We start from the raw sequence: 62876 nt of genomic DNA on the forward strand, positions 1-62876 counted from the left end.
TGTAAAGCTTCAAACTTTATGACTCCTTAGCTATGATATAGATTTGGGATAATATTTGATATGTTTTGGTCCTTTGGTTTGGTTCGTGTGAGTAGGAGTTACTCTAGAACTTGTCTTGGTCATTTCTTAGTAGTTTTGGAGTTGTAGAACCATAAAAATGTCATCTTGATGGGTTAAGCTCAACAATACATGAGTTGATAGTCTTAATACGAAGTTAGAATGTTAGACATGCATGTTGGGTCTCTTTAAGCCATGTAAAGGCATCAACTTGATGACTTTATTGTTTAAGACATTCCTTTAGAGCTAGATCTGCAAATTTGACGTTTGGACTTAAAGCATTAAGTGCTTAATGAGGTTTTGGCAATTTGGAGCATACATAGGGCGTACATAAGTGTACGTTGAGTGTACACATTTGAGCCCCCGTTTTCCCTTGGTGGTGTAAGTTGTATGTCGGGTGTACGTAGGTGGTACGCTTAACATACTCACTTAGAACCTTTTTAGACTTTAGGTCTTTTGGGCCATTGTTAGGCCTTATGTTTTTGGGTGTCCTTGTTGGGCCTTAGGTTTTTTGGTCCTTGTTGGGCCTTAGATCTCTTTGGCTTTGTTAGGCCTTAGGTCTTTTGGGCTTGGACCATGTGTTGAGGGATCCATTAAAGGAGGGGGTAAAATTCTCTTTTACCCTTTGGCATGTTAGATGGTAATTTGGACCTTTTATGGGTTATTACCATGATTATTTTTTAGGGTTAATTTGGAATATTCAGTGTAAGGAGCCGTAGTAGCAGCAGTCTGGGAGTGTGGTTTGTTTATTTACAGACTGAGATGAGTTCCTTCATTATACTCGTGGGTCGAAGGCACCAATGTCGGCCCACTGAATTATGTGTGTAGGATGATAGTTAGGGGTGAGCATTTGGATCGGATCGGACCCAAACGAACCGGACATGACCGCCTCTTGGACCGAACCGATTTTGGAGAATATTGTGGACCGTGGACTGGACCAGATTAGACTTACCGGGTCCAGGTCCATCTCCGGGTTTTCCGGTTCTTGGACCCGTTTGGACCGGTATAACTTTATATGCATACGATACAACTTGTTAAAACGTGTTTTTGAGTTTTATACAACTCATTAAAATGAATTTGTTATTGGGTGTGATACGTTACAACTCATTAAAATGAATACTTTTTTGGGGTTTGATACAACACAACTCGTAAAAATAAACATGTTTTCGTTTATTGTGCCATTTGGACATGTCAAACTTTGATTATTTATATTTTATACATTTATTTGAAGGATTGTAACTCATTAAATGTAACGTCCCAAAATACAAGACTAAAAATTTCTTTTCTAAAACATTACTTAAAACACAATTGTCAATCCATAACATAATCAGAGTATTAATTTCCAAAACATATGTTCATTATCAGAGTAAAACATCCCAGGCTGTCTAATCTATGGTGTGTGCCATGCGATCACCCCAAGCTCTTCCCTCCGCTACCGGAAGTACCTGAAACCAAAACTGAAAACAGTAAGCACGAAGCTTAGTGAGTTCCCCAACCTACCACATACCATGCATAACCACATACTACACATACTGGGCCACGCCTGCTATTCTGGGCCTCGCCCCCTACCTCGGGCCTCGCCCGCTACAACGGCCCCGCCGCTCTAGGCCCCGTCTGGCTTCGAGCCCCGCTTGGATACAGATCTGCTTTACTTAGGCCCCGCCTGTCACTGGGCCTCGCCCACCAACATATACTAACACATAAACATATCGCAACACATACGCTAAACATATACTACCGAATCCTGTTCTAAAGGCCTCGCCTATGTCCTGCAACTGATGAGTCATGGAACCCCGTCCACACTCCTACTGATAGTGAGATACAGGCCCGGTCCACACTCACTCTTTCCCTAACCTGGGCATCGCCCCCTACTATGCTGCTAGTGAGACATGGAACACCGTCCATGCTCTGCTTATGGTAAGATACGGGACCTAGCCCACACTCACCTTCCTACCAGGCACATACATGTATCACACAGACAACAAGTATAACTATCATGCAAACCATTCCTTGGGCACCCGCCCGCTACACTGGACCTCGTCCTGAATATCATACTAGCATATTGTGCCTAGGGCTAACCCCCGGGTCTTCCTACTCATAACTACATAGGCCGGCATTGTGGCCGTAGACCCAATCACACAAGGGGAAACTCACCTGCACTTGCTGAACTTGCTGAAACCCCTCTGCTGCTGCCCCACAAATCTTCTGAATTGCAGCTCCACTAGCTCCCCGAGCTATCAATATCAATATAACACTTAGTCTAACTGTCCTCTGAAAGTCAACTAAGTCAACTCTAGTCAAAGTCAAAGTCCTGGTCAAAGTCAACCTTCCAAGTCAACCCTACTCGCCGAGTCTGCCTACTGACTCGCCGAGTTCATATGCTCAGAGTCCTTCCATTCGCGAATCGACTTGCCGAGTCAACCTATGACTCGCCGAGTCCACCGATTTCCGAGTCCTGTCCTGTCCAACTCACTAAGTCTCCACCCGACTCACTGATTCGTGTCTTAACTCGAAGGGTTCGGGGTTTCACGACCTGACTCACCGATTCCAAGAATAGACTCGCCGAGTCTAAGGCAAACTTCAACAGACTCGCCGAGTTGTTCATCCAACTCGTTGAGTTCCTCCTAATCTTCATACTACTCGCCGAGTCCACTCGAAGGACTCACCGAGTCTATTCAATCCTTCATACATACAAAGGCTTTTGAGTCATACAGGGACTCCAAACTGTAGATCCACTCTCCCAAAGCCCATTCCCCACGTAAAGTTGCAACCTTTACGTGTAACTAAGGAGATCTAGGCTAAACACACCGCAAACTTGGGTTTAAGACAACCATGCATCATCTACACTCTCAAGGCTGATACTTTATGACTCTCCAGGCCAAGATCACTTAGATCTGAAGTAACAACTTCAGATCTGGGCTTCTAACTCGAAATGGCTCATAAACATGGCATAAAAGCCCCAAATCTCATGACAAAAAGGAAACTATGAGCAAAGGAGTGAAGGTAATGACTTCTTACCTTCAAATGCTCTGAAAATCCACACCAACTCTGGATCCAAGGCTTCCTCTTGCACCACTATGAACTTCCTTCTCTTCCAAGCTTCAAATCACAACTCCAAGGCTAGATCTTTGCTCAAAAACGGATATGGCGACTAGGGTTTGATGTTCTGGATGAGGGGAGCTGTAAAGGAACCCTAAGGAAGAGAATGAGGTGCTTAAATAGTGCACAAAGTCCCGGATTTAGGGTTTCCCTCTTCAGACCGGACTCGCCGAGTCCATACTCCGACTCGCCGAGTCGGTCACATACTCCTCTACCCGGATCCCGCTCGGACTCATCGAGTTCCTCCTTGGACTCGACGAGTTGACCCCCTTGACTTGGGGTTTTCTTTCCTTTCTTGGTCTTTCTGATTTTGGGTGTTACATTAAATATAACACCAAACAAAAAAATTATAGTCTAAAATCATCTAGAAACTCTAAGTTACACGTTGGAAAAAAAAAACGCATGTCAATCCGACTTAAAACGAATGAGATATTTACTTGTTTAAAGAATTTCATAGAATACAAAAGTTTAAATTTCATGTTGAAAAGCTTAAATATTTCAGCTTTGATATCTCATTTTTGAAGGATTGCAACTCACTTAATATAACACCAAAATGAACCAAATTATAGTCTAAATCATCTATAAACTCTAAATTACACGTTGGAAAAAAAAAACCCTGCATGTCAATCCGATTTAAAACGAATGATATATGCTTATTTAAAATATTTCACAGAATACAAAAATTTATATTTATTGCTAAAAAACTGAAATATTTCAGTTTTGATATCTTATCTTTGAATCATTGTAATTCATCAATATAATACCAAAAACAACAAAATTATAGTCCAAAATTATCTACAAACTCCAAATTACATGTAAAAAAAACACATGTTAATCTGACTTAAAACGAATGAGATATGCTTGTTTAGAAATTTTCACATAATACAAAAGTTTAAATTTCATGCTGAAAAGCATAAATAACAGCATTAGCTCTTTCCTATTCTATAAGGCCTTAGTTTGATCTACAATGTTCTTTTTAAGAGTTCCATCAACAAAACCTAATTTGTTACAAGCTTTAAGAGCCCTAGATATAGAATTCTCCACAAACGAAAATTTTCATTTCCCATGAGTTTTATAGTTATAATTGTTGTGACAGAATTATCTAAAGGATGAATATACAATGGATCATCAAAAACAATAGTAACATCAGTTTTACCACTACCACCAGGGATATTAGCAGACCGGTCATAATGACAAGCAACTATGCATGCAAGAAAAACAACACGGATAAAGAAAGTAATGAACACACAAGAAATAAAAAAAACAGACATCTATATTGATTTAGCGTCCGGATAGTCACCACTGTATGTTAGGGCCCAAGACAATCAATACAGAGTCAAGAAAACACAAGAAATGCAGGCAAATAACTGGTGTACTCAAGACAGTCAGGATCTCCCACAACTATAACTAGAATGAAAGAAGAAGGGAACAAGAAATGCTTATAGAGGTCCAAAGCAACAGAAGAGATGAAAATGATTGTCGTTTCACTTAGGTTTCATTCTCTTATAGATTTATTTCAGATCAGAATCTATTCTCTAAAGAGTTATTTCAAAACCTAAACAAAGATTGAACGACTGTTATGAAAACGAAGAAGAACCTTCGTCTATGCAGTGAGCGCCAAACCTTCACAAATCCAATAGGATCAAGTAGTTCTCCAGAAGATCTGCAAATCAAGAAACAGACCGCAATAACGAGAACAAAGAAGAAAAATAATCAAAAGCGAAATCAGTGACAGAAACATAAATTTAACGTAGAAAGAGTTAAATCTGAAACCGTTTACAAAACAAACACTGAAACCTTAGATTTAACGCATAAGCGTTAGATCTCAACATTTTTTCGAACAAAAAACAAGAATAATTGCGGAAACAAAAGGAGCACAAGAATAGCTAACCTCTAAAACGGGAACAACGACCGGAGCTACCTTGGGCTCTGATACCATGTAACAAGACAAGATAATTCACCCAACTTGAACACTTCATCTCGTAAACGAACCAGAATGTTACACATTTACTTTTATACATAAAAACTCTCTATAAATTCACTCATACTCAAATTGTATACAAATTATACAAAAACCCTAAAAGAAGATGAACGATAAAAAACCCTGATCGTGTTTACAACCGAGAGAAAACTAAGAGTGTTAAGAGAGAATAATGAACAATACAAACTAGAAACAAAATATATCAACCGAGTCAAGAAACAATCCATGGATCAGAGGATCTGTGCTCCTGCTCCAGAAATAAATACACAATACACCCTGCATAATAACTAAACATACATAAACTATCCAAAGACCATAAATGTTAAGTTTGACCTTTAAAAATTATTACTCCTTCTGTTCCAATATTATTGTCCAGAGACAAAAAACATACAGATTAAGAAAAACATTAATTATCACTAACTTTATTTAATAAAATGACAGTTTTGTACTTACTTTACATTTAATGTTCCATTAAATGCTTAGTTGGTTAAGTAAAAATGAGGGAGTATTTTGATAAAAATGTTATTTATTTTTAGAAGTGGACTATTATTTTAGGACAAACCAAAAAGGAAAGATAGACTATAATTTTGGAGCGGAAAGAGTATATTTTTAACACGTCCCAAGAAAAAAGTTGAATAATAGAATGGCAATCTAAAGTTTAAAGATTTTAATAGAAAGTAGAATAATAGAATGACAATCTAGGTGTTCAGAGTTTAATGCAATACGGATCTACTTTACTACTTACACCAAATGGTAGACGATAAATACATAACATAAAGCTTTTCTACAGGATGCGAGTCTGACACCATTATACCATCTTATGCAAGTTCTCTTTCAATAGTACTTGGAGCATGAGTAGCTCATTCATTTACTCCAAGCATACACATAAACCCTTTTGGTAAAGACGTACAACAACCAATCAATCAAAATGTATCAACTTAATTTATATCAACTTAAGTTACAAAAATAATGAACTTCAAAACTAGATTAATTAAATAACATACAATCAAATGCGCCCTTTCACATGATGGTGCATGCGTGAGGATTGTCGTCACTAAAAAGTGAGGCAACAGCTTCATCGGAGGCAACAGCGACGGAATAAACCGAAGGGGTGTGAAAGAAGGTGTGCAGATTGTGTCCGGCAGCTTCATTCCTGTTGTAATAGTATTGATTTGCGATTTGGGTCGGGTACTTGTAAAAAGAAGCGAAATGGGAGGAGTAACCCGGATATGGCCATGGTTCGGCTGCTTTCCCTGTTCGTTTGATGGCTTTCAACACCTTTCTTTCTTCCAAGCCGTAGCCTTTCACCACGACCTTCTGCATCTCCATTTCTATTTCTATCTCTTCCACTCCTGAAAACACCACATCCACACCCACATCACCATTCTGTTATAGCTTAATAGAACCAGCTTCCTTCCATAACCATCGAAAAAAAGATTGTGTTGTGTACCTTTGAGCTTGAAGAGAGCTCTCTTCAGCTTGGAAGCACAGCCATGGCAGTCCAAGTTTGGAACTCTCACTTCCACCATCTGCAATTACCAATCATTTCAACCAGATAATTATACATACATGTACATCTAGAGAGAGAGGGAGAGAGAGAAGGGGGGATAGATAGACTTACAGACATTGCTGGGAGCATGCAACAGAAGATGGAAAAGTGGGCATCTATAGACACTCAATAAATACTCATAATCTTGTAGACATCTATTGTGCTTCATTGTGTCTGTCTGTCTGAGAGAGAGAGAGAGAGAGAGCATGCGTAGCGTGTATAATGAAAGCAGGGGTGGGTGTGCGACCCGAGGCCCAGACCCGAAAAGAGAATCCACTTTTGTGTCGGAATTTTTTACTTTTCGTGTTATATACTTCCACCATCCATCATTACTGAGTTACTACTCACTGATCATCACAACCACCATGTCCATTTCTTAATTAAAACACAATTTCCTTGAAAATTTTCTATGAAACAATCAAATTGTACTGTGTTGATTACTGTTGGAACTGAGGATACAAGAAGAGGATGGGTTGTGTGTTATTTATAGAGTTATTACAAATCAAAAGGCAAGATATTTGTCTCTATCCATATAAAAAGTTGTATATAATCACAAACAGTTCCGATGTATGATGTTGTAATATATGTGAAATATGCTTGACACCCTGTGTAATGACTCGAAAACTTAACTATTTAACCATGTTTTATACGGTGTAGATCTAATCTTGATGTAGACGTTAATATAGATTGCTATTTTAAGAGAGGTTACCTACTTTAGGTGAATATGAGATGTAAGGGGAAACCCGCCATGTTGGGTTTGTGTGTGAAAGAAACTTTGAAGACCATGAACTATTGGTAATGTTTCTAATAATAGAAAAGTCATTTTGGATTGCTCTCAGGACCCATCTGAGCTAAAGATGAGAATTTTGCCCGAAAATCCGAACCGAACTAAAACCCTAACCGAACCGAACCGAATTAGATCCGAATAAGCAATTTGATTCGGGTAGTAAGCTTTATCCAAAGGATGGCTACAGTAACAACTAGGCAAGAGCGTTTCCTGGCAGTTTGCCAACGTAACAACTAGGTTAAATGTTTCCCTGAAGATTTTACCAGCATAACTACTGGGTATACATGGTTTCTGAGTGTTCGCGACAACGTTACATCTAGGCATAATATTATCCAAAAAATTTGGGCAAGGTATCTACCAGGTATAATATTATCCTAATGTCCTAAGCATAATTATATCACTAACGCTATTCGGTTAGTAATAATTATGAAAATAGTTGTAATGTAACCTGTATTCCCCTCCATAAAAGATATGAAAACAGTAAAGTAAGGTTGTGAACTCACCCTTGATATGTGAAACCGCTGATGTACGGTACAATTCATGGGTTCAGAACTCGGGAGGTGCTCGGGAATCAGTGGCACGAAAATAGAGAGAGAGAGAGAGAGAGAGATTTAGGTATGCTTTGAGGTGTGAGGAATTAAAATGTCGGAACCTACTATTTATAGTCGGTTTTCGAATAATTCTCGCATACGAACTCCGTTTTCAACGACTCTTATATATTCATGTAGGTCTCGACCTACACTACAACTTTCCTTTTGGTCGTTTTCACTAATTCTAACTTTCATTTTTAGCCTAAATTTTATAACCGTTTTGATTTTATAAAAATCATAACTCTCTCATACGGGTTCCATTTTAGGCGTTCTTTGTCTCAAAATTCTTGCTTTGAGTGGTACTACATTTCTCCTTTTGGTGACTTCTGCCAAAAGTCAACCGTTCCCCTCGTAGTTTTTGACGTTGCAACTTTTAGTATGCGATAGATTTTTATTTACCATAAAGTTCATATCTCTACCATACTAAGTCGGATTTTTGCGAAGTATATATTTTTAGAATCACGAAAATGCGTACATTGTAAAAATGTTAACATGTTGCTACGGTGACACAGTTTTTTGTGCACTTATTTCTGAGGTTGTTTGTTGACGTAATTAAGGACACAAATCGAATATATTTCTATATATGTTGAACGATCACATAGTTTTCCTATTAGATACGATTGACATTGTTAGACACTAACGACGGTTGGTTACATATTTTACGGGTTGCCACACATGGTAGTCCCTCCGCGTACTTATCAACTTTTGTTAGCTCGTCGGGTACAAGGCGCAAAGTGGAATCCATCTCGTCAGTGAAGGCATTGGTATACTCATCAATGGACATGTTGTCGTTCTTCAGTGGCAAAAACTGGTTTTCCAACTCTAGCATGTTTTGGGCTGAGCAGAACTTGCATTTAAAGTGAACCAAGAACTCTGCCCAAGTCAGTTGTAATGGCTCATTATGACTTATGATCTTTCCTAAGATGTTCCACCAACAGACAGCCCCAACCCTAAATCGATGCACAACACAAGTAGTTTGGAACTTGCCCTTGCAACCACACGCTATGAAGGCTAACTCCATCTCATAAATCCAATCCATAACTTCAATCAGATCTTCTTTTCTATTAAAAGTTGATGGTTCTCAAGTCGTAAAGTCCTTGTACTTGCATTCACTCATATCGAATCCTCTCTTTGGGTGATTCCTCCTAACCACTAGTTGTTCAGCTTTGTCGACAATCATACTATAGCTTCCCTCTTCAGACTGAACTTCATTCAAAACTAGTTCAACAATCGATGTCGTAATTCTCTCTTATTCTCTTGGAGTAGTTTTCCGGTCTCCTCCATTTTCCCAGCTAGTATCGCCTGCAATATAGCTTGAACTTCTGCCATCGTGATCGGTTTAGCTGCTGGCACAACTCTTGGTGCACGCTCGATCACATGTCGAGGTTCAGGATGTTTCTCTTTGTTACCATTTCCTAGTCTACGTCGTGTTCTCACCATGACGTTCTGTATACCAAAACAATCGTTCAGGGTACCAGGGTTGCGAGTATATTATGATAGGGAAGATTTTAGTTATATTTTAGATGTATGTTGCTCCTTATCACTCCAAAAAGTTATATGTCAATTCTAATACATTAATTTATACGTTTAAAATCATGAACACATAAAATTTCCAAATCAAGGTCGCCAATAGAGCTTAGATCTAGTCAACTAATAGCAATTTAGGTAGGTAACGTAAGGCGCACTATATTACAAAATCATTTAGCACATAACAGCAATATATGCATATTTTCCTAAAGTAAGCTAGTGTTTGTGTGAATTCAGGTATACTACCTAAAATAAAATAAACACACACCTCACGATCATCACTTAGCATTTTAAGTTTAAGTATATAAATCCTTATAATTCATAGTTCATGTAAACTAATGCTCTGATACCAATTGCGACATCCCCATTTTCTCTACCCAAAAAGACTTTTTCTTTACGCTTATTTTAAAACATAGTATTTATTATAAATACGAAATTTGTCCCATAAAAAGTATTTTCGAAGAAACGTTTTTCATTGATGATTAAAAACTTGGGATGTCATAACTAATATAAGAAACATAAGCATAAACATAGTCATTACAATCCTTACAACATCTTATTATATTAATGGCCTACATTTCCTCGAATCTCTCATCAAATTCAAACATCATTAACCATATACTTGTGTACCACTACCTATGATACAAAGAAACTGAGTGGGTCAGGTTGGGAATCCTATTGAGTACATATGGGTTTCAACCCACAATAATATATTTAATTTGTCTATTTATTTATTTCACATCAAACAATTAACTTGATTACCCATCCTCGTTTTCTTATATACTCATCTCTAAGGGACTTATCCTAAGGATCATCATGAACATCAAGTAGACAATATTGTTTCAGGGATTCCTCCGCAATATGTGTCAGTAAAGAATAGAGTTCATCGTATGAACATGTATTTCATCAACTACAAGTTGTGAACCTGCCTGTGTTATATTGGACTGTCTACAATAATTTGTGGTTTTCATATGTACTCTATTAGATGAATACATCGTTAGTATAGTAGTACTATTAAATTTGTGCTCTATTATCATTATTTTCATCTCTCCTCGTACTATAAAAGTCATGGCATCTTATCATCATTTTCATCTCTCAACACCCTTCACTACCCAATGTAATACAAGTATGAAAATACATATACAATTAAATCATATAAACATCATCTTATATTATTTCATTTAACACGAAACATCTTAAGCACAGAGTATAAGCACGTATAACATTTGATTATATAAATACTTCATATATATGTGTAAGATGAAACCAACTATGTAATCACTTGTTCAAATTGGATGAATGGTGATTTAGGAAGCGCTTCACCTAACACTTCAGTTTTTCCTTTGATACGACCTAAGTATACATTTTGCTAAGTCTTAGTCATTATTTCGTAGTTATTGTGAGTATAATGACGATAGTCTAGATTCCTCAATAATCTTAATGAATACTGATTTATAGCTGATAAGGAGCAACCAGGTAAGATCATATCGGAGGTAGGTTCGTATGGTATACATAGTATCCTGTTTGGAAATTCCACTTTATACACCTCATTAAATCTAGCCTAGACATCACCTCCGTAAGTAGATCAATCAGTATAATAACATTGAATTACTGATAAATCTTATTTATAGATTCATAATAACGACTATGAGTATAAATACAAGTTACACTTGAAGTGTAGTAAATGCAACTTAACTTACAGAGATTTCTTAGGGAAAACTAGAAAGTCGCACGCATAACTCTGGCCCAAAATCTTCTATTTGTTGAATTTTCTAATACCTCAGGGCTTTGCCAAATATCCCTAAAATCTAAAGAAATGCAGAACTAAAGGGTGGAAATTTGCACAAAGAAGGCCTGGAAGGGTGTAAGGAAGTGAGGAGCTGAAGCTTGCCATTTATAGACAAAACTCGAGCAAGGTGCGCCGCGCAGTATGGCGACATCGATCCTGCAATCTACAGACACATGTTAAAATTCTCCTGGTCCACACCCCCTGCTTCTAGAAGGTGCTCGCCGTGCAACCTACATACGTGTGGCGCTTCTCGAAAAACTTAAGAAAATCGTATCTTTCACATACAAGCTTCGTTTTTTACCATGCGTAGCTATCAATGAGCATTACAACTTTTATTTGGACTCCGTTGGCAAATTCTAACTTTATTTTTAAATGTATATTTTTAGAAGGCTTACACTATTAAACTTTGAATAAAAATCGTAAATTTTCTATACGACATCTGTTCTGGACTGTATTTTTATTAACAGACTCCTATTCACGAGATCTTTAACTCTTGTTTAGATTTGTTTTGCCTAACAATCGACCGATCTAAATTTTGATTCCATATGCCGCACACTATTGTGCCGAAACTTCGAAAAATCATAACTTCCTCATACAAATTTATATTTAGGCATTCTTTATATGTACGTTATCGCCTTTACGGTTACTACGAATTTCTTTTAGAACAATTAGGCTAATAAGCACTCTATCTCCGATTCACTTTTTATGACACACATAGTTGTGTCAATTTGATCGTGAAACTCCGAAAAAGTGTAGCTTTTTCATACGGAGTTGGGTTTAAGCATTCCTTATATCTACTAGATCGTCATTACGACTACTACGTCTTTAGCTAAGATTATTTACACTGTCTTAAACGTCTAGCCTGAATTCACGGACGTTACACTATTAATAGAATAAACCTAAATCTATTTGGGTGCATGTACACATAAGGTTTGTATTATGTTTACGCTTCCATAACTAATGTGTATAGATGCTAGAAAACCCATCCAAATTAGTGTGTCCATGAAGGTGACGAGACACGTAATTATGTGTTTCAGCCTAATATCTATATAATGAAATGATTTCTTCAATGGTTTCTTTTTACGTATCAAAACCAGAATTGGTAAGGGACGATAACAAATTACTTGCAAGAATCGTGAGATCAGTGTACGAGGGTATGATTGTTGAATGAGTTAAGGTATCCCCTTGGTCTAATAGTATGTAAATATTGTCACGTAATGTTAATTGTGAAGGGTTGTTAGGACCCGAGTTGGTTATTAGAGTTCATGATGTGGTGTTATTGTGGACTCGATGGTAATCTTGATAGATCAATTCGGGTGTGGAATTATTGGTTTGGTTCACGAGGGTTATAAGCCCTAAATTATGGATTTAGCATATATGTGAGACCAAAGTAACAACTTACGGGGTTAAGTCGTTTAGCGGTTATATTATAGGCTTTATCAGTTTGGTAAAAAATGGTTACCGAGATTAATTCGTTGTAAGGTGAATGATCATTATGGTAGATATGATAATTAAGCTCCTAGTAAATTGGTACAAGTTCTGTAGAACTTGGTATTTTGTCTGAATAGGTTTTGGACAATGTGAAATTTGAGAGGCAGCACAAGCCTAAAGACCAAAGCTAAATATAGTTGTTAATAACCAAACAAGTGAGTACATATGGTTTTTCCCTCTAGGATACATGGCATATTAGTAAAGTTATGTTTGAAATGATTTGATATGAATTGTTTGTTATAGTCATGAACTGTCGAATTACCCAAGGGACCAATATTACTTGGGGACCATATGGGGACTAAGGAGATTCTGTCGGGGAAGGTATGTCCCATCGTGAAATAGAAATCCCAACCCTTGGGGTTTTGTCTGGATAATTAATTCTTCGTTAGTTGTCAATATATGTCAGGAATCACCTGTTAGAAGGGTGTGACATCCCCAAAATCTCGGCCAGAAAATACCGATTTCATTTATGCTTTTTAAAATAACTTCAGAGTAAATCCTTTTGATTTAAAAGTGTTGCGGAATTTGTTCCCAAAACAAAACATGATAAAATAATATTTATCAAAGCATTTCATCAAGAGATGCATTTTCATTATATAGTCAAAACTCGGGATGTCATGTTCCGATACAGACCATAAAGCATAAACGATAACATTACAAGTCATTCAACAAATATATTCATATACAGACTTGTAAACAAAACAACTCGATGATTCATCCATCTTACGCCCTTGCGCCCCTTCCTGTAATACAAATAAAACTGAGTGGGTCAAGCTTGGGAGCCTGGTGAGCATATAGGGTTTTCAACCCACAATAAATATATTATATTTAATTTCACCAACCAATCACTATCCCGATTACCCATTCCCGTTATCCTCACTTTACGTCCCTAAAATAACATCTATCTCAAGGGACCTAATCTAGGATTTTCATTGGGACGGACATTACTGCTAAGGGGTTTCCTCAACAATAGATATCCTAAAGGCAACCATGAGGGGGATAGAGTACACCGGTGAACACATTGTTCACAACACCTACAGGTTATGAACCTGCTAGCGTTCCACTGCACTGTCTAGAAAGAGTCCGTGGACGTTATCCATACTCCGCTGAATAACTAGATCAACAACAACAACAACAACATCGAGGCTTCTCATCTGTTTATTACACACCAACTATCTACCCATGTTCTACCCAACATATTAGTAGATATAAATATATATTTTCATACATAGTTTAAAACCTGTATATCATTTTCATTCAATACATATTCCACATAACAGATGAGGCATACCCACATAACACGTATTTCATAGAAAGTAAATCAGATCTATGAGATAGAAGAGAATGAATATACATTCACACTTATAACAACAAAATTATACGCATAAACAACAATATACTTAATACACTCAAACCATACTTTTATTATTATCGTGTTTATGAAAGGTAGTATACACTCACTTGATCAGAAGATGATCGGACAGCACTACGACTTGCAGAAGTAGTAATCCTCAGCAGATCTGGAAGATCTCTACAAAAATCGAACTTCTCGCGGGCAGACCTTCGGTTCGGGAACCGCACTTCTCGGGATCTTTGGGATCTCGGGACTTGCTTCGGGGCTCGAGAATAATATCGGGGCTTCGGGGTAGTTCTGGCACGCAAAACGATGCAAAACGGGAGAGAGAAGAGAGAAAATGAACAAAAGAACTGGCTGCCCTCACATCCTATTTATAGGAGGCTGGAGCCTCGGAGTACGCGGGGCGTACAGGTCCGAAATCGTCATGGCGTTCATCATCCGAAGCCACTTGCTGCGAGTGTCGACATCTTCGGTGTACGCGGGGCGTACTTCGGATCGGATCGTTGACTCCCCTTCGGATAATGCCGGATTTTCCAATTAAAATTAAATACAAATTATTTAATAAACTTCGGAAATTCATATCTTCTTCATACGAACTCCGTTTTCGACGTTCTTTATATCCACGCGAAGGTGAGACTACACTCTACAACTTTCGTTTAGACTCCGTCGGCTAATTTTAACTTTATTTTTATTATTTATTTTTAATAGGCCGCGACAGAAAAACTTCGTTATAAATTCATAACTTCTTCGTTTGACGTCCGTTCTCGCCTAACTTTTTATCGCTTCGATACCAACAACGAGACCTTCGATCCTCGTTTAGATTGCTTCGGCTAAAAACCGCTCGATCTCAAATCGAGTATTTCAGGTTGCATACCGCTAAGTCGAAACTTCAGAAAATCGTAACTTCCTCATACGAAGTCAGATTTGGGCGTTCTTTATATATTCGGAAATCTCGTTTCAACTACTACAACATTATCCAAAGATATCAAGTTTATTTTACACTTAAATTTTGACGCTTATTTTTATTCTTAATTAATCCAACCACATAATTAAGCAATTAAACACAAAACACATAATACTTAAATAATACACTTCTATTATTTCAAAACGGGTTACAAAGGTTAACCTAGACTATTATATCAACATTAATGACAGGCCCAGAAACACAGGCATTACAAAGGGTCACTTCTAATAGTGATCAATCATTTTACCTTTATGGAATCTCATTAGAATAAATCACATTATGACAATGGTAAGCATATCGGTTGGGAGAGTTGATTCCAACAATAGACATTGTTTTGCCAAGAGGGTTACTTCTGATATTAGCCATCTCTATATTGGAAGGGATAACTTCTAACAGTATTCAAAAATATTAGATTTGGCAGGTAGCTGAGTATAGTTATAGGTCTTGGCGGGTATTTGATTATAGTTATTCAACTTGGTGGGTAGCTGAGTACTCTTGTTGAACTTGGCGGATAGTTGAGTTTGGTCATAAGACTCGGGAAGGTGCCGGAGGATTACATTGGATGAGGACATATATATAAAGCATTCAATATTTGTTTTATAAATGCATATTAGATTACAGATGTATCAGTTGTAATACTCGAATTGAAGTTTTACAAATGTATTTGTAAATGAATTGAAAATTTTTGGACCATAATTTTTTAAATGGGCCCATCAACCGAAAATGTTTTTAAATTACAGAATTGTATTGCATAAAAAGTATGGGTGTTACACCTTGCTTGTATTGTTACAAAAAATTGCAAATATTGGTGCACTCAGAAACCGAATATCCGGTATTGATCCGATTTGATCCAAAATCAGGATCCAGTCAAAACTGTATTTTAACCAAACCAGATCGGATAATCTGATCCATCAAATCCTAACCGGATCATGAATATAGACCCAAAAATTATATTGATGCCCATATCGTAAACGCGGTTATCGAGAATCCAGATCCAAAATCGTACCCAAAACTAGATTCAAACTGGATCGAATTCTTGGCCCATAATGCCTCGTGTCCACAGTCCAACGCCCTTAATGGTTGCTTTCAAAGAAGTTCTAATAGACAAAGTAGACCATCTCCGACCCAACTCCATCTTTTTACGCCAAAATGGTGTAAAAAAATGATGCAAATAATGTTTCAAATCTAACCCTACTTCATTTTTTCATCATTTCATACATTGAAAGTATATTTCATAATATATTCTATGTTTATAACTTATATACAATACTATCTCCATTGGTCTTCTTCATTCAATTCTTTCACTAGATTCTATTACTCAGCCATTAAGGGATAACAAATCACGGGCTCTATTTGCTACATTAGTTTACAAACCTTAAACTTGAAAGCTTTCCCAATGTCTCTGCATACTATACATAGCTTAAAACCATTGTACACCAACTTGCAAACGTTGCAACCACTGTATATTACCATCATTTTTCACCACCACCACCACCATATATCACCACATGCAACTTAAATTTAGTGTGATATCACGATTTTCATAACAATTTTTTTTCATTTTTATAAAACAACATTCCATTGATTTGTCACAAATACCAATGTTTTATATTCAAAATCTATTTATCTTATTGCTAATGTGTGTGTACAGTCGAGCTTCGCCCTTCTTATTACTTGATGGAGTACCTGAAAACATTTAATATTAATTGGGTAAACGTTGGGCTTAATAAGTTCCCTGAGATACCATATACTACAATACATATGCATACATACAAACAATGGCTTACGATCTGGCAATAAGATGTGTATCTTGGAATAGGTTCCCGACCTCTTTAACGGTTCCACCACCACCCCCTAACTAAATCTACATGGGCCTATAGGCTCCCGACCTCGTTACAGTTCCACCATTAACCCCTACCTAAGTATAATGTTATAATAATTACGCATATAGAGACTGTACTTTAGATTAGACAAGCACATTTATACTTCCTACTCTATTAGCGCTATATCCTAACATACATGAATATATATATATATATATATATATATATATATATATATATATATATATATATATATATATATATAGTATTATGTGGTATAGTGAGATAACTCACCTAGACAGTTTCTCAGAAGATTAACAGCTTTCTGGGCGATCTCACTGGTTGTCAACACGTCTAATGAGTATTAACTTATAATACTTTAACTTATTAATTTCTATGACGATCTGGTAATGAAACTAGATCTTTCACTAATCCCAATGAATACCGAGAGTTCTATCAAATAAGGATCGGTCGGGCTGGAGAGTTGGGAGACAGGACCATTTTGGCGTATAGCCTTTCTAAAATCCAATAATCAAGCCAACATAACCATTCCAGACACTCTCACATAAGTAGATCAATCAATATTATAACTAGAATTATTGAAAAATCTTATTTATTTATCATTAACAACGACTATGAATATAAATATAAGTTACACTTCAAAAAATATGAGAGTAGCTTAACTTATAGATAAAATCGGGAGATTGCACTAACATATCTTCTTCATACGAGCTCCGTCTTCGACGTTCTTTATATCCACATGTACCTATCGACGATATCTACAACTTTCATTTAGACTTTGTCGTCTAAAAATTAAACTATATTTTTAACAAGCTTAGATTGTTAAAGTCCGTATAAAAATTATAACTTATCCATACGAATTCCGTTCTTGACTATCTTTATATCTATGAGATATTCGACTCTCTTTTAGATTGTTTTTCCTAACAATCGATCAATTTAAATTTCGTTTTTTGTATCACATACTGTTGCACTGAAACATCAAAAAATCATAACTTGCACATGCGAAATCAGATTTGGACGTTCTCTATATGCACACTCTCGGTTTTATGATTACTACGACTTCCGTTTAGATTGTTTATGCTAATAAGTGATCTATCTATGATTCGTATTTTACGACGCAAGTAATCGTGTCGGTTTAATCGCGAAACTTCGAAGAAACATAACTTCTTCATATGAAGTCGGATTCGGGCATTCTTTATATCTACCAAAATCGTATTAACGTTTCCTACATGTTTATGATGATTAATTTGGCTAAAAAGTAATATATCTCTACTTTGAATTTTGTAAACGACGGTTTATATTGAATTCTATTGGAATTCAAAAATGGGGTGTTACACTTAGATTAAGCTAGAATCCAAAAACTGGAAAACAAAACCCTAAAATTTGATCAAAATCTGAAATGTACCAAAACTAGGTCAACACGATTTTGTGCATATGTGAAAGAGATGGAGGGAGAGAGAAAAGATTATCAATGATTATGTATCATCGGATTTACCACTGTCGTCGACGGTTTTGATGGTGGATGAGAGTGCGAGAGATATATCTTGATTGTAGGCGAGCGAGAAGAGGGAGTGTTGTCCAATGTTGGTACAGAGTGAGTGGTATTGGAACGTAGAAACATAAGAGACAGAAAACTAAGGTCAATAAGAGAAGTCGATAGCTTTAGCCTTTTTGGGCATATTTTCAATTTTTTTATATATATAAAATCGGTATTCTAATCTATATTAATATCAAAAAAACCTAAATAATTATATAATTGTCATTTTACATACGTTTAACGAAAATTTAATGGACGATAACGAGCTATACGACTAAAGGATGTTTGACAAAACAATTTATTAGCTGTTCCACATCATTATATGATAAAAATGTGTTTGGATAAAAATAATTGATAATTATAACAAACCGCTAATAAGTCTTTTTCATAAGTTAACTCTCTCTAATTTATTAGTTTATAAGCCAATAAGCTAATAAATAATAAGTTTTTTCACCAAACACCCTAAAACCTAAAACCGATGTATTTGCCTTCATGATGTCAAATTTACAAAATTACTACCAAAGTTGTATATTGATGTAACCCGATTGACCAAAACTATAATTTCCTCTAACAAAAATCTATCATATTTTAGTGTTTTACCTTCATTTAAATGATACTTGCCATTATCAAATAGGCGAATATCACAAAATTGAAAAGGTTGTTCTACAAAATGTTTGACAAGATAGGTTAACTACTTAACTTTAAAAAAATAAAGTAAATAAATAAGACAGTATTTGGATCCTAAATGATAGGAGTACCTCCCAGTCCAGCGATTGCTGTAGAACAGATGCACAGTACGACCAGGAGAAGTTATGGCGCACAACCCTGCATACACCGAACCTCATGCTGCCTCCTCTCTTTGGAACCCATTTCTTCTTTTTTCATATCTTCTTTTTTCCCCTAATTATTGCAAGTTTGCAACTGAAAATCAAAACAATTACTCCCATCCCATATGGATCAATCAATCCCTCTTTATAATCATCATCCCCAGGAAAAAGGGAAAAAGAAACCGTCGTTTTACCTCAAAAACTCCAGCTTTTCACCCCATCTTGACCTTTCGTCTTCAAATTTACCAACATTTTTACGATTCTCATACCCAGAAGGAAATTTAGAAGACAGGAGAAAAAAACAAATCTTTTTACCTCAACGACCCCTAATTTGACCATTTCTATTCGATAAGCAAGGTTGACGAACAACTCTTCAACATCTTAATAATTCTACCTCAAGAACACCAATTCGTCGGCTAATTTTTGACCTTTTCTCTTGAAAAGTTAACAGATTTACCAACGGTTGAAGAACAGAGGCAATGTGGAGGGCGTTTGCTCGGAAGAATTTGGTGACAAGAACTTCCCAATCACTCTTCTTTATCTTCACACTCGTTTGCGTATTTTATATTCTATACATATTCCTTGACGATTCGAATTCTACCCTCACTGTAAGTCTAATCTCTTCCATTTCGCACACTTATTAATGCATAGCATGGTTATAATAACATCAAAATCTTTTTGACACTTTATATAGATCACCAAATCGATACCTAATCATTTAAAAGAATTTGGGCTAAACTGTTTCAATGGACCCATGACGACAACATGCCCAACAAATTACTACCCAAAACAATTCAAGTCTACATATCAACCTCCCCGCCTATCGCCGGCGCCGAACACGTGCCCTGATTACTTTCGGTGGATTTACGAAGATCTCCGGCCATGGACATCAACCGGAATCACGCTAGAGATGGTGGAAAGAGCCAACAGAACAGCCAACTTCAGATTAGTGATTATAAACGGAAGGGCTTACGTTGAGGTTTACGAAAAGGGTTTTCAAAGTCGAGATACTTTCACTCTATGGGGGATCCTACAGTTGTTACGAAGGTTCCCGGGCAAAATTCCTGATCTAGACCTCATGTTTGACTGTGTTGACTGGCCGGTCATCCGGTCTACCGATTACACTCCCGGACCCAATTCAATCAGCCCACCACCTCTCTTTCGATTCTGTGGCGATAACAACACTTTCGACATTGTCTTTCCCGATTGGTCGTTCTGGGGATGGTAATAATCTGATTCATGCGTACAAATTCTTATATGAATATGTATCATGCATGTATCTTAAAGGTTTTTCTTCCTTTTTTTAGGCCTGAAACGAACGTAAGGCCATGGGAACGCTTATCGAGAGACATAATTTCAGCAAACCAGAGAACTCCATGGAAAGATCGCGATCGTTTTGCGTATTGGAAAGGTAATCCTTTCGTTGCCGGAAAACGGATGGAACTTCTTAAATGTAACGTTTCCGCTGAACACGAATGGAATGCTCGGATCTACGTCCAGGTATATGATATATCATATTCATGCAGTTTGACTTATCAAAAGTCAAAGTTAAAATATCCAAATTTTAAGAATTGATTACTTTGATAGTTGATACGACGACGTTATGTGGTATGGTCAAATAAATAATCAAAATCAAGTTTAATCGTTAGTTTGTTTTACAGGACTGGCCTTCAGAAGTAAAGCAAGGGTTCAAAAATTCAAGCCTCACTAAGCAATGCAATCATAGGTACAGAAATACTTGTCTTTGGACACACAATATGATATGGGTTAAAAATAAAAACTTTATCTTATTTATTTATTATGGAAATATATAGGTACAAGATTTATATCGAGGGGTCAGCTTGGTCAGTTAGTGAAAAATACATTATGGCTTGTGATTCTGTAACCCTATATGTGAAGCCGCAATACTACGACTTTTTCTCAAGGGGGTTAATGCCTATGCGCCATTATTGGCCCATACGCAATGACAACAAATGCATGTCGATAAAGTTTGCAGTTGCTTGGGGAAACAGTAACGAGCATAAGGTATGCATGTAGACTCCAAAATATACACATGTAGATGGGACATGTGACCAATCTATCTAATGTCATATCATGTGGGTTTTACTTTTATGTATTCAGGTTGAGTTGATAAGGAAAGCGGGAAGTAAATTTATACAAGAAGATTTGACAATGGACAATGTGTACGATTACATGTTTCATTTGTTGAATGAGTATGCAAAGCTTTTAAAGTATAAGCCAAAGGTTCCACCTCGGGCAGTCGAGCTATGTTCTGAGAGCATAGCTTGTAGTGCCCAAGGGCTTAGTATGGCCTTCATGATGGAATCGTTGGTGAAGAACGGTACAAGTGATGTAGCACCATGTACAATGCCCCAACCTTATGACCGCTCTACGCTTGATGCTATTCTTAAAAGAAAAGAAAAGATATTAAGAGGAGTGGAGAAAGTGGAAAAGTTCTATTGGAATTGGCATTCTTGATTGTCCATGATATCCATTTGTAAAATTTCATTTTTTTTTTGTTTGGTAATTAGATTTTTGTACTTTAGTTATGTGTATTTTGTTTTTAGAACTACAAACTCAAACACCCATATATAATCATATTCTTAAATCTTGTTCAACATGAGTCTTGAACCCTCTACCATAACATCATTTCAACACCTAATACTGTGGTTTTAGAGATCAGAGAGAGAGATGGAAGAAGTTTTCAATGTATTTCATTGATCGGATCTTACAGTACTTATACAACAAATAAAATAACTATCTATCAGCTATTCTAGGATCTGATAATATTTACACAACAAACTACAATTATCTAATTATCCTTATCCAGCTAAGCTTTCGCCAACACTCCCCCTCAAGGTGGAGAATGGATATTTATCATTCCCAGCTTGTCCAGAGAGCTTTCGAAAATCTTCCCACACACAACTTTAGTCAACATGTCAGCCAGCTGCTCTTTTGATGTTACATGTGGCAATTCCACTGTTCTTTTCTCAAGATGATCTTTAATGAAGTGTCTATCAATCTCCACATGCTTTGTTCGGTCATGTTGTACTGGGTTGTTTGCAATCTTGACTGCAAATTCATTATCACAATAGAGTAACATAGGCTTACTCAAGTATATACCCAGATCTAGCGATATTCTTCTTATCCACAATAGTTCACATATTCCATGCACCATTCCACGAAATTCAGCTTCTACATTTGATCTAGCTACCACCTTCTGTTTTTTACTTCTCCAAGTCACTAAACTACCCCCCACAAACGTGAAGTATCCTGAGGTTGACTTGCCATCCGTCCTATCTCCACCCCAATCGGCATTGTGTATCCAGCCACCTCCAATTCGGTATTATGTTCAACATTTTTTCCAAAAAACAATCCCTTTTCCAGGAGACGCCTTAAGATATCTTAATATCCTATGTACAGCATTCATGTGTTCTTCACCCGGAGCGTGCATAAACCGGCTAACAACACTCACATCATAGGCAATATTCGGCCTAGTGTGAGCTAGATAAATGAGTTTACCCACCAATTTTTGATACCTCTCTTTGTTAGCCGGCACCTGGTTTTCCATAATAGACAGATTATGGTTAGTTTCGATAGGGGTATTTACCGGTTTACAATCTAGCATTCCCGTTTCTGTTAGTAGATCCAAGATATACTTCCGTTGACACAGATTTATTCCAGCTTTAGATCGTGAAACCTCGATACCTAAGAAGTACTTAAGGTGTCCAAGTTCTTTTAGTTCAAATTCAGTGGCGAGAACTTTTTGTAGATTTGATATTTCTTCAGGGTCATTCCCATTAATCACCATATCATCTACATACAATATGAGTGTTGTCACTTTCTGTCCTCCACCCTTGACAAAGAGTGTGTGGTCCGCATCACTCTGTTTGAATCTGATTTTCTTCATGAAGGCGGAGAATCTTCCAAACCATGCTCTTGGAGATTGTTTCAACCCATACAATGCCCTTTTTAGTTTACATACTTTTCCATTGCTCACAATTCCTGGTGGCGGATCCATGTACACTTCTTCCTCTAAGTATCCATTTAAGAAAGCGTTTTTACATCAAATTGTTTCAAGGGCTAGTCTCTGTTTGCAACAATAGATATTAGGATTCGAATTGTGTTCATCTTTGCCACTGGTGCAAATGTGTCCCCATAATCAATGTCATATTTCTGTGTGTACCCCTTGGCTACGAGCCTAGCCTTGTACCGGTCTATGTTGCCCTTTTCATCAAGCTTTACATTATAAGTCAACCTGCACCCAACAGTCTTTTTATTTTTTGGCAAATTCACTAATAATTCCCACGTTTCATTCTTTTGTTGTGCCTCCATTTCTTCATTCATTGTTTTCTTCCATTTTTCGTCTTTAAGTGCTTCTTGTACATCTCTTGGAATGTTGGTAGTTGAAATACGTTCGACTCTTAGTGCATGTGTATCCGACAGTCGGTGATGAGAAACAAAGTTTCCGATTGGATACTTTGCCTTTGCCTTCAAATCTGGTACATATTACTTCTTATGTTGTTTCGATTATTTCTCATAGGGTACCTTCATTCACTTCCAGCCTCCTCCTCCTCATTAATATCCTGCAAAATAGTATCAAAATAACCAGGGTCGGGGTCAACCTCTGGACTATTAATGGTGTTTCTCACCTCTGGTTCCTGGATTTCCGGTTCCGATTTATCTTCCCTTCCTTGCAGATCTGGTAACTCAACTTGGGTACTGGACTGTGGCTCGGTACTGGTACTAGACGTATCGACGTGGGCATGTGCTGTGTTGACATGTGCTGAGTCTCCATTGCCTTCTTCCTCGACATCGACATCATGCACTACATGTTCTATGTTACACATTTCCAATACGTCATGTATTTTTTCTTCTTTTTCTTTTTCTTCTCTCTCCCCCTGAAGAGAACATGCATGACCAAAAAATGGAATGGTTTCATGAAATGCTACATCACGTGTAACATGGACTTTGTTTTCAACTGGGTCAAAGCACCGGTAGCCTTTCTTGGCATCCGCATACCCGAGGAACATGCACCGGACAGATCGTGGTTCTAACTTCCCTAAGTTTTGATGTACATAAGTTGTGCAGCCAAATATTCGACGCACAAGACCTTCACTGATTTGTGTCTTGGTTAGTTCACGTAGTGTTTGTAGTGGTGTCTTGAATTCCAATTCCCTGGATGGTGTGCGGTTGACAAGGTACGATGCGGATCTCAATGCCTCACCCCAAAACTTCCGAGGAACTTCCATGTCAAAGAGGGAAGCTCTAACAATTTCCAGTAGTTGCCTGTTTCGTCTCTCGGCAAGGCCATTTTGCTGTGGTGACTGATAACATTGTCATATGATTATATCAAAGAGAAATTACAAGGGTTCTCAGAGAAAAACATTAAAACTACAAGGAATAAAGCGGATATAAATACTAGCTAGATAGAAACCCTAATGGGCTAAAGACAAAAAAGAGCCCATAAACAAGCGGGCTATAGACTAACATCCCCCCTTAAACTCATAATGCCGCAGCAATAAGCATTAAGAGTTTGTCACATAAGAACCGAAACCGAGAAGCTGATAAAGCCTTCGTAAAAATATCTGCAAGATGCAAAGTTAATGAAACAAATGGAAGCGAAATGGTCCCAAGCTGTAGATGATGACGAGTAAAATGACAATAAATCTCAATGTGCTTCGTCCGCTCATGAAAAATAGAATTCTTCGTAATTTGTATCACACTTTTATTATCAAATTCAAGGGAGTAGGTGAAGAAATGTAAACTCCCATATCCGCAAGCAGCCACCGTAGCCAGATAATCTCGCATGTAGTTACAGCCATAGCACGATATTCAGCCTCCGTGGAAGATCTAGAGACAACATCCAGTTTCTTGCTCTTCCATGAAATAAGAGACTCTCCAAGAAATACACAAAATCCAGTGGTAGACTTACGATCATGACGATCACCATCCCAATCAGCATCACTATAGGCACATAGCTCAAGAGAAGACGTCGAGGGAAACAAGAGAGTCTGAAACTGAGTGCCACAAAGATATCTCAGAATACGAAGAATAGCTCCCCAATGAACAGAGGTAGGTGCAGTAACAAACTGACTGACAATATGAACAACATGAGCAATATCTGGACGAGTGACTGTGAGATAAACCAAACTTCCCACCACAGTACGATAAAGATTCAGATCAGACAAAGGAACACCATCAATAGGAGAGTATCGAGCATTGGTTTCAAGAGGGGTATCAACAGTCCAATTGTCAGAAAGTTCCGCCCGTGTAACCAATTCAGACATATATTTAGTCTGGGAAAGAAGGTACCCTTTCTTAGACTGAGCGACCTCAATACCCAAGAAATAACACAGCAAGCCCAAATCCTTCATAGCAAATCGACGAGCTAGATCATGCTTCAAAGACTCAATACCACCATGGTCATCACCTGTAATAATCATGTCATCCACATATAAGGACAGAAGAATCCGTCCTGCACTTGAGCATCTAACAAACAGAGCAGAATTGTGATTACTTTGGACAAATCCAAGGGAGGTAATCACTGTGGAGAATTTCTCAAACTAAGCACGAGGGGCTTGCTTGAGCCCATACAAAGCTTTGCGAAGCCGAAAAACCTCGCCCGTTCGGTGTTGAATTCCTGGAGGAGGGGTCATATAAACCTCTTCATGAAGGTCACCATTCAAAAAGGCATTCTTGACATCCATTTGAAAGATCTTCCACTGTCGAATGGTTGCAACTGCAATCATAGTATGAACTATCATCATCTTTGCAACTGGGGCAAATGTCTCCTCGTAGTCAAAACCATACTGTTGGGAATACCCTTTTGCTACAAGTCTAGCCTTATATCATTCAACAGAGCCATCAGCTTTTGTTTTTATCTTGTACACCCAACGACAAACTATCGTATGTTTCCCAGGAGGAAGAGAAACCAAATCCCATGTATGAGTCTGATGAAGAGCAGTGAGTTCTTCAGCCATAGCATTCTGCCAAAGAGGATCTGAAACAGCTTCTCTATATGATTCAGGTTCAGACAGATGATGGATGCTTGCTATAAATGAAGCAAACGGTCCTGAATATGTAGAGTAAGAAAATTTTGGTAGCTTGGTGGACTTGACAGGACGAGAAGATCTCCTGAGAGGTGGTGGTGGAGGAGGATCCTCAACTTCAATAATCAGAGGATCAAGCTCAGGAACAGGTGGAGTCGAGGCACCCTATGAAGAAGTGGGTGTGTTATGTGCTGAGGGATCATGTGGCATAGATGAGTCTTGAGCCTCTATATCTTCATTAAAAGGATCAATATGCAGAAGATCAGACTTTGTTACATTGTGGGTTGTAGCAGGAATCGAGTAGAAAGGAATATGTTCCAAAAAGGTAACATGCCGAGAAACATATAACTTCTGACTCACGGGATCATAGCAACGGTATCCTTTCTGACCAATCCCATACTCCAAAAATACACAAATAGCAGATTTCGGCCCCAGCTTGTTCCTTTCAACGTTAGGACGAAGAACAAAACAAGTACATCCAAAAACTCGTAAGGAAGAGTAGTCTGGTGGATGACCATATAACTTCTCAAAAGGAGATATTCCTGAATTCAATGAAGTAGGGATACGATTCATCACATACATAACAGTTAGGACTGCTTCTCCCCAAAAGGCACTAGGGACCCGCACATACAGGAGCAATGAGCGGGTAGTCTCAACAATATGACGATGTTTTCGTTCTGCCACACCGTTTTGCTGAGGTGTGTCAGTACACGAAGACTGGTGTATGGTACCATCAGAAGCAAGTAACTGAGTGAAATCATTAGAGGTATATTCACCCCCTAAGTCACACCTGAAGCACTTAATCACAACCGAATGTTGAGTTTTAACAAGAGCTCTAAAATTGTTGTAAATACCAAAGAAATCAGATCTGCGTTTCATAAGATAAACCCATGTATATTGAGTATAATCATCTATAAAAGATACATAATAGGTTGACCCACTCTTTGTGGATACTGGTGCAGGACCCCACACATCAGAATGAATAATATCAAAAGGAGCACTAGAACAAGACATACTTTTATTTAAGGGTAAAGCAGAAAATTTTGCTAATTTGCAACCACTACAATCAGATATATCACAAGAGTTTAAATGAATCAAAACACCACTAGATGCTAAGAAATTCAACCGTGATACAGACACATGTCCAAAACGAGAATGTCAAAGATAAAACTCAGATGACAAAGGACTCAAACGAAAAGAAGATAAATCAATGCTGGAAGCAGCAACAACAGATACTTTGAGGACCTCCAAGACATATAGTTGCCCCACCCTACGGCCGATCCCAATCACATTCTGGGTGTGTTGATCCTGTATAACACAGACATAATCAGAAAAGAACACCCAATTACCAGACTTGCATAACTAACTGACTGAGGCAAGGTTCAAAGTAAGTTTGGAAATGTAATAAACATCAGGAAGAGTTATATGAGAAACGGAGACATACCCAACACCCTCAACTAGCATAGATGTATCACTACCAGACTTAACAGAAATAGATGACACTTGCGACAAAGAAGTAAATGATGACAAATGAGGAGTCATATGATGGGTTGCACCAGAATCTAAAATCCACAAAGATGAGGGAATACCTGAAGTTTCAGACGAAGAAGGACCAAAATGAGACATAGATGCAGACATGGCAGTGGGAATAGAACCCAAATATTGTCTAAAGCTCTCAAACACCTTGGGATCCAATGCAGATGGTGGCATATGTCCAACAAATTTTGTGTCAATTGGTGGAACAGCAGCAACAGCAAACTGTGGAGGATGAAAGGTCCATGGAGGAGTACCAGAGGAACGTGACTGATACTTCTGTTGACCAGACCTATTTTGTTGCCCTGAATGAGGTTGACCAGATTTACCATTGTTGACTAACAATGGACACTGAGCTTTCCAATGATTCTTCTGTTTGCAGAATGCACACTCATCATAAGCGACTCTTGAAGTTTGTCGAGATTGACTGGAGGAGACAACAAGCACAGCAGGAGCGGGAGTAGGAGTAGAGGTTGCTTTAAACCCTTTATCTGCATGGGACTCGATACGAGTCTCTTTTGCAATTAACTCATGGACAACTGAATCAACTGAAGGAAGAGGAGAGCGATGAAGAGTTGTTCCACGAAGACCTTCAAAATCAGAACGCAAGGCCATCAAGAACTGAACCAAGCGTTGTTCTTCCCTCCTAGCAATGTAAGGCTCAAAATCTTTTAACTCTTTAGATTCAGTAAGAGCCAATTGATCCCAGAGATCAGACATAGCAGCATAGAAATCTTGAATGCTCTGGTCATTATGTTGAAGGGCACGAATATCATATTCCAATTGGTATTGTTTAGCAAAATTGGACCGAGTATACAGTCTCTCCAAGTGATTCCAAACTTCCTTTGTTGTATCATACTTAGCCAACTGCATACCAATGGACTGAGTAACATAGTTATTGATCCAAGTAATAACCTTGGAGTTATCAGTCTCCCAAGCATCAAACAACATATCATAATTCTTAGTTTGAGGCACTGTGGGTTTGGATTTAGTCCCAGTGACATAGCCCCACATATTCTTCCTGCAAAGGAAGTTCTTCATAACGTAACTCCAATACGTATAATTCTTTCCATCCAAACGAGTACTGATTGACTGAAGGGAATCATCCTTTCCAGTCATGTTGATAGTGAATGAATAACCAAAATGACAATACAATAATCTGAGAATGAAAGGAGTAACAAACCAACGGAAGCAATCTTTTGAATAACGAATCAACAACAATTATGAACCAACAACAGCAACGAACCAACAGTAGCAATGAACCGACAACAACAACGAACCGACAGTAGCAATGAATCAACATATCAAAAAAACGAGTACCAGTGATAATGAACGAAAACGGAATGCTACAGTAACCCTAGAAAGACTTCTAACAATGTATCAAACCTCTGCTCTGATACCATGATAACATTTTCATATGATTATATCAAAGAGAAATTACAAGGGTTCTCAGAGAAAAGCATTAAGACTACAAGGAATAAAGCAAATATAAATACTAGCTAGACAGAAACCCTAATGGGCTAAAGACAAAAAAGAGCCCATAAACAAGCGGGCTAATAATATAGACTAACAGTGACCTTGCACAAGAATTTTGATGGTGAATCATTTTTTCTTTGCAAAATGTTTTCATCTGGTAATTTATATACTCTCCTTCATTGTCGGATTGGAGTATATGAATTTCCGTTCGGTATACAGTTTTAATCATATGGTATAGTTCTTTAAAAGCTTTTACTACTTCTCCTTTGGTTTTAAGGAGTGATACCCACACCATACGGGTACATTCATCAATGAAAGTTACAAAATACTTAGCACCATCAAGAGTAAGTACTTGGGCAGGCCCCCATACATCCGAATGACTCTTCATAAAAGGAATGGTAGATTTATTATTATCACTTGATGAATAAGAGATTTTCGTGTTTTTGTCCAAATCAAAAATGCCACACTTGAAATCATGATCCGTTTCATTCAAAAACAAATTAGGTTTAAGTTTCCTAAGGTACGTGAAAGATAAATGCCCTAGTTTTCGATGCCAAAGCATTGCAATAGACTTATTTACATGAGCTACCCCTGCATGATACGCTTGACTTTGATGATTTTCTTCAAGGTAATACAGCCTGCCACGTCTAGTACCATAGCCAAGAGTCTGGTGAGTTACCAAGTCCTGAAATACACAGTCATGTTTCCAAAATATAACATAACAGTTTAGAGCTTCAGTGATTTGACTAACGGACAATAAGTTTGATGATAGAGAAGGGACTATAAGGACATAATCCAAATCCATAGAATCCGTGACTTTCACTGTACCCTTACCAATCACTGGTTTTATTTCACCACTTGCAGTTTGGATATTTGTTTGTTTTAGAGCGTGATGTGTAATTAATTTCGATAGATCATTTGACATATGATTGGTAACTCCTGTATCAATAATCCATTTATCACTTTAATCATTTTTAGTAGTGTATGACATACTCGTATTTGCTGAAGTGTGAGCTGCCATGGGTGTTGTTGTTTCCTCAGTCTGGGGAGACTTAACCACGGCCGCTTGACCAATCTTCTTCCTTGGTTTCTTGGTGAAATCCCACCATTCCGGGTAGCCTATGAGTTCACAACACTTTGCTTTTGAATGTACATCTTCACCACAGTAGGTACATGTGAACGTGTTCCCTTTGTTGCTCTTTCCTTTGTTATGATTCTGATTTCGTGCATCCATGTGGACTATGCTATCCGATTTTGGCTTGGATTATTCCATGGACTGTCATTGAGTGTAGTCCTTACGGATGTAAGCATATGAGGTCTCGAGATCCAAGGCTGGATCCTTCCTCAGAATTTCGCTACCTGCATGATTGAATTCTTGATCTAATCCGGCTAGGAAGATGTGGACCCTAAACCGAGATAGGGTTTTGTTTACTGCCACCGTCGCAGCCACAACTGCTTCTTCAGTTACCAAACGGGCATCAATCTCTTGAAAGATGCTAATCAATTCATTGTAGTATGTAGGTAGGCTTATACCATTCTGCCGGGTTGTGAAGGACCTGCGATTTAATTCAAAGAGTTGGGTTTCGTCAGACCCATCGTAAAACGTCTTCTTCACCGCCTCCCATATTTCTGCAGCCGTTTGGAGACGTATGAATCGGCGCATTAGGGTTAGGTTCATCGAGTCAATGAGCCAGCTCTTGACCCTATTGTTGTCGGTGACCCATGTTTCAATTGCCTTGTCGTTGGTGGTAGGTTTCGCGGATGCACCGGTGAGGAAACTGGATTTGTTACGAGCTCCGATCCTCATCTCCATCAACTGCAACCACAACGGGTAATTTGTGTCGTCAAGGGTAACACCCGTGGGGAATGGTGTGTCCTGGACATTCTGGACAATCACGGAGGAACTGGAAGAGTTATCGTCTGTTCCCATGATGCTTCGCTGGTTTGGTGATTTCAAGGGTTTTCAATACGTGGATTTAATGTGATGGTTCAGGATCTCTTACGCTCTGATACCATGTGGTTTTAGAGATCAGAGAGAGAGATGGAAGAAGTTTTCAATGTATTTCATTGATCGGATCTTACTAGTTGTTAAGTTTTTGTAAAAAAATAAACTTTTATCTCAAACATCCACAATTGTTCATTAGAATTCAAACTTTTTTTTTTACATAAAATAAAACACATTGAAATACTTTGATGATAAAAAATGTCAATACATATAAAGACAAACAAGTAATAAATTGTGTCGATAATCCTTTCTAAATGACAAAATTAATTCTTTAAAACCTGTTTTTGAAAATTCTAAAGTTAATTTTTTTTTATATTTTTTTTCGATCTTCGAATTTCGGTATGAAATCTAAAATATCAGTCCAAAATACATTTTTTTTCAAATAAAAATGTTTTTTTTTGTTTGATTCGCCAAACCTGTTAGTTTTTTTGACAAATTTTTTCTTTTGGGAATTTTCTTTAAATACAAATCATAATGGTTACTTTAGCTTAATTTCCCCTTTTTCATGTCAAATTATTTTTTGTGTATAAGCAGTGATAATCGTATAATTTTAATTAGCTATATTTATTAAAAAAAGTATTTCCCAAATTTAGAGAAACAAAGTATTTTGAATTTTGGTTGTAGAGAGAGAATGGCACAACACTACAAAAACCCCGGAAGAAAAGTCTCAACTCTCAACCCGGCGACTCGGGACCTCGGGTTTTGTTTCCTTCTCTGTGTCTTCTTTTTTCCAAAACCCTGGTCTACAAAAGTTAAAACGCCTTCCTCCCTCCTCTACTCTGTAAAGTTGTCTAACAACACACTGACATCCATTTTGATTCAATCCTACTAAAATCACCACCGAATCTCGGAGCTCACTAGAATCCAACAACAACAGTTTTAGCTCAGAGTCGACGAGACACATTTAGATTTGGTTGAAGATGCAGCGTGATTGGTATGACGAAGGGAGTAGCAATTCCGTTTGGGGATCGAGATCTAAACGATTCTACAGATATTTCTCAGACACGATCTGGCATCCGCTACTATCTGCCATCATGACAGCAACTTCTAGATCCTCTGTTCGACTACTCTTCTTCCTCATCTTCATGTTCGTCGGACTCTTGCTTTCCACTCGCTTGCTAGACGCTTCCGGCTCCGTAAGTCTCCATCTCCGACTCCGATTCGACCGACTTATGCTTTTGAATTTCGCTTTATTTTATTTTATTTTATTTTTTTATTTTTAAATCTATAGTGGAAACGCCAAAATTGTGCTGGATAAAACGACGTAGTAATACCAGATTCCTCTTTGGGAAGTTAAATGAACACGTTGCATTCGCCGTGAATTCAGTTCCACGTAAAACTCGTCGGTTTTTATACGCGTCCTTTCTCCGGTCCCACATATGGAGGTGTCGGCACCTACAGTTCTACTTTAGTATAAAGTGTACATAACTGATAATTCTGCGTTTCTGCCCCTTTGTCTTGTACAAAATATACTAATCATATTATGTAATTCTATCAAACCAACTAAGCTTTCTTATTAGTTCATCATAAATATGGTTGTTGGAAATCTAGGTCCTATTTTTGAATCAAGAATGTCAATAATGTGTTCTTGAGAGAAAACACAACTACTTTGCTAATAGAAGGGACAGGATGCTACATTTCCTCATTTGAATTCCATATTAAAATGACTAATTGATTGAAATTTTGATACACATATTTGAATCTAATATTGTTCCGTGTTTGATCTTCCATGTTACAGTCAATAGCTGAAAATCCTTCTCGGAGTTCAGTCCAAACTACCAAAACAGTGCACATTGAACCTACCATAACTCAAGTAATCCCTTCAAAACCACCCAAGATAATAGAGATTCCACTGAAATGCTCTTCAGGCAATCTCACAAGAACATGTCCAGCTGATTACTACCCAAAAACATTCAATATACAAGATCAAGAATACGTATCCGACCCACCACAGGAGTGTCCAGAATACTTTCGTTGGATTCATGAGGATCTAAAGCCATGGAAAGAGACTGGAATCACAGAAGATATGGTGGAAAGGGCAAAAAAGACTGCAAATTTCCGTCTAGTGATATCAAACGGAAGAGCATACGTTGAAACATATCAGAAGTCATTTCAATCTAGAGATGTTTTCACTCTTTGGGGGATCCTGCAACTATTACGAAAATACCCTGGAAAGGTCCCGGATTTGGACCTCATGTTTGACTGCGTTGACTGGCCAGTCATCTTGAAGAAGTACTATCAAGGCCCTGATGCAGTTGCTCCACCACCTTTGTTTCGTTACTGCAGTGATGATTCCACTCTAGACATTGTTTTCCCAGATTGGTCCTTTTGGGGGTGGTAAGTATAAAGTATATATAATCCCCTTTTTATCATATTTTATAATAATCTTGAATGAATGAATTCATAAATCAAACTGTTTTTCAGGCCGGAGATTAATATAAAGCCATGGGGATCTTTGTTGAAAGAGCTAAATGAAGGAAACACAAGGAGTAAATGGGTAGATAGGGAACCTTATGCTTACTGGAAAGGTAATCCAGTTGTTGCTGACACCCGAATGGATCTTCTCAAATGCAATGTCTCTGAAAAACAGGACTGGAATGCCCGGGTCTATGCCCAGGTTTAATTTCTTTCACAGCTATTAAATTAGTTCTTAGAGTGAATTACAGTTTTGGTCCCTGAGTATAATTGGTTTTTGCAACTTTGGTCCTTATTGAGGTTCTTGTAACATTTTTTGTCCAATTTCTAAGAAAAATGACTACTCTTGGTCCCCATATGGCTGAAAAACTCAGATATGCTCGGGGACCAAAAATGTAATTTACTCAATTGCAATTGAAAACCCATTAGGACCAAAATCGCAAAAAATCAACTATACTCATGGACCAAAACTGTAATATACTCAAATTCTTATTATAATCAGTAATCATACACACAACAATTTGAATTAAACAATTGTTGATGATTCCTTTCAGGATTGGTTTAAAGAATCACAGCAAGGTTTCAAGCAATCAGATTTGGCCAGCCAGTGTGTTCATAGGCAAGAGAATATTAATAATACATATATATATATATATATATATATATATATATATATATATATATATATATATATATATATATTTATTTTCTTTTCAAGATCATTGTTATGACATGTATTTGATGAATTTTGTTGTTTTTTTTTATTAACAGATACAAGATTTATATCGAGGGGTCCGCATGGTCCGTGAGTGATAAATACATTCTTGCTTGTGACTCGGTGACTTTTATAGTGAAGCCACGTTACTATGACTTTTTTACGAGAGGATTAATGCCTGTTCACCATTATTGGCCTATTAAAGAAAATGACAAATGTAGATCCATTAAGTTTGCAGTTGATTGGGGCAACACACATAAAAAAAAGGTAATACTCTATTATAATATACCCGATACTGTCATGTCATGTCATGTCCTGTCCTGTGTCCTGACGACTGTGATCTTTTTGTTTACGATGGCATTGGCATTTGGCAGGCACAAGAGATAGGAAAAACAGCGAGTAGTTTTATACAAGAGGAGTTGAAAATGGAAAAGGTGTATGACTACATGTTCCATCTTTTAACCGAATACTCAAAGCTATTAAAATACAAACCAACAATACCTGAAAAAGCAGTTGAGCTTTGTTCAGAAGCAATGGTTTGTGGTTCAAAGGGGTTTGAGAAGGAATTCATGATGGAATCCATGGTCAAAGGCCCTTCTTCACGCGCCACTCCATGCACTATGCCACCACCATATGAACCTCAAGCGTTAAAATCTATTATTAGAAGAAAAACCAACTCCATATTACAAGTTGAGAAATGGGAAAAAGGCTATTTTGAAAATCAACATAACAAAACCTAATCCGCAAACTCTCATCCTTTATTTTATTTTGTATGTATAATTGTATTTTCCTCGAGTTATAGTGGTAGAAAAGAGTGGATTGTAGAGCATGTTTTAGGGTTTTTGGTTTCCACGATCTATACGAATGTATCTTTAGTCATAGGGTACAAATTGAAAAGTTTAAACTCCAATTCATACTATTAATAAAATGTGTCTTTTAAATCTTACAAATTACAATAGGCAAATCGCTTGTTAGATGAGTGGCTTCTGTTTTGGGTTTAAATACAAGAAATCAAATCCATTTCTAATCTCGTTGATGAAGATTGAATGTCGTTTTTCTGTTACTTCTGTTGCATGTATGCAACATTTGTGTTTAAAAGCAAACATTTAAAAGATTCACGGATCTAAAATCACACATTTTATCTTTAAAATCAAACATTTAAAAGTTCATACATCTTTTAAGTCATTAAAACTAAGGACTCGGTATTTACATACATGCATATGTATGCACGAGCGACCACACACTTTGTTGTTGCATTTGTCCCAATCTTTTGTTTTGATGATGATTAAAACAAAATCTGAATTGCTTTATTGCATTTTCTAAGAAATTATTTATAATAATAAATTGACCGGAGACAACAATAAAATTGAAGATATATTTGTCTATGAGAAAAGTGTTACAAAAATAATCACAAAAGGTTCGTCTATTATTGTGTCTATTATTGTGAGATTTGTGTATTACATGCGTTTATTGAAAAAATATTAATATTTATAAATTTAGGAAGTTTGAATTTATAAAGAAAGAAAGAAAAATATTGAATTATTTAAATGTAATGTTTAATTTGTTATTTTTAACTTTTTTTTTTGTTTCTCTTTTAAATTTAAACAAATAATATAAATAAATAAACAAACAAAATAATTAGATTAAATTTAGAAACTTAGAAATTAAAAGGAAACTTGCATTAATTAAATAAACATGCAGTTATTATTATATTTATTACAATTATTACATTAGTTATTATTATGTGAAATTTAATAAAATTACAAAAATCATAAACTGATAAGTGGAAGAAACAATAAATCAAAAAATCAAAATGATATGTATCAAATGTAATAATAAGAATATTACAATTGTCAAAAATAATTTTCATTTATTATTACGATAGAAATAAGAAAAGAAATGTATGTGTTTGTTACTAATTTGTTAAAAGTTGACTGGTTCGGTTTATGTTATTAATTATTTAAATTAAACAGGAGTTTGTGTGGATTTTGTTTTTAAATGCCAATATTGAATCGCTACATATCATGTCATTTTTTTCAAAGAACAATTTTTATATTTTCATTAGTGTTTTGGGAAATTGTTAGAAAAGTCACAATATTTTCGAAAAAATTAAACTTTAGTCCCAAGATTTTTTTGAACATAAAAGTCCTGATTTTTCATTTTTGCTCAAATTTACAAAAAGTGCTTTTTTTCTTTTAACATGAAATGACATATTATCATGTATTTACAAATAATTGGGACCTTTATTTTAAAAAAAATCTTAGGACTAAAATGTAACTTTTCTGAAAATATTAGGATTTTTCGGACAATTTCCCTAGTTTTTTTGTGTTAAAGTATGAGCTTGTAAGACATTTGTGGTTTCCACTGGTTTAAACATAGTATAATAATGAATTGGAGAAAAAAAATTTGATGGTAAGAGTGACTGAAAAGTTATTTAAAAATGAAAATTATTTTAAGACAGTATCATGAAAGTGCATATGTTTTAAAAAATTGAAATTAAATTCAAAATGATATATAAATAATAATTTAAATATCTTATTTCATGTTGTTCAAATAGTATCTTTTGTTCTATACATGGGTTCTTGGTCTTTCTAGATTATTTTTAAAAAACAATAAATAAATAGGTTTTTCTACATAGGGATATTGTAGTTTTCTCAAAATAAATATACAATTTGAGTCTATGATGGATAGAAAGGAAATATATTTGTATGAATATAATAGGAGTTTCCTCTCTTCTTTCGTTTGCTCGAGGAGAGAGACTTTCAGCATGGGGCAGACTGCTTTAAAAGTCGATTAATACAAAATGAAAAAGCATGAACAAACGTGTATGGAAACTCAACATGTGTTTATACAATGTACGTTTGATACATCTGGTTTCTTTATGTTAGATGTTGAGAAACTCCACAATAGAGTTGTTCAACAGGTCATTCATAGCAATGTTATCACCCCAAAGATCTATGAATGTAGTTTTTAAAAGATTTAATTGTGAAATATTATCATCCCAACGTAATTCCAAAATATATCAAAAAGGCTAAACTTGATTAGCAAAGGTTTACAAGATTATATCAAAACTCCCAAAAAGGGTAAATAAGGAAATAATACACAAATATGCAATGCATGCAACTATTCTTAAACCATTCTCAATATCAAAAAGTCTAACTCGCCAAAATAGATGGTTTAACTTGAGATTCACGAATCGTGAACTACCGACTTTTATCTCAAGCCTTAGATTCACGAGTGGCGAACTACCACACATGGGTCGGCTAGCCTCTACTTGTGTAAGTGATGATTATTTAGAAATCTACTTAAAAAAACAAAACAAAATGTCCAAATTGAGTACCTGTGATCTCTCATTTAACCCATACTAGCATGCACGCAAAAAGTAGGTTTTCTCATAACCATTTATAAAAAAAGTAATTAGCTTTTATCAAATAAATATCATTTTAGAAAATGATTTCATGAATGCAAACCACACTCATATAATTCATATTGCAAGTAAGAGTTTGTACATAATATATATGAAAAACCAAACTAAGAGAATCAATATATATATATATATATATATATATATATATATATATATATATATATATATATATATATATATATATATATATATATATATATATATATATATATAAAGTTGTAGTCCCGATAATCTCACATCAAAAGATTAGCCAACACCACTCCTACTACACGTTACTCTTCGATCACCATCGAATGAATACAACATAGTTTACTAAAATAAACAAAATGTCTTTACATGATCACACTCTTTACAAGAACAAGTAACTCCTTTTATAATCCCTATTCATCTTATAAGGACTAATGAAGATGACGAAAAGCGAATCAAACCTCAAACATAAAAGTTAGGACAAAGTGACTTGTGAGGGTCTTAAGAGTACATGACCCATATGAATTTGGTTTTGGGATTCATAAAGGCATAATACCCACAAAGAGCAATTTAAATTTAAACTCTGACATCGTAGCTATTAAAACTTGAACCAATAAAAAACTTTTGTTAGTATACCACCGTGGATCCAACTATGTCTATCATTGCATCTCCCTAACCAACGTCTGACCGTTTAGTAGTTTCTGTTCGGGAAAGTGCTGTATAGAAAAGTTTTCTGACCGAGAAGAAAGCATTTGTTTGATTGTATATCTGATTGACTATGTTGAATGATAAAAAAAAAGATGACAATATTACCCTGCTGTTCTATACTGATGGATGAAGTTGTTGAATAATTAGAAAAACATACAAATTATCATACAAAATCAAAATTGCACAATAATCATTTAAAAATCTAAATAAAATGTCGATTAAGTTGTTTTTAGTTTTATTTATTTATTGATTATTTTTTTAAGATGATGTTACGTTGTTATTCTATCTAACAATTTTAAATTTTTTATAACTCAACATATGATTTTTGACCTGGTTTATATATGATAGTGGTGGAATGGATGAATTTATTTAAAATATATAAGGATGATCACAATGTTGTCCAAAAAAAATTAATCCAATAAAAATGAATTAAAAAATTAATTAAAAGAAATTAATAATACAATAAAGTAATATTTATTAATATATATGTATTATATATTAATAAATAATATTTATTAATATATAATAATAATCCAATAAAAAAGAATTAATGCATAAAAAGAAAATAAAGAAATGAATTATTTAAAAAAAAAATTATAATCCAATAAAATAATATTAATTAATACATAAATATTATATATTAAAAATAATATTTATTAATATATAATAATCCAATAAAAAAGAAATTAAAAAAATATTTAAAAGGAATTAATAATCCAAGAAAAAACGAGGCGAGGTTTAGGGTACAATTGTCTTTCCATCCTATTAAGTCAGAAAGATATGGTTTTGAAGCTTTCTGGGAAAAACATATATTATCGGGAAATACGCATTTTTTTTGTGCATATCAAACAGTCTTTCCGGTCCATTTAGTCAAAAAGATTTGTTTTGACCTAGAAAGATGTATATCATGCAGGGCCTAACACTACTATTGTTTTCTAAAAATGAAAATCAATAGGAAAATACACATCTAAACACGTTCTTTTATTTTTTCTAAAATAGAAAATGAAAAATGAATAAGATTTAACTAAACACATTTTCTAATGAAAACTGAAAATGAAAGAATATTTTATTTTTCTGAAAAGAAAAAAACAAAAGTTGTTTTTCCGTAACTAAACACAATCTTAGAAAATTTGACATCTATAATGTTAAGGCTATGTTTGGCGCGCCACAGATAGCTGATAAGCTAGCTTATTTTTTGAGTTTTTTTATGTTGTCGTATTTGGTAAGCCAAAAAGTAGCTTATAAGCTAGCTTTTTGAAAAGCTACTTAGACTAGCTTTTTAGGAGCTTTTTTCAAAATTTTCCAAATACACCCTTTAATTAATTTGAAACACATATTCTTATATGTCCTTTTATGTAATTTTATATATTTCAGCTAGCTTTTCAGCTAGTTTTACCAAACGTTATTTTTTATCAGCTAGTTTTTTATTTAATAGCCAGTTTTTCAGCTACCAGCTAGCTTTTCAACTAACAGCCAACTTTTCAGCTAGTACGCCAAACATAGCCTAAATGAACACTTGATTCCTAGTTGTTTTTTTCAAACTTTGAAAAAATTATCGAATTTTGTAACTTATTTAAGTAGGTATAAACTTTTTTTAATTAGATTTTAAATTTTAAATTGGCTGACCAGAGAACTTCTATTTAATAAAGAGATTAAGCTTGAAAAAAACATCTCAATCCATTTAATTAAACAAATTCCGGTTAGGTTTAGATTTTCAACGACTTTAATAAACATGATGAATCTAAAACCAAACCAACATGACCCATTGTCACCGCTTTCCAATAACTGACTTGTTATGTTTTAATTTTTTAATTTTGAAGATAATCATTTGGGTGATGTGGAGATCCCGGAATCTATTATTTTCAAAAAGATAAATTGTAATCCTTTGAAAACGGTGGACGATATACAACTTACGATGTACATGGATTAAGGACATGACTAATTTGAGTTCCTTAAAATGGAATGATAGTGGTAGGGATGTCAAAAAGTCATGTGGGACCCCGTTCCCGTGGGGGTCCCGTCCCGTTTGGGGGATTTTTTAAAAAAAATTGGGGGCGGGGACGGGGGCGGGGGCAAGGTTAACCCCCGTTTTAATTTCAGGGGCGGGGGCGGGGGTAGGCAATCCCGTCCCGAAATCCCCATGGGGACCCCGTTAATAAATTACACATATATTTACATATATTAATTATATAAATATAATAAACTATAACATGATTTTGAGCTTTCAAAATTCATCAAAAAACATGTTTTTAAACTGTTAGTATAATTTTTTAAAATGCCATAACTTTTTTATTTTTAACATATAAAATTTTGCTATAAATAATTATTTGTTACCTAAAAAATAGCTTATTTTAGCCTAAATAACAAATTCTTTTAGCCCAAAAAAAGTAGCTCAAAATTAATCAGGGGCGGGGGCGGGGGTAGAAACATTAAACATTCCGGGGGCGGGGGCGGGGGCGGGAGATGCACTCCCCGTCCCGTTTGCCCCCGTTGACATCCCTAGATGGTGGTGTTCTCCTATTTTGGTCTTGTAATTTATAATGTTTGTTTCCTAATTCCTCTTGTAATTTATAATGTTTGGTGCTTGTTCTTTGTATTATCTTGGTGGCCTTTAATATATTCCGCCTTAAAAAATAATAATAATAATAATAATAATAATAATAAACCCTTTTCTTTAATAAACTGGATTTGAGTTCAAGGGTTTGCTTTTTCCCTATCGTTTAAAGATCAATTTATACGTTTCTTTGGCTAATTTGGGTTTATTTCAACATCAATTATTTTGTCTCAAAATCACCAAGGGTCCGATTTTGGCTTCTGAACATATTTGGGGATTTTTTGTTTAGTGGGTGTTATATGGTGTTGTATCTCTTGTATAAAATATTATCATAATTAAATATGAAATGCATTAATTATAAAGATTATTAATGAAATTTATACTTAATTATAGTAATATTTCTTATACTTAATGTATTTAACATTTAATTATGATAATAATTGTTATCAATTAATACTTTTTAGGGCACATATTAGAAAATCCCCTAAATTAATGGGTGTTGCCTTTGTTTCGTATATCTTCGATCTATTTTCAGGTCTCTCAAGATTGCAGGATTTAAGCCCAATGTCCAAAAGGGGTTGCAATGGTGAACTAAGTTTAGTTTTTTTTAAGGATTTTATAACACTGAGATCCTAATTGTCATATACCATCTGTTTTTTTTATTGATTTATTAACAAAAGAATGGTAAACATTAGATTGTAACTTTTGTGCGTCAAGAACAAATGTCTCGAAGCTTAGCTGCAGAATGTCATATTGGAATGGCCATACCTGTATGTTTGCGTACTTGTTTTCAAGGGGACAAATTCAACTTGGAAAATTAATTGAATGTCACTAATTTCCACAAATTTATATGACAGGGACATCTGGGCCTTTCTTTTGACTTGCAAGGTTCAGTAGTGCGGACACTATAATTAATCAAGGGTAAATCATCATCAATCATAAATTTTACTTTAACACTTTTATGTCCCGGATTTTCTGGATAGCGATGCTATTAAGTAAGGCTATTGGAGAGCAACGTGTTCATGTTCATGCTAATCTAGTGAGTTAGCTTGTTTTGACTTTTGATACAAATGATGGATAACTTATTATTATGGCTTTAGTTTCTAATACACCGGATGCTTATTTTATTTTTATTTTTTAAATGGGTTCTTGTTCTACAACATGCTGTTGGACATATCACTTGGTGTGATGAGAGGTCTAATTGTGTTTAATTTTTATTTTTTGTACGGAAAATGCTACCATATTTTCTCCCTCTTCTAGGAAAAGCCATTATTAAGAAGATATGCATAACTTTTTGTAAAATCCATCTTACAATCTTTTATACCTTGTAATATTTTCATGAAAAATATCTTAGGTTTGTTAACTTTCCATAAAAGCCATCAAAGAATTGTTAACTATCCATGAAAACCATTTGAGATTCGTTAACTATCCAGAAAAGTCTTGGATTTAAAATTCTAAGATGGCTTTTCATGGAGTTAAAATTGCAGGACACAGAGGAAAATATTTAGGTTTTCATTTCATTTGACCTTTTTTAAGTAAAAGTTTGTTAGCTATTTTGAAAATAACATATAAAATAAAGTTAAAATTTTGTATGAAAGTTTATTTCTTTCCTACACATGAACCAAAATGATAATGGAATGTTATGTCTCATTCCATTACCCATGCTTGCCTATTCCATTCCATCCAACCAAATAAACCCTTAGTTTGCTGTTTGTTTATGCAGAAGCAGAAAACCAGAAGTTCTTCCGAAGAAGATGATAAAAAGAATTGAGAATGACTGAAGATGAAAAAGATAAGTAAGAACATGAAAAAGCAAACGGTGATCCGCACAAGTCTAAAAAGGAGAAATCTGAAGATACTAAAAGTGAATAAAGATATGAGTGAACCAGATTTTGAAGAATAAAATAAGAAATGCAAACAAATTCCAAAGAACTCCTTCAAATCAAAATCATTCACGAGTGGTTCAAAAGTCAAAAATCAAAGTGACTATGGTCCCCAAGACTTTCTTTCTCATAGTTCGTTCTAATTTCATCCTTTCTTTTGGCTTCTTTGAAATCCACGCAACTTCTTAATTTTATCTTTTTTCGTTTTACAATTTTTTACCAGTTTCACTAACTTAGGGATCAAATAAGGATTTCACAATGATGACTGCAACATATCCAATTGCACATATTAGTAACGAGAATAAAGTATATATGTTGCTATTTTCCACAATTTGACGTTTTGTTTCATGTTTTATGTAGCTACCTATAAATGTGTTTTAAAGGAATTACAGACGAAGATGCTGCCTAGCCAGGCCCGGCCCTGACATTTCGGAGGCCTTGTGCAAAAACTAAAATGAGGCCCCATACACTACTAGAAAAACAGCCTTTTACGACGCTCATTGCGCGTCGTAAAACGCTTAGACGACGCGCAAATGCGCGTCAAGGAAGGCCCTGTCATAAAGAGAGACGACGCGCATTTACGACGCGCATTTATGACGCGCATTTACGACGCGCGGTTATGACACGCAATGGGTATCAAGGAAGGCCCTGTCATAAAGGAAGACGACACACATTTATGTGTCGTAACCTTACGACGCGCGTGTTTATGACACGCAATGTGTATCAAGGAAGCCCCTGTCAAGATAGGCCATGTCATAAATGAAGACGACACACATTTTTGCGTATCGTAATTTTAATTTTTTTAAAAAAAAATTATTTATAGATTTACTGATTTTCAAATTAAATTTGCATTTCATGTCTCATAATAGAAAATAAAATATCATATACAAAAAATATAATACATTGCACAAAATTTAATGCCATAGAAATAATCATTCCAATAGTAGCCAAATGTAACATTTCAACATTTTTTATATAATTAACTAAATTATTAGCCAAATTTCCTAAAGTACCAACATACTTTTCTATGAAGAGCTTTAACACTATTCTTTTCCATCAAAAACTTCAAAACCTGCATAATTAAATTAATGTGTAATTAATCAGCTACAGGTCAATAAGGTAGGCTTAAGCAAAAGAGTTTAATAATAGTAAGATTTTACTTACCACTGTTATTAATGACATTGAAAGAAGCAGCCATGATTTTACTTACCACTGTTGTTAATGACATTGAAAGAAGCAGCCCAACAAACACCCCCTCAGAAGGATTACTACCACATAATTGTTGATATTTTATACTTTATTACTAAATGAAACCAAAAATAAAGTTAAAAAGTCAACAAAATCAGAAGGTTTTAGTCAAACATACAGAGGCTATAATTCCAAAGATTAATAAATGACATTGTTTCAACCACCTGCATATTTACCATTAATTTTGTCCCTATGAGATTCACTACTAAACACATTGTACAGTTTGTAACCAGTTCATGAATTGAAAAGCAATAGAAAATGATAATAATTACCCTTCATGGTTGTGATTATTTACTTACTTTATTGACACCATCATTTCGTTCTAACATAAGGTATGCATGGTGCTTTACAGTCATTAATGAGTCAGCAGCTTCAATAATTAAGTGAGAATAATCATTTACAGTCTCATGTGTGAACACACCGAAGAAAACCTACAAACATTTGACAAAAAAAGAGAACAAGGTTAGTTTTAAAGAGAAACAAGTCACTCAAGGGCTAAATATATGAAATAGTAATGTTCTTTCCACAAAAAATTATGTTATAGCGTTATACTTCCATTTCTTCTTATCCTAATCCATGATATATAAATGAGTACTTTTTTATAAAAAAATACCTGTGCTTTTTCCATGTTTCCAAGATGAACATGGTATATCCCTGCTTGAACCAACAACTCAACAGGTAAGTCTTTAGCAGCAGAATAATTCTGTTGTGCATTTTTAATATGGTGAAGAGCTTTGTCATGTGCATTTCCCAACATATGCGTTGAAGCCAATACATGGACCACACTCAGATCAGCATCTTTTGGGTTCTTTCTCAAATAATCGTCTAGAATGCTGACAATGCGTTCATGCTGACTACATCTTTGGTACATCTGAAAATACCAAAAAAGTTAATTAATACCCATTCATTCAAATTGGAAAATAACATATATTATATATAGATTTGTAAGTCCAAAGTCGAAACTATTTCTGCTGTCTTCAATGCTTCAATCTATGTGACAAGCTGCAAAACAAAAAAACAAAAAAAAAAAGAAAAAAGAAAAAAAAATTAAAGCTTCTTCATAGTTTATTTTCTAGTATCAATAATAATATTTATAATTTACCTCGTAGATGATAGTCTCTTTAGCATTTAATCAAACAGTTTGGGACTGAATGAATGATCTGAATTTGTTTATTGGGAGTATTGTATGTATAGCAATTGAGATCAATTATTCATTATCAATTTATATTACTACTTGTTATTCTATTTATTGGGAGTATTGTATGTATAGCAATTGAAGGAGATATACAAACTTCATATCAGATATTAACTATCCTCTTTTTTTTGAACTTAGAGAGAGAGAGAGAGAGAGAGAGAGATACCTATTAAGGCTTCCTACAACCAGGGTCCTTTGTTCTTCAAGCGTCTGCTTTGTGCTTTTTCTTCAAGCAACATTTTCGTCAAGGTCGGTCCTAGCTAATTTTGGGCCTAGGGCGAAAGTACAAATGAGCCCCCGTAAAAAAAACAAATATTATAATTAAATAACTAAAATTAATAGTTCATTTTTGGTAGCTTTTACCAAAACAGAAATGATGACCATATCAAAGCTTTTTTATATACAAGACCTATATATTTTTCAAATGAAAGAACTAAATTTAAAAAAAAAAAAAAAAAAAGTAAAACCATCTAGGAGCTGGAAAGATACAGAGTAGCTACACACCAAAATAGATCAAGAAAAAAAAAACTAAACAAGGGACAAAACAATCTAAAGTATATGAGCTAAGACTACAACCCAAAAAGTTAGTAAAAAAGATTTTGACAGGAGTAATTCCAAGAAGGGCAATTTTTTCCAACTAAGACCAAAAGGAGCAAACCTCTTTCCATTCCCCATCCTTTATTACTTTATTTTCAACAACTATAACAATCCTTATGTGAAGGGTAATTCGGCATTTATTACTTTATTTTCAACAACTATAATATTAATGAAAAAAAGTAATGAAATAGCATATATCAAAGAAGAAAACAATAAAAAAAAACAGAACAAAAGAGTCAGGATACATGAAAAAACGAGAACCAAAGATGAAATAGCGAGATGCAGTTGGAGCAAGAGCCAAAAGAGTCAGATACATGAGCCCAATTCAAAAATCAGAATCAAATATCGTGGTTACACTAATTAAAAAGAAACATCTCTTAACAACCTTAACCCTTACTCTTAACAGGTTACAACAACACATCCCACAACCACCCTTGCACGGTGGCCTGTGGTGAGCCTGGGAGGAGCACCAACGATAACGATGTGGTGATTATTCTTAATATAACACACGCGCACAACACAACAAAATCCATAATCAAAGGGGCTACATAAATCATCACACACATCCATATTTGGATGCCAAGGTATAGTTTCATATTTGCACTCTTTAAATATAAATAAATTTACATATCTTTTTTTTTTTATATTTGTTGCAGGGTGATGTGGATATATTTTTCCCAACTGATTTTTGGCTTTTGGAGCGGATCGACCATTACAGTTCCGGGTATATGTAGCTTCATACATCGGTGTTTATGGAAGAGTTTGGTTTGACCAAAAAGACAAAGACAAAAGACGGATATAACCCTCTTCTCAAAGACATTGTAAATACTAAATTTTACCTTAGTGTTCCGACACATAACACCAAATAAACACTTCAATAGAAAGAAAGAAAAACTTGAAGAAATAGTGCATTTTAGAGCTTTTCACTGTTGTATTGTAGAGTTACGTGCATTTTTATGTAATAAATATCAACATATACTTTCATCTATTTTTTTTCCTTTTTTAAAATTCAAGGGTGTATTTTTTTTTATTTACATGAAACTGATAAAGAGATCCACCGAGACCTCACCTCACCTTCTCCGACACTGAAAACTAAGAGGTTGATGAGAGGGGTTGAGTATACACAACTGAAATGATAAGTACTGAAATACCATTTCAACTGGGCATTGAACCTAAATCATTAGAAAAAAAACACAGAAATATAATACAAATAACAATTTATAACCTGATTAGACCTCGCCAGTCTGCTTTAATACCAATCTGGAATAATAATATTTAATCAGAAAAAAACACGGAATAAGATAAAATCAGAATTTATAAATATATAATATAGAAATATAATACAAATAACAATTTATAACCTGATTAGATTCTCTTTTAGCCTTTGGACTGGAGAATATGTTGACTAAAGACTGTTGAACCTATTCAGTTAAATTATTGAGACTACTAAATCAAAATTCCTTATGATAGGTAGGTGATTGGGTACCAGATGTAAACATGTCAGCTCCACTACACAAAAAATGTTGTCTATTATATTTCAAAATGAAGTTAACAAGCTCATAAAGGAAAGAAATTAAAAGAGATTTTTGTAAATTTTGTATATGAAGTTAATAACCCTGCTTCAATAACATGCCAAATAGATTTTCTTCTTTGGTTATCAAACCTACAGCAACAACAAAGAAAGATGTCAAACTTAATAGCTAATGGTATCCTTATTAACACAAAATACATTTCACCATCTTTGATAAGATTGTTAACAAGTTGATGTTGGGTTTTGAGCATTCTAACACTCCTAAGTGTACATGCAACCCTAAATACCTTGGATCTATGTTTTCTCTATTTTACATGCAAATAAGAGCATCCAAGGTATTATCCTAATCTAGCATACAAAAACAATGACTATAGCAAGATAGAATACATACCTCTTTGGTGTAGAAAGTCTTCGTGAAGCTTGAGTGCCTAGTGCCCCAAGTGTGACACCTCAAATGGAATCACAATCACCAAAACACTTAGAATAACTTGAGAGAATTCTATATCTCATGAAATCGGCTAGCCCTTTCTTTTCACACACTAGTGGCCGATTTGGTCAAGAATAAGATGCTTATATAGTTAGGGTTACACCATGTAAACCCTAATTGACATGGCCTTTCATTTCCATGATCCATGGGTACAAATACACCATGGAGCATCCATGGACCATCCTATGGGTTTTAGCCCAACTTAATTATCCATGGAGCATTAGTCCACTATACAAGTATGGATGATTTACACAATCAACCCATATATTTAATTAGTCTTCTTTTGATCACTTAATTAATCCTAGATTAATTCTTGATCAATACTAATTAAATAATCTTATTATTCTTATTATTAATATACTAGAACTTATAATATATTAATAACCATAAGTGTCTTATTTCTCTCATTATAGTCTATCCAAGTGCATGATGGTATGCAACCCAAATGGACCATGCCGGGTCGGGTCAAGTCTTACCAATTATAGTTATGGACTTAGACATTAATCCAACAGTCTCCCACTTGGATAAGTCTAAAACTATAATTGCGTATGACTTCAGGAACCAACTGGCAATCGTAGCTCTCAAAAGCTTCTGTCGAACTCTGACCTTGTAGATGAACTCTGACCTTTGTCAATGACTTGTCCATTAGATAAGGGATCATATATTCCTCCATTCTAGATATCATATGGACTGAGACATGGATTATAATCATTCTCTCTGTCCATTTGTTGTTTCCCGATTTCCGATTTATGACGACTGACTAATTGAACAAATCAAATCAGTCCTGGCCCGGCCAAGCACTTCCATTTGTCATCATCAAATCATCGAGGGGCCCACAGATATCGCTTTTATCCCGAAGGTAAAAGGAACGGATAAACTTCGACTCATATGGCTTGTTCTACTACTTGTTGAATCATACACAAAGGCACGTTTTATAGCACCGAGTTACCAAATGCGGTTTCGTGCAATCAATGTACTATCAACTCATAGTAACAACTCATATCTCTAGGTTTGAAGAATATAAGATATTATCGTCTCATGATCACTCGTGATAAAATCCATGAAGTGATTCCAATGAGCGCGGGTTGAATCCAATACTCAGAACTTATGAGCACTCATGAGTGTTGTAGCCCTTTATCCAACACCTTAGACCTCTACAAGCCAACCCATGACAGTCTTAATTCATATCTACTTCCAACATATGACCGACTGTGGATGGTTTGAATAACTTAGTCATTCCGGAAGAATAATCTAGTTTATTCGGGAAGTCAAAACATGCAAAGTGAAACACAATAATAATCGAATCCAATACGGTCTCAGAACTTATGAATATAAATAAAACACCTTTTATTTATCACCATATGATTACACATTATTCATTGGATACTGTTTCAGCTATCAACTTTATTCTTGAATTTAAAACAATAGTTGTCCCATGCTCCAAGCATGTACACTATGTTTTTCTAAACACTAGTCATGTCACACACGAAGTATGCATACTATGTTTGTCTATGATCTTTACTTTGTGAACTAGATCAATTGAACATAACTTCAATGATTCTCTTTTCACAGTCCCAAATCCTTACTGCAAATGCAAGAATTCCAAATTCATGCCATTTACTAAAATCTGTTAGATTCTAAACTTATATGCATTGATCCTCTTGTAATGATTATGCACAAAGTCAGAAAGACTTGACAACAATCATTACAGAGTATTCCAAAGGAGATCAGCTCCTTGGAAATATCCTTCTTGCATTAAGTTTCCTTAATCTTACACAGATTGAAAATTCTAACTTTGAAACATTTCTAGATTCCATTTTGACTATCACTTCTGACCAAGAGTTGCCTCCTTACAGACTGTGTCAATATGGTCCTTCCAGAATTATCACTACACTTCCAACTATCCTTGAGCAACCAATCTTTGGTAAACCTTAGATTGTTCTCGACAATTGTTTAATCCTTTTAGTCATATCCAGTTCTAAACCTTTTCCCTTCTTAATGCCCCAGGCATTTGGAAAATTTTAGAATGGATGAATATAGCACATGTAATCGATCCTATATCCGAAGCATATGGGACACGATTCATGATGTCTTACATAAAGACTAAACCAGTCTTTTGCTATAATATTTCCATTTCAATTTGCCAAGTTCTTATAATTCAGATTATGAAAAGGGATGCCGTAATCATAATCGAATTTTAGAACGCAAATAATGGACCCATATACAGAATTTCCTTATGTTGAGCCATTCCAACATGAAATTCATATATATATCCTTGACTAAATGATTAAAACCTCACGATCTAAGCTTATAGATTTGAGATGAAGTATAATTTCCTCTCCCTTAATTATAGCAAAACAACTTTTTCCCAATTGAAACTTTTGTTTTCTATAATTAACATTGCTAACTTGCAATACTTATCATAATTATCATGCTCCCACTAGCATGATGATTATTAGCATAACACTTATGCTCCCACTAGCTTTGACATGTACTCAGAAATCAGCTGACATTCTTACCAAAGTTCAGATTTCTGACACTAGATTGTTTTGATAAAACTTTATCAAAATCATACACCTTCCCTTAGATAGCACACTTGTGTGTCTAAACAATTACAAGAACCATGAAAAGAGATACCGTAATCATAGTCTCAATTGCTTAGGCATTTGCCATTTCTCACAAGTCCATGTTAGTGTGCCGGTTAACCACACGCGCTCCACTAACGACTTTGAGAATGCAAATATCACAATTGCTATCTAGATACAATCTACTTAGTGAAAGTGTTTCCTCACCATCATTTTCATGAATCGGAGAGAAACCTTATGACACTTAGATTTAATGGTGTATGTGTTCTTATCCATGTGAATTGTCAAAACCATAGATACAAGACAAGGATGATGACAAATCCAAAACCATATGGATTGAACTCAGTCTTAATTTCTTGCCACCTGGTAGCTCAAGGGCCTGCCATTGCTTCCAAGTTGTTATGCAACCAATTGAGAACTCTAAGAACTCATATGCAAAGCCAACTTTAACTGGAATGGGCACAAATATGTCAACACGATAGGTTACAAACCTCAAGTTGTGTGCTAGTGAAGAACTTCAGGTTTTATTCTTGATTATTTCTTGAGACTTTCAAGACCTTTAAGACTCCCACTGTCCTCTTGATCTATAAGACTCCCTTGTCAAACATCCAAGAGACAGTGTGGATTCTAATCAAGACAAACACTTCACACAATTGGCCTAAGTTGGTCTTTGTTTTATGCAAAACATCACAACTTACCAATTTCAAATGTACAAGAGTAGAAAACTTTTACTCTTACATTTGACAAGTGTTTTAAACCTTCTTTAAGACATGTCACTCAAGTTACAATCTTGGAGTATGACTCTAAGACTTGTATTGGAACGAAGTATGACTCATCTTCTTGATTTAACCATTTCAACAAATCAAGTTCCTCTTCTTAGTCATAAGAATGCACTAAGATTCCCTTAGAGAAATAATTGTGATATGGTTTCTTAATCATTAAGATGATCACAAAACTGATACTAAAGTACTCTCCCATCTTTTCAGATTTGAGAAACTTTTATCCTTCTGCCTAATTTGATTCTTCTTATTCGCTCTGCCATACATTGGAACCTTTTCCAATGTCTCAGAGTTACACTTAAGCTTGTAAGTATAACCATATTTACTGAGCTTTAGTAAACTATGACGAATAGTCTTATCAATCTTTTGTGGTGGACTTGACCAGTGCACAAGACTATGTACTCGATCCCTTAGTCCATTACTTGACTCACACATCCATGTGACCGAGTAATTAGTCTTAATTTTCCAATACTTGAAAGTTCTCATTCATCATGTTATACAACTTGCATGATTCCAAGTTCCGGTCCAAATGAAACTTGGGTGATGAGAATCTTTCCTTATTTGGTAAATTTAGACATTACCACAAATGAAAGAATCAATTTCATATTTCCACTCTTGCTATTAATGGAATCTTATAAGCAACAATTTTCCTCAAATGCCATTGTAAGGATATTTTTAAAATAAATAAAATCAAAAATTTCCTTTTATTTTAAAACTTTGCGGAAAACTTATCCTTACAATCCATATGAAAACTTGTTGTTATCTATTCCTAAGCAATATCTCATAACTCCTAAGAAGTAGCTCAAGAATCTGATTTTTCAAGCTATACGATAGAAATCCATCTATGCGATCAGATTCAACATATTCTTTCTTTAAGTTTCTTCACTTTTCTTTGATTCTTAAAACATCACCATGTGACCCAGTCACATCATGTATCAAGAATCTCAGAATAGAAACTTAACAGAGTTAGATAGTGGACTTTACCTGAAGTAGAGTCAAACTTATTGACTTTAACATCCTTAGGTAAATTTGGCAGCTTCGCAACCAATGCCCCTTCCTTTGGCAATATAAACATATGGGCCCTTTGATAATGGTACACCAGACTATCACAGACTTAGCTTTTTCTCTTTACCATTTGGTCAACCGAGTTGACTATGGCCGATCCCTTTCCATTGGGAAGAGAATGCTTTCCGGGATTTCCTGTGTCACTATTGTCAATGTCCATCAAGTTTTAAGGAAGTTGATCTTAACAAATAGATAAGATCATTAAGGGTCCTGTCATAGTCTGTTTCATAGGTGTCCCAAAGGAACTCACTATGTGACTTAGAAAGTAGTTGAACCACCAACTTTCTCAAGACTTTGACACCCAACTCTCCCGGCTTGTCAATATGTGACTACATCTCCAAGATGTGACCACGCCTAGACCTTGCCTTGCCAATAGGGCTTGAGTGACCTTAACTTTTTTTTCAAGAACTTGTGGGTTAGGGAGAATAATTGGAGGAGGGAAAGAAGTATGATTTCCAAGGGACATCATCTTCATTTAGGAAACCTTGTTTCAAGAGATTTGGGAAGATCATAGGTGTCTAAACTAGACATCTTTTGGGAGATATTCAAGATAGTTGATTTAAAGTCCTTAATATGACACCCAATATGAAATATTAAGGCTAGGACCCAACAAACTATTTTATAACTCAGAAGAGGTATGCCGTAATCCAAGCTATAAAATATTTGAAGGTAGGTGAATGACGATTCACCAATTTCCACCAAGATAAACGAAATGTATTATTAGGTTTTAATTGGATTTGAAACTCCTAGATCTTTGAGATTCATTGAACTATTCAAAGGCATGTTTCAATCTCGAGTGTGCCCTTCAGGTTTTGTGACTGGGATGCCGAGGATCACAAAACAAGGTGTGAAGTAACCATGCAAATCACTTGGTACCCTTAATAAATTACCCCTCAATCGATGTGCCGGTTAACCACACACGCTCCATCGATACTATGATAAATATTAAGTCACCCTTTACCTACCTTGTTAAGTCCAAGTTAGTGTGCCGGTTAACCACACACGCTCCACTAACGACTTAGACAAAGTGTAAAGTGTAATTTCATGGGTTAGCACCTTATTCACATTTTTCCTAAGTAACTAAGATTGGGTATTATTAAGAGTTTAGTTACTTAGTATTTTCATTAATACTTTTAATGAAGGGAGAATTATAGTCCTGTCAAACCCGTTCGGCTAACGACCCTCCACCAGTCAAGCAAGCGGTGGGTGAGAGTGGACACCCATTAAGTTGCCATTTTATAGGCAACAACCTTATACCCACCTTATAGACTGGCTTCGTGAATGAGGCGTACTAGCGGTAAGACTGACTTTACTCTTATACATTGAATTTTAATTCTTTAAAATTCTAAGGGCTAACTTGGAATTAAAGTATTCATAAGTGAAAACTTTTCAAATTCCAAAACTTGAGGGCAAGTTTTGAAACTATTCAAAACTAATTAATTCCATAACTTATGTGTTTAAAGTAGTTTTAATCCAAAAACTCTTCAAGTTCCATAACTTGAGGACAAGTTATGGAAGACTTTAAACTAATAAAAGAACTAACTTTTTCTTTATTTTATAACTTATGGATTTAATTATGGTTACATATTTTTCCTTTTAATGAAGTGACTCTTGAACTTCCATAACTTGAGGACAAGTTATGGAGTCATAAAAAAAAATTATTCAATGACACAAGACTCTTCATTTTGTAACCATTGCCAACTCTTATGAATTTTATGAGTCTTTAATGTGACTCTTCATGTAACTTGAGGACAAGTTACACAAACACATTTTATACTCAACTCTTAGATTAAAATGGATTGAAAACAACTATTTCAATTAACTTTTCTATTAATCTAAGCAACTCATAAGAACAAGATAATTCAAATCAAACTTTTTCATGTAATTAGTCTAAACCTTAAACTAATACAAAACATGAATCTATTGACAATTATCTTTGAAAATGGATTAGCATGAACATTACCACATCAAAAACAAGTTTATAAGTTCAAAAACAACTTAGGGTAATGTTCCTAGTCCATTTCTAGCCAAAAAACTCGAAAATATGCTGTCTGGGGGTCCAACTCGTCGAGTGCATGAACCAACTCGGCGAGTTGGATCGAACTGATCACATTTTAGGCATGGACTCGCCGAGTCCTCTGATGGACTCGCCGAGTCTGATGATCAGACAACACCAAATTCGTTTTTTTCAGCTTCTATTGCAGGTATAACAAGAAAACAAGCCTAGGCTCTGATACCACTGTTGGGTTTTAAGCATTCTAACACTCCTAAGTGTACATGCAACCCTAAATACCTTGGATCTATGTTTTCTCTATTTTACATGCAAATAAGAACATCCAAGGTATTATCCTAATCTAGCATACAAAAACAATGACTATAGCAAGATAGAATACATACCTCTTTGGTGTAGAAAGTCTTCGTGAAGCTTGAGTGCCTAGTGCCCCAAGTGTGACACCTCAAATGGAATCACAATCACCAAAACACTTAGAATAACTTGAGAGAATTCTATATCTCATGAAATCGGCTAGCCCTTTCTTTTCACACACTAGTGGCCGATTTGGTCAAGAATAAGATGCTTATATAGTTAGGGTTACACCATGTAAACCCTAATTGACATGGCCTTTCATTTCCATGATCCATGGGTACAAATACACCATGGAGCATCCATGGACCATCCTATGGGTTTTAGCCCAACTTAATTATCCATGGAGCATTAGTCCACTATACAAGTATGGATGATTTACACAATCAACCCATATATTTAATTAGTCTTCTTTTGATCACTTAATTAATCCTAGATTAATTCTTGATCAATACTAATTAAATAATCTTATTATTCTTATTATTAATATACTAGAACTTATAATATATTAATAACCATAAGTGTCTTATTTCTCTCATTATAGTCTATCCAAGTGTATGATGGTATGCAACCCAAATGGACCATGCCGGGTCGAGTCAAGTCTTACCAATTATAGTTATGGACTTAGACATTAATCCAACAGTTGACTTGCTGCTAACAAGCCATCACTAATAAACATTGATTTATTGGTAAAATTGAACCTAAATTCCAAGTATTGTAGTTCAATTATCTTGTTCTCAAGTCCTTTTGTTGCATATAGATAGACAAGGTAGCAAAATTGGTCTCATCTTGGTGAAAACCTAATAGAGACATTATGTCGAGCACCTTGTGGGCGTCAGTAACTGACCTAACAGAAACATTGCGTTGAGCACCTTGTGGGCGTCAATAACTGATTCGTGTTCATGGAAATAACCCTCCAAAGTAGCTTTACGACTAGACAAAGAATTTGACCCAAGAAATTAGAGGAAAAACCACTCAAATCGTGTCTTCTAAGGGAACAGGGAGTATACAGGGATTATCTAAGGTGAGAATCTTTTTGATTGTGATTGTGGACAATAATACATGGAACAATACATATATTGCTACAATGGGAAGGGCAATATTGTCATATGAGGATAAAGCTTATGAGATTATGAGTTCAACACGAAAATTGAAAGTATGCAGAGCCTCATCTGTAAAATTCCACACAATCAAGGACGCCAAACACACCAGGAGCCGAACCCAAGAACCTTAAGCTAATTACATGAGATATTTAACATGAGGAGTTCAATTTATTTATTAATCACCCACCAAAAATAGATAGGGATCAGTTTTGAAAAAGATATAAGATAAAAGAAATGGAGACATTGCCATGGAGGGTAATAGTTTGATATATATATATCTATATATATATATATATATAGAGAGAGAGAGAGAGAGAGAGAGAGAGAGAGAGAGAGAGATGTTGCCATGAAAACTCTATCGACTAAAACAACCAAAATCTACTTTTTATCATGAGAAAACCAGAAAGCTTCGGGATTTTTCAGAAATTATGGAGGAGTGAGGATAGAAGAACGAAAACATTAGGAAGAGAGAGAAAAAAACATACCTTAGTAAAACTAGGGCATGTAAATTTGAGCAATCGTCATAGTCTCTGACGAGGTCAGATGACAGGGTCTCCGACGAGGAGAAGTGAGCACAAGGTCACCTGAGGAGAGGTGACCAAAGAGGTTGTCGAATGACGAGGCGAGACAAGGTGAATCTTCGACTGTTGCTACATCCGGCCTATGAATGCTTTGATGTCTTCCCTTAATAGTTGGTGTGTGATGAGTCGAATAGAGTTCTTATATGCCAAAACCCTAAATGGATGTGAGATTGAAGAAGAAAAGCGTACGTGAAGGAAGTGTTTTTGAAACTATTGATGAAAATCAAGATTATATGTATGTGGGAAATAAAAGCCCTAGTTGTTGGTCGCCATTTTGTGATCTTCAGGAATAAATGCCACTTTTAAGAAAAAAAATTATAGAACGATTATATGAGTTGTCGAGGTTATAGCAGAGATAGTATCATGGTTAGGGTTTGCAGAGAGAAGGGAAGAAGAAAACGAAGGGAGAAGGGAGATCTTGAAGCGGGGATTTTAAAATTTTAGAATTTTAAGAGGATTTCCTTTCCCCCTTATAAGAACGCGTGTTTTGAGTAAAAATTATAAAGCGACATTTAAAGAGGACGCGCATTTTAGATAAGGTGCCCTCCGTGTTTTTTTTTTTTACATGAGACACTAATTTAAGGGCGCGCAATAATGCGTCACCTAAATCCTTAAATTTTTTGAAGAGATGACACTTTTTTAATGTCACTCCCTTTTGCGTAACATAAATCAACGAGTGTCGTATTTTGCACGTTGTAAAAGGTTATTTTTCTTGTAGTGATAAAAATTTCTTGTAAATATTATTAACTACATTTGCTACCACTAATTCAAAACATAAAGTTGCTAAAAAACATCTCATAAATTCACTATCACAAAATAATGTCTTCATCATTCATTAGTAATCAAATAAAACTGTAAAACTGTTATAAACAACTTTTCAACAAAAAAAAAACGCATTACTATTTTCTAAACATTGACCTTCTAGCATTTTTAGAAGAAAATTCATCTATGAGACTTTCATAATCAAGAAACTCATTCTCAATCGAAATCAATGCCAACAAGTTTAATCTCTCTTGAGACATGGTCGAGCGCAAATAAAATTTTAAAAGATTTAGTTTTGAAAAACTTTTTTCCGCTGATGGAACTGTAATAGGAACAGTCAACAATATTCTGTATGCTAGACAAGAAACTGGATAAGTGTTCATCATTTTTAGGAAATTTAGTATTCCGTTAGCTGTATTGTGTTCAACCGGTAAATGTTTTTGTTCAACTCCATTTTGTTGAATAAATCATCGGCATTAATGTCTGAGATATGACTATTTTGCAGCCTCTTTTCCAGATTTTTGCAACATGACTTTAACTCGATAGTATTCGTTGACTTCAACTTTTCTGTTGTGAATAAGAAACCAAAAATGTCTCATATAGTTTGTATTGTTCAAACCTTCGCTCCAATGAACCAATAGCTTGATCAACTATGTACACAAAATATTGAATCCTAAATGACTCTTGAGGTGAAAGTTCATGTACCGGCTCTGATGACCCGATGTCATTCTCATCAAAATGTCTTTTTTTAACAACTTTTCTTTTATTATTTTTCTCAACAAACACTGGATAAATTTTCAAATCAGAAGCTATAGCTCTCGCACAATCCAAAGCCTTCCCAAATCCATTCTCTCGATAGTCTTTAAAAAACTCAATAAGTGCTCCCACACTACTCATTGTCTCATCAATACACATAGTCTCAGACTGAAGTTGTTTGCTCAGGTTATTTACTTTAGCCAATATATGATACCATATAACCATACTTGTTATAAAGCCAAATCTGTCAAGTTCATACTCTCCTAGACAAGTAGCTTCACTTATGATCTTTATGTCTGTCTCTTCTTCAACAAGTTTATGCAGAGCTTTTACTATTTCAGGAGCTTGAGTAACTATGGTTTTCACACTTTCAATCCTACTTTCCCACCTTGTAGTTGACAATGATTTTAAAGTGAGACTTTGTTTCGGTAATAAAACGCATCGGAGGCCAAATGTTAAAACGCATCTAAAACTGGAACCAAAAGTTACCGGGCTAATTTTATTTATTGATAAAATATAAAATCAGATTTTTCAAAAATACCAATACTATAACTATAAATTACCCTAAAAATCGGAGGCCTGGTGCGACCGCACCGCTGACACCACCCCAGGGCCGCCACTGTGCCTAGCTAGAAGTAGCATTTGTTTGTATATTGTAGCATTCTATACCTCTTTTCTTTTTTACCAATGCATTGTACCGCGAACAATCCATCAAATTATAGCATTGTATTTCAATTTTTCCCACTAAAAAACAGCTAAGTATTCCGACTTTTGATACAATAAATAAAAGATCTATTCCTCTTACATATACGTGAAATACCCAAATAACCCTTGGTGGGCCATGCTTAGCTCTTTATCATACCTAGTATTTACTATTTAACAACCAATATAAATATTAATGATATTATTATTATTATTTTAATATTATAATGTTTAAATTTAATTTAGATAATATTGTATTTTTAAAAAAAAAAATTGAAATGACGATTTACCAAATCAGTCGCTGTATTCAAATAAAATCCTCACTGAAAGAAACTTATTATAAAAAATTATATATATATATATATATATATATATATATATATATATATATATATATATATATATATATATATATATATATATATATATATATATATATATATAAAGTAATGTTTTTCGTTAATTGCAAAAAGAAACCAACATATCCGGGATTTAAAGGTGAATGGTTAGAAATACAAATTTATTGAAAAAATAATACGGTCATTTCACACCTCAAGAAGCCTGATATTATTACATATATTCTAAAATGTAACTAGCAACCATCTTTCGCTGCATATATAGTCAAAACAAACTAATTAAGTTGCTAAAGGATGTCGTATTTCCCTCATTTTAGCGACATCATATCATATAATGCTTTATTTTGTTAAGGTATTGTGCACATTTTATTCAAGCTCTAGCCTTAGTCACCATCACCTCAATTTATCATCTCTCATGGGACCAAAAGCGCATGTGGATAAGAAGTGGAAATGTTTTTAGATAATTTAATAATCGCGCCTATTGAAATTGAATTGACGTTTGGAAGAATTAGGAAGAACACAAGACTACTTTGCGATTTTATCATCGATCAAATTAAAATCAATCATATTTCCTATTATCAATCATTCATCAATCAAGTTTTGAGAATTATCTATCATCAATCATATCATCAAAAGTTCTCAAAATTAAAAGGATAAGGGAGAGAATACCTTCTTTTACAACAAAGGAAATAGAATGCAGATTATTTAGGTAGCATAGTGTTAAAGATCATCACTAGCCCAATAGAACAAATATTATCTAAAAGACTTTAGCTTGTTCTAGAATGCTCTAGAAAATTCTAGAACATTATGGAAGACTATGGAAGACTCCAGAATATACCGGAAGAATCTAGAATACTCTAGAACGGCATGGAAGACCCTGGAAGGTTATGGATCATTCTAGAAGATACTGGAGCATCCTAGACCTCTCCAGAACATGGTAGAATATTCTAGAAACATATGGAAGCATATAGAGTATTTTAGATAGTTCTAGAGTTATCTAGTATGTAGTAAGTGTATACTAGTATCTAGAACCTTCCTAAGAGGCCTATAAATAGGTATGGAGACTCATTTGCTCCAAACCATCCAAGAAAAGCTTCAAAGAAAGCAAAGTGTGTAGTAGTCTCTCAAAGAGTCAAGTTCTTCTTAAGTGTCTTAATAAAATTGTTGTTATTTCCCATATAAAGAGTCATATTCAACAATCTGGTATCGGAGCAAGGTTTCTTGATGGTGAGAAGTGATTCTCTTTGTATCGTGAGTAGTCTGTGACTCTGCAAGTTTGGTGTCGAAACTAGCTTGTTTGGTATTACCAAGGTACTGCCAACACGATGGGTGACCTCCAAGTTGTCGGAGGAATCAAGAAACTCAACAACAACAACTACAAAACGTGGGAAACATGTATGAAGTCCTACTTACAAGGACAAGATCTGTGGGAGGTTGTTGGCGGAAGCGAAACTACGCCACCAGAGGAAGATGTTAATGGTGCTTTGCGCAAATGGAAAATCAAAGCCGGCAAAGCAATGTTTGCCTTGAAGATCATAATCGAAGAAGAGATTTTGGAGCATATTCGGGACGAGAACACACCGAAAGAAGCTTGGGATACATTTGTGACGCTTTTCTCAAAGAAGAATGATACGAGACTACAAATTTTGGAGAACGAGTTGTTATCAATCTTAAAACGTGACATGACGATTGCTCAATATTTCCACAAGGTAAAGTTGATATGTTGGGAGATTACTGAACTAGATCCGCAATCCATCATTACAGAAGCTCGAATGAAGAGGAAGCCCTCTACACAAGTAAAAGTCGGAGGAATTTCAAGCCACCTTCTAAAGAAGGATACAAAAACGCTGACAAAGGGAAGAGTCAGCAAGGAACCTCACAACCATGGAGATCTCAAATGACCGACAATAAGAGTTCTCAAGGAAGGAGGTTCAAAGGTAACTGCAACAATTGTCATTAAGTGGGGCCATATGTCCAAGGATTGATGGCCAAAGAAAAAGTCTGTGGAAAGCAATGTTGTAACTTCCAAAAGGGAAATAGAGGATGAATGGGATGTTGAGGCATTATGTGCCATATAGGAAAATGAGTTGGCCCTCATGGCAATGATGGGAGAGCATATCAATTATGAAAACAACTGGATCATTGATTCAGGATGCTCCATTCACATGACTGGCGATCAAAACAAATTACAAGACATGAAGGACTACAAGGGAAGTCGCACGGTACTTATAGCCAACAATGCACGACTGCCAATTGCTCAGATTGGAAAAACGACGATCATTCCTGGTAATAAATCTGGCATGGTGTCACTACATAATGTCTATCACGTGCCAGATATGAAGAAAAACTTGTTATTGGTATCGCAACTAACATCGTTAGGCAACTACGTCTTGTTTGGCCCACAAGATGTAAAGGTCTATCGAGATCTTAAAATCTCAGAAAAGCCAACAATGGAAGGACGGAGAGTGGAGTCCGTCTATGTGCTCTCCGCGGAGTCTGCCTATGTAGACAAGACTCAAAAGAACGAGACAGTAGATCTATGGCATGCACGTTTGGGACATGTTGGTTATCACAAGTTAAAGGTAATAATGGAGAAATCCATGCTTAAAGGCTTACCTCAACTTGAAGTCAAAACGGATGTCGTTTGTGCTGGATACCAGTATGGTAAAGCTCATCAATTACCATACAAGGAGTCAAATTTTAGAGCAAAGAAGCCACTAGAGTTAATTCACTCAGATGTGTTCGGTCCAGTCAAGCAGAAATTAGTTAGCAGGATGCCGTACATGGTGACGTTCATTGATGATTATTCGAGATATGTATGGGTTTTTTTCATGAAAGAAAAATCTGAAACATTCTCAAAGTTTCTAGAATTCAAGACAATGGTCGAAGGAGAAGCGAGAAAGAAGATTCGGTGTCTACACTCAGACAATGGAGGAGAATACACCTCAGAAGAATTCAATCGCTATCTGCAAGAATGTGGTATACATCATCAATTCACATGTGCCAACACACCTCAATAAAATGGTGTAGCTGAGAGAAAGAATCGACATCTTGCAGAAATTTGTCGAAGCATGCTACACGCGAAGAATCTCCCAGGAAGATTTTGGGCTGAAGCAATGCGAACTGCTGCCCATGTGATCAATAAACTTCCCCAACCAAGGTTAAGTTTCATCTCACCATTTGAAACACTATGGAACATGAAACCTACTGTTAGCTACTTCCGAGTATTTGGATGCGTCTGCTACGTATTTGTGCCTAGCCATTTACGTAACAAGTTTGACAAGAAAGCAGTCAGGTGTATATTTGTTGGATATGACAATCAAAGAAAAGGGTGGAGATGTTGTGATCCAACAAGTGGAAGATGCTACACTTCAAGAGATGTAGTGTTTGACGAAGCATCTTCATGGTAGTCCTCAGAGAAGAAAGTATTGCCAGACTCGGAAAATATTGAAGAACTTTTAAAACAAAAGACGGGGGAGCAAACTGCACATATTTGGTCAAGTGTTGACACACCTAAAGATCCAAGTGACACTGATGTCATTGAGCAAGAAGTAACTCAAACAAGTAACGTTGATGAAAGGGAGACACCGCCACCACAACTTCGAAGGACGGAAAGAATTCGAAAGCCGAATC

General features: G+C 35.5%; 3 protein-coding genes across 4 annotated transcripts; 2 read left to right on the forward strand and 1 right to left on the reverse strand.

The window, feature by feature from the left end:
• Window positions 1-6056: 6056 nt before the first annotated feature.
• LOC111900793 (heavy metal-associated isoprenylated plant protein 31) lies at window positions 6057-6880 on the reverse strand. Its single transcript, XM_023896676.3, has 3 exons — window positions 6759-6880; window positions 6588-6666; window positions 6057-6489 (listed from the first exon to the last, which is right to left on the reverse strand). The coding sequence occupies exons 1-3, from the start codon at window positions 6774-6776 to the stop codon at window positions 6158-6160; spliced, it is 429 nt and encodes a 142-aa protein (XP_023752444.1). The 5' UTR covers window positions 6777-6880; the 3' UTR covers window positions 6057-6157.
• Window positions 6881-20099: 13219 nt separating this feature from the next.
• Window positions 20100-21975, forward strand: LOC111900792 (uncharacterized). The gene is made up of 5 exons (XM_042897503.2): window positions 20100-20623; window positions 20707-20899; window positions 21061-21125; window positions 21214-21424; window positions 21521-21975. Exons 1-5 carry the CDS (start codon window positions 20154-20156, stop codon window positions 21875-21877), a joined length of 1296 nt encoding a protein of 431 aa, XP_042753437.1. The 5' UTR covers window positions 20100-20153; the 3' UTR covers window positions 21878-21975.
• A 10152-nt stretch (window positions 21976-32127) lies between these two features.
• On the forward strand, window positions 32128-35545 carry LOC111900786 (uncharacterized). Of its 2 annotated transcripts, XM_042897090.2 has the most exons (7): window positions 32461-32601; window positions 32697-32850; window positions 33204-33802; window positions 33890-34082; window positions 34435-34499; window positions 34652-34862; window positions 34970-35545. In XM_042897090.2, the coding sequence occupies exons 2-7, from the start codon at window positions 32845-32847 to the stop codon at window positions 35333-35335; spliced, it is 1440 nt and encodes a 479-aa protein (XP_042753024.1). In that variant the 5' UTR covers window positions 32461-32601; window positions 32697-32844; the 3' UTR covers window positions 35336-35545. The 2 variants fall into 2 exon arrangements, with proteins under 2 accessions (XP_023752437.1, XP_042753024.1); XM_023896669.3 differs by lacking the exon at window positions 32697-32850 and having other exon boundaries at window positions 32128-32601.
• The last annotated feature ends 27331 nt before the right edge of the window (window positions 35546-62876 follow it).

The sequence above is a fragment of the Lactuca sativa genome, chromosome 8 (genome assembly GCF_002870075.4).
Source record: "Lactuca sativa cultivar Salinas chromosome 8, Lsat_Salinas_v11, whole genome shotgun sequence".
NCBI classification, from domain to species: Eukaryota; Viridiplantae; Streptophyta; class Magnoliopsida; order Asterales; family Asteraceae; genus Lactuca; species Lactuca sativa.

What these genes read in the sequence shown, in the direction of transcription:
- LOC111900793 (XM_023896676.3), bottom strand. An exon ending in AGCTCTCTTCAAGCTCAAAG is followed by an intron (nt 6,490 to 6,587) that starts GTACACAACACA and finishes TGGTGTTTTCAG; the next exon opens with GAGTGGAAGAGATAGAAATA.
- LOC111900792 (XM_042897503.2), top strand. Translation starts at nt 20,154, where the DNA reads ATGACGACAACATGCCCAACAAATTACTACCCAAAACAATTCAAGTCT. An exon ending in GATTGGTCGTTCTGGGGATG is followed by an intron (nt 20,624 to 20,706) that starts GTAATAATCTGA and finishes TCCTTTTTTTAG; the next exon opens with GCCTGAAACGAACGTAAGGC. An exon ending in GAAACAGTAACGAGCATAAG is followed by an intron (nt 21,425 to 21,520) that starts GTATGCATGTAG and finishes TTATGTATTCAG; the next exon opens with GTTGAGTTGATAAGGAAAGC.
- LOC111900786 (XM_023896669.3), top strand. Translation starts at nt 32,386, where the DNA reads ATGCAGCGTGATTGGTATGACGAAGGGAGTAGCAATTCCGTTTGGGGA. An exon ending in TGCTAGACGCTTCCGGCTCC is followed by an intron (nt 32,602 to 33,203) that starts GTAAGTCTCCAT and finishes TCCATGTTACAG; the next exon opens with TCAATAGCTGAAAATCCTTC. An exon ending in ATGCCCGGGTCTATGCCCAG is followed by an intron (nt 34,083 to 34,434) that starts GTTTAATTTCTT and finishes GATTCCTTTCAG; the next exon opens with GATTGGTTTAAAGAATCACA.